The 72,089-nt window shown below is 33.2% G+C and overlaps 1 protein-coding gene and 1 long non-coding RNA gene across 4 annotated transcripts in view; one reads left to right on the top strand and one right to left on the bottom strand.

Moving 5' to 3' along the window:
• Window positions 1-13,627: 13,627 nt before the first annotated feature.
• LOC143231513 (uncharacterized) lies at window positions 13,628-40,080 on the bottom strand. The gene is made up of 3 exons (XR_013016957.1): window positions 39,973-40,080; window positions 39,752-39,802; window positions 13,628-14,564 (listed from the first exon to the last, which is right to left on the bottom strand). It is a non-coding gene; the product is annotated as an uncharacterized LOC143231513 (long non-coding RNA).
• A 31,519-nt stretch (window positions 40,081-71,599) lies between these two features.
• Window positions 71,600-72,089, top strand: part of LOC143232305 (uncharacterized) — a 10,643-nt gene continuing 10,153 nt past the window's right edge. For 2 of the 3 annotated variants that reach the window (XM_076467547.1, XM_076467549.1), the window contains exon 1: window positions 71,600-71,737. The gene's annotated coding sequence lies outside the window, so the exon portion shown is untranslated. Of the gene's footprint in view, window positions 72,007-72,089 lie in introns of all 3 variants that reach the window. The other variant, XM_076467548.1, reaches the window with a different exon arrangement.

The following is a 72,089-nucleotide window of genomic DNA, read 5'->3' as shown; positions in this document are numbered from 1 at the left end:
TCAATCCCACAATTCGTTGGTAAAAGAGTAGCCCAAGAGTTGGCGGCGGGCGGTGATGACTTCCCTCTAGTCTTACACTGATAAATTAGGGACGGCCTGCGCAAATAGCCCTTGTGTAGCGTTGCGCGAAATTCAAAAACAAACAAACAGACACAATATAAGGGTTGTCTCCCTAAAGAAAACGATTGTAGAGTGTACTAATCATTCAGTACTACCAGCCATGGTACAGTCATCTAATTTTCATTTATTATTGGCTAGTAATTCCTGTTTCACCCTCTACCCAAGTTTTTTGAGAAATATCAGATTTCTGAAGAAATCTAATCTTCATGGGGTAATGATACTATAGCTTACACTGGAGTTTTGATTTTTAAAGTTATACCAAGCACTACCCGTACATGTTGATAGTCTGTTCTCTTACAATGCTTTTCTTTAATTCTAAAACTATTGTAAAAATTTTACAGATTGTTTGGCAAGCATGCGGAAAGAAATTAAAAAGAAGAAAATTTTGTCACTTTAGGTAATTCTTATTTCTCTACTTTAGCAACACCTTTAGATGATAGTAAGAGTATCACAAGCTGTGAAACACTCAATAATAGCGATTAGGTGCTTAAAAAATGCTGTAACTCAACTTAAACAGTTATTTGTAAGAATCATAAAATGATGTTTATTTGTTTTTTGAATTTCACGCACAGATACACGAGGGCTATCTGCGTTAGTCGTTCCTAGTTTAGCAGTTTAAAACTAGAGGAAAGGTAGTTAGACATTACTACCTACCGCCAACTCTTGGGCTACACTTTTACCAACGAATAGTGGGATTGACAATCACATTATAACACCCCCACGGCTGAAAGAGCGAGCATGTTTGGTGCGACGGGAATTCGAACCCGCGACCCTCAGATTACGAGCCGAGTGCCTCAACCACCTGGCTATGCCGAGCCTTCACAGAGTAATTAATCGAATGCGGCAGACAGTTTTTCTTTTGTCCTTACGTATAGTTCCAGTCAGAAGTCAATAATAATTAATATTAGAGTTCTGTTAATGCACGTAGCGAAATGATACAGCTTATAAGTGTTAATAATTTATCGTTAAATATTTGCTAATGTTACTGTTGTCGATTAATATAACAAAATGGTTTCGGAGAGGTTACCGACGGTGATTTTTGATTTAAATCAACTTTCCAACAATATATACTTCGATTAAATGAAATGACAAGTGACGCAAAATTAAAAGTTTTAAAAATATTTTCAGTTTCTTTTATATTCGATTCATTGCTCGTCCCCTCGGTGGGACAGTGGTACTACGGAAATATAACGCTAAAATCGGGGGTTTGATTCTCCGTGGCAGTCAAAGCAGATAGCCCAAGAGGGAGAAGGCTGCTAGTCATCACTACCACCGCTAACTTTTAGGATACACTTTAACCAACGAATGGTAAGATTGGCCATCACTTTGTAGCGCCCTCACTTCTGAAAGGGCGAACATCTTTGGTTTGAAGGTGAATCCAAACTGCGACCTACAATTTACGAGTCAACCACTCTAACCACTTGGCCATGGTAGGCCTCGTAACACTTTCCTTTTTAAATTTTTTATAATAGAAGGAACTTGTAAAAACGCTTGTTAGAACTATATCTAGTAGAGAACTCTCATATATATATATATATTTGTTGACTTTTTATCGTATTTTTATTTTTCTGTTTAAATATCCTATTACATTAACTAACTTTATCTTGTAGCCTCCAAACGTCGCAAAAAATGAAGTTAAAAATGTAAAGGTTTGACTTCTGAAGTTTATGTCAGTTTCCTCTTGTTCATTATTTTCTTTTAGTTTTTTAAATACATTTTATCTGATTTTCAGTTCATTTTATATTCAAACATTGTTGCTAAAGTAACACGTATAATGTTTTTCTTTCATTTTAATGTATTGATTTTTAAAGCATGTTTGTTTGTTTGCAGTTAAGCACAAAACTACACTAAGGATTATCTGTACTCTGCCTTCCACTGGTATCGATAACTGGTCTATGGCATTGTAAATCCGCAAACATACCGCTGTATCGCTGGGGGGCTTGAAAAAGCTGTTTTCATTGTTCTGTGTATTTGAAACCAGCGATATGATATTGATTTTGTTTGTTTTGAAACTGTCGATATGGTGCTGTTTGCTTGAGATGATTTATATATTGTTAACTTTGTTTGTTTGGAAACGTTGAAATGATGGTTTTTGTTAGGAATCTTTAATGTTTTACTATTTATGGTTGTTAGGAATTGTTCACTTAGTTAATATTGCACGGCGTGGCTAGAAGGTTAGGGCGTTCAACTTGTAATCCGTGAGTCGCGGGCCCAAACCTCGTCACCAAACATGTATTTTCTTTCAGTCTTATGGGATTATAATGTCACGATCAATCCCACTGATATCAAAACTGAATTAGGAACGGCTAATACAGATAGCTCTCGAGTAGCTTTGAACAAAGTTACAAACAAACCAAACAAGGTAATTCTGTTTACAGTTGTTAAAATGATATTATATATGTTCATCTGGATTTTTTTTTTTTTTTTTGAATTTCGCACAAAGCTACTCGAAGGCTATCTGTGCTAGCCATCCCTAATTTACCAGTGTAAGACTAGAGGGAAGGCAGCTAGTCATCACCACCCACCGCCAACTCTTGGGCTAGTCTTGTACCAACGAATAGTGGGATTGATCGTCACATTATAACGCCCTCACGGCTGGGAGAGCGAGCATGTTTAGCGCGACGCGGGCGCGAACTCGCGCCCCTGTATTACGAGTCGCACGCCTTACGCGCTCGGCCATGCCAGACGTTCATCTGGAATTAATCCCCCTGTATCTAATAAAGATTACCCAGTAAACAGTGAAATTCGATTTAGTAAAAACTACGTAATAATATTCATGAATCGCCCTCTTCACAGTAAATTTCGACGCAAAAATGAATTAAATAATTTTAATAATAATCAGGGCCGGTACCTCTAATGGTAATCAAGAACCCATTTAATGACAGACAGAGAAGGGGTCCTATATATCATCAAAGTGGCTCTCACTATCATAAGAAGGGCTCTAGTTATCGTCAAAGGGCTCCCTTCATATTTAGTGGCAAAATCCAAACACTTTCTTTCAAATATTAATAAAAAAGTAAACAATTCTTAAGCATAAACATGTATAATACTAGTGCTGCAGCTACAGTGAGGCACGTGCCTTGTTTTTTGGCATGTCCTATGATATCAAATTTACAAAGGAGCCTCTTTATAGTAAATGGATAATAAGACCCCTGATAGATACCTTAGAAAATATTTAGTAATTTTAATGTGTTTTCATATTTATTTTAGCTGTGTATATTATGGGTCATTCTCATGAAATCGCGATAATTTACTGATTTCTGTGTTGCTTTAGTATATGCATTGTACACAAATCTCAAGTACCAGTGAAATTGCATAATGTTTTCTGTCCACACGAATGCAACTTTACTATCCATTATTTGTTTTTTTAGCAGTTATTTAGTTATGAGTGTCATTGGGTATATGTTTTATGAAATTTAATTGCTTTATCCTAAACTAGAATTCTCGAATTCCATTAAATCACTTTTTAAAAGAATTATGATTACATAAATTATGCGTAAAAAGATAACCTGATTTCTTTGGAGATAATTTTCACATTGTATGTTTTTAATTACCTTACTATTCATACTTTTCATTTCTATATGGAAATTATGGGGCTCCAGAGTTAAAGTAAATAATGAGAAAGTCTCATCTTTTTAAAAAAATCCTTTGTACGAAACATATTTACAAATTGGTTTTGTTTGCTGTTGTTGTTGTTTTGCTTGTTGGTTTTTTCTTTTTGTTGTTGTTTTATACTTTATAATAAGCCCTCTGCTAGTACAGCGGTAAATCCAGGGATTTACAATGCTAAAATCAGGGGTTTGATTCCCGTCGGTTGGCTCAGCAGATAGCTCGAGGTGGCTTTGCTATAAGAAAAACACACACTTTATAATAGGACTTCCTTGAACGTTACAATCACATATCACCAGGTGTAAAATAGTTAACTTCTTTTTTCTCTCCTTCTATTAATAATCCTTCAACTTCTCCTTATCCTGAAATTTATTGATTTTGACATATTCTAGGTTAAATTATTTTAAAGTATATTACACCTAAATAAAATCCAAATTTTCAGAAGTCTCGATTTCATTTTTACTGCTCAGTTTTCAGATTCACAACACAACCTAGATTCTAATTACCCAAGTTCATTTTTCAGTATTTTTATTTGATATTATTAATCCTGTTATAAGTGATATACTCGTATACATTATAAAATATCCATTGGGCGTTACTGAGATTTAGACAAAAGTCTACTTTCCATCAGAACTAAAGAGGCCACTATAAAATACTAGCTCCTCCTTGTCCACCAGATCTCCGCAAACATTACTAAGGGATTTTAGTAGCCGTTGTTAATAGCAAGTAATTCCCATAGTAACAAGACTTTTTTATTGGCTTCAAACCTATCGTCTTGAGCAAAGTACCTGACAGAAGAAAACGAACGTTTATTTTCTCTTTCATTAGCATCTTAGTGGCGTAACGTTTTACCTTTGTCATCCACGGCTTATTGACAAGCGTTAACAGTATCAAAATTTAAGTATCTTGATTTGGAACCGTCTAGATGTTTTTGTTTTTTTCTCACTCAAACTTCATATTGATTATCAAGGCCTAAATGTTACTGTCTGCACTAGCTTTTTTTTTGAATGGCTAAAATTTACACACAGTGACAACAAAGATGAAAAATATAATCAATTTTACAAACAAAGTATCGTTTAATAAATCAGCCAAGAAGACAGAAAACTTATGCAAATTATAAAGAAATTAATAATAAAGAAATGGGATGGTGTATGTCATGTGGATGTTATAAATCTAACACTTCTGGAACTTAAACCTAAATGTGTTTTTAATCAGGTGAGATTTGCAATATTTTCGTACAGGTAATACGCTCTTAATTTCAAGGTTACTACAATCTCGCTCTGCAGCTATAATATGTAGTTTTGAGTTAATTTTTTTATATAAATAGAGAGGGATGTTATTAAAGTTAGTTAAATAAATGTTCACTCGCCTCATCACGACGTTGGTTATGAGAGTTGCGAAAGATACGCGAAGCTTAGAGTCAGAAGTGTAGTTCTAAGCACACAACTTGGATGTGGGATTTCTAAAGTATTTTAAATACGAATTGAAATATTTTTTTTCGGGAACGGATTTCTCGTGTACTTCCTTCAGTATTTCATCCAGAACCACCAGTTAGTTGACTGTGGTGCTAAAATGGTTATTCTACTGCAACAATGCGTATCTGTTGTGCACTCAGTATGTGACGTTTCCTTTGTTTGTCTTCTTTTGTAGTTGAGTTGTGTTTATTCATATTCTGTTATTGTAACTTAGCTACTAGTCTAAGTTTCACGCTGCAACACTACAGCTCCACTGACGGAATGAATATTGTGAAAACATGATAGATATATAGAAAACGGATAAAAACATGATAGATATATAGAAAACGGATGCGAGGAAGAAATATAATTGAAGGAAGATAAAGACATGTAAATGTCTGAAGTAGAAACCATTATATGTGATTTTTATTTACATTGATTATGAGTTAGAAGTTGCGGAAAAATGAACGAATAGGAAGAAACATGGATGGGTAGGTCAAATAAGGCTCCATGAATTGATGACAAAGAAAGAAAGTGGAATAATAGACTGTCTGAGGAGAAGATGAATAGACGAAAATAATACTAAATTGGTGGAATAGCGCATAGATTATTAATGTAATAGAGGGGTCGAAAGAATGAATGGAGCGAGAAAAGTTAATATTGACGAGATAAGAATGGATATGTTAATTATCATTTAGATATGTTAATTATCATTTAGAAAACGTGAAAGAATAAATGTAATGAGAGAAGCAAGGTTGAGTGATTCATAGTAAACAATTTGTTTATATAACACTCACTACCGGCGGAGTGTGTGTATTACATCGTATTGGATAGGAGGTATAGTTTATTGTTAAACTCACTTTAAATAACTGGCTACAAACAAAATAATGCGACATCATTAATTGACTCTCAACATTAATTAATGGAATTAATTGTGATAACGGTGGTGTTTTTGTTAACATTCTTATCGTGAATCATATTTTTTGTTTGTTTGAAGTTAAGAACAAAACTATACAATGAGCTATCTGTGCTCTGCTCACCACAGGTATGATGTGTGTGCGGGGGGGGTATAGCATAGCCACATCAGGCTAACCGTTGTGTCCACCAAATGGAATCGAATCTTAGCGTTATAAATCCGCAGACTTACCGCTGTCACAACGGAGGACATAACACATTTATTATTATATAATAGACATGTTTTTGTTTAAATTTTTATTGTAACTCATACGCTAAGAGTCTTTTTGTTAACATTTTTATTAGAAATCATAGATATTAGAGACCCGTAAACCACAAATTCATGGATCCCTAAGCACTGTCGTACATAAGTAATCTAAGTAATTGTTTTTTTTTTGTTTTAAAGCCAATGTGGTCTGGATACTATGGATAAGTACAAGCAGAAGGACTGATATGAAGATGCCCGAAAAACAAACAGACTCATGAAGTGTTAAACGAAAGATACATGCTTTGTTTTCTAGCAACTTGTTTCAGTTGTAAAATGATACTTCTGTATTTTGGCTAAGTAAACGTTTTGTTTTATCAACATTACAACACTTGCAGTTAGATAACAAAAACTTCAGTATAACTTCAAAACTGTGATTCCTAATACATCTGCTCTAGAAACAACACTCATACTATCTTAATTAAAACATGCATAACAGGTGGCGTAACAGTCGCATTCTGTAGTAAAAGAGGAAATTAGATCCAGAGTATCCATTTATTTTTGAATTTCTCACAAAGTTACACGAAGGCTATCTGTGCTAGTTTCCATAATTTAGCACTGTAAGACTGAAGAGAAGGCAACTAGTCATCACTATCAACTCTTGGGCTACACTTTTACCAACGAATAATGAGATTGATCATCATATTATAACACCCCCACGGCCGAAAGGGCGAGCATGTTTAATGCGACGGGGATATGAACCCGCAACTGTCAGATTACTTGTCAAGCGCCTTAACCACCTAGCCATGCTGGACCTGGACCGCTTCTTCTTTATCTACAATCATCTTGATATCATCCTATTATTCTAGTAAAGTTCCAAAAATGGGAGAGAGGGACAAGGTTACTTTAACAACCACAAAATTAATGTGTTTACAAATTTAAAGCAGTAAGAGTTACTATCTTAAATTTAACTTACTATGATTAAAACAGTTGATTTACAAAAATGAATTTTATATTATTTCTTATGAATTAGGAATTTAATTAACTTACAAAAATAAAATATGTTCTAGAGTTTATATTAACAGCAGCTAATGTTACATGAAGAGTTTAAATATATCACCTTTCTGAAACATGTGAACTGGTTTCTATCAATGTGTTATTAAACTTCAGATAAACGTCGAAATTAGATCGATTATTCTGAACTCCGGTCGATTAAATGGCGAAGGTTTAATAGAGTTAATTAAGTATTAAAACACCTGTTCTCTGTTATAGCTATGAGACAGCTGACATTCAAGTTCAAATTTTCTAACGCCACGAATAATTAAAGTTCCGTCTTTCTGAAAAAATCGATATTAGTGAAGAGATTAATCGTAGTACAAGAAAGGCACACTGCTAAGTATCAGACTTTGATATGTATCTGAACTGTGTAAAACATTAATTGGTCATAAATAATAAGAACGCATGAATTGTAGCATGATACTTCTCGTAACGAGATTACCATTTTCTATGACAGTTGCAATGATTTCCCAGACAATCTCTGCATTAACAACAACCTCAAGGATGTGTTTCAGTTTGTCAATTGCAATCGGAGCTCATATTTTTTCAAACTTACTTCAAATGACCTCAAATGACTTAACTGTGTGTTAAGACACATTAACCATAGTGTATTAATTTTCTGAATACTTGATACTGTAACTACGATAAAAAACTACTTTATCCTTAACAGAAGAAATAATGTAAGATCAGATCTTAACTACAACAAAATTTTCGGGTGCGTGAAGGAAAAGTTTCCGCTAGGGGAAGTATCTTGTAAGGTTTATGTCGAAGTTGTTGTTGTTTTTTAACTTAAGCACAAAGCTACGCAATGGGCTATCTGTGCTCGGCCCACCAGGAGTATCGAAACCCGGTTTTTAGCGTTGTAAGTCTGCAGACATACCGCTATGCCACTGGAGGTGGGGGCAGTTTATGTGGAAACTTCAAGTTCCAAGTTAAAATATAATAACTCAATAGAACATTAAAGTTGGTGCATTTTATTGGTTTAGTTTATACATTTATCACTACGTGTACTAACACTTATGTTCTATTATATTTAAGATGAATTGTACTTGTTGTCGAATTTTTTGTTAATTCTCCACTTACCTCAAACAACTGTTACATTTGTGTACGATTATTAAAGCATTGAATGTTTAAACAATTTACACACGAAAAGAATCGTATTTGTTGTGCTTTTGCGATTTGTAAGAAAAGAAAAAAATTAACATTCAAGTTTTTAGGAACGTTTAGCATTAAATAAAACTTATTAAGTAAACTGAAACATAATATAAAAAATGTATACAGAGTTAAAGCATAGTATATACTATTACAACATGAATTAATGGCCCAGCATGGCCAGGTGGGTTAAGGCGTTCGACTCGTAATCTGAGGGTCGCGGGTTCGAATCCCGGTCGCACCAAACATGCTCGCCCTTTCAGCCGTGGGGACGTTATAATGTGACGGTCAAACCACTATTCGTTGATAAAAAAGTAGCCCAAGAGTTGGCGGTGGGTGTTGATGACTAGCTGCCTTCCCTCTAGTCTTACGCCGCTAAATTAGGGACGGCTAGCACAGATAGCCCTCGAGTATCTTTGTGCGAAATTCAAAACAGACATGAATTAAAATAAAAGTTTCTCCGAATAAAGTTGAAATTTGTGGGTAACAACTTTCATTTTAACACATTTATTGTGTTGTAGCTTTATATTTCCCAACTTACTTTGTACAGTAGATTGTAAAATTACATCTGATTGATTCTTCTTATAAGTTTCTGTTATTCTTTGTTCTTATAAAGCGTTGTTCGCTAACTACTGAAACGTTAAAAATGGATCTTATTAAACTTTTTTTTTTACTGGAAAATTCATATAGAAAATGGGAATTGTCGACCATGGGTGTAAAAAATACTGTTAATAACTTACTCAATATTGAAAAAAAAAGTTAAACTGTAGTTTTCTATAACTTTTTTAATCTACAATTTACAAATTATTATTGTGGTTCAAGAGTACTGTTACTTTTGGTTCGACTCGAAACCTTTCATCATGTCTGACGAACTATTTTAATGAAAATTGTCACTGTTCGTTGGTAACGCTGAATAAATTGATTATTAGCGTTATGGGGAAATGTTTATCATACGTTTACAACTGGTGCCAAGTTTCAACTGTTCAAAGTGCTACATTTTTCTTCGTTCTATTTCAGTTTCATAATAATTATCCCCACACATACATAAAATAAGCTGCAATGTCTTGCCCAATTTGCATTTATATGGCTTTTATAGAGATATTTGTAATCTGCGCCAAGAAAAGGTTTAATTTCACGCGATGTAAAATTCGTCGTTATATATCGACCGAGTTACTGACTGAAATTTTTAACTTTTCGTATCATACAGAGAAAAACCAAAAATCATGATGTATGTAGTAACTGTCAGTCTCTTTTTATGATGTAGGTACTAACTGACAGTTTCGTTTTTACGCTTTTCGTTGGCACTTTTTATCCGCGTGTTCATGATTTTATAACTAGACCCGGAATGGCCAGGTGGTTAAGGCACTCGACTCGTAATTCGAAGGTTGCGGGTTCGAATCACCGTCACACCAAACACACTCGCCCTTTCAGTCATGGGAGCGTTATAATGTAACGGCCAATCACATTATTCGTTGGTAAAATAGTAGCCCAAGAATTGGCGGTGGGTAGTGATGACTAGCTGCCTGCTCTCCAATCTTACACTGCTAAATTAGGGACAGCTAGTGCAGATAGCCTCGTGTAGCTTTGCGATAAATTCAAAACAAACCAAACCAGGATTTCATAACTAACTTTCGTTAGAATACTGGTAATAGTTATTTAACACTGAACTGTTAAATATATAATTTCAACATCATTAACTGTTTTTATGTCTTTTTTTCAACTTTTGTATTTTAAACTTCATTTGTTTCCCTTCTTTAACGTTTACATTTTAAATTGGTTTTTGACACACCCGTGATGACTGATGAATTTGAACAGCCGTTTGAGAACTGACTGTTTTCTTCTTAACATTTATCTGAAGAATTGTTATTTATACCACTTACCTGATGGTTTATTCTTTTTAGAATTAATCTGGTGACTAGTTTTTTATTTTCAATATTCATCAGCTGACTGCTTGTTTATTTTAACTGATCTCTGTGTTTACTTGTTTATTTTAACTGATCTCTGTGTTTAGCCGCGGCATTATGGCTCATAAAACGGCTCTGAGTTTTTAAAGCACAACCATTTAGCTCATAGCTCTGTTATCTCTTGACCGATTTCAGAACTAATTACAGGTTTGGACTCAAAATGTAAAACCATTTTGATCGATGTATTTGACCACGCCCAAGGTATCTTAGATTTATTTACTGTAATCCTGCCTCAAAGAACTTGTATGGTAGCCTGGTCCTGATGACTAATAAAATCGAATCGGGTGTGCAAACATTGATTGGCTTTGCTAATAAAATATGGCTAACAGAAAAAAAAAGTATCGAACATTAATTCACTCTAATCCTGCCTAAAAGAGTGATACGGTTATTGAGGATTCTCTCATGTTTTAAACTAGTTGAAATAAAATCTTAATTTTATTCGGTTTAAAATTGAAATTCTTAGCGAATCTCTAGACAGTTTTAAAGACACTTCAAACCTTCGGTGTACCTCAAAAGATGCAGACTCTATTAAAACATAGAATATTAAAACGATTTGAATTGAATATTATTCAGATTCATTAGATTATAAGAATAAACTCGATACCGCTCTTATCAAAAAATAGTAAACAAAGTGTTTATGCTGAAGATTTATTGAAAATGCTAATTCCCTGATGATGTTAAATTATCCATTTGCCACAGTTGAGCACTCACACAATAAGTGTTTAAAGGATCTAGTATAACAAACGAGTCTCGGTGAGGACTAACTAGCAAGACTAACAGGAAACAAACCGTCTGTTTATTGATCAGGAATATGTTTAAAGTCATATGACAACCAATCGTGCTCTAACATGCAAAATTGGAATTTCTAGTGTTATGAAAAAACGTCTTTATCTCTCGGTAAGAAATAAGACGTGCCACATTATACTGAAAGAGGTTGGACTGGTAAAACGTTAAGACAAATGCTTTACAACATGAATACCAACAATGATGCAGATTGAAAAATGTTACTATGACCGAAACTACAACTATTGTCCTTAGTCTTCCATTAGAGAGGTAAACCCTGACAGCAGGAATGCTTATAGGTTGTGTCTTTGTAGAATGTTACCGTTTATTTATTCCACCTCCATAGCTGATTTACAAGGATATGTTTTAGGATATCGGATAGAATAATACCAACCGTTTCGATTTTGCTTTATTTAATACATATATATATATATATATACATGCATCAGGTCAATACAGAATAAATTTACCTAACTCTTTCCTATAACAATGCCTTTTAAATTTCACAACAAACCATCATTTCCACCAGAATCAAATAGGTAATCTATAATATCGTCTAAGAACAACTCTAAACGTTGAAAACATTTGTACTTCTTTTGTTGTTAACTTATTTTCAATATTAAATCCATGTTTCCTCGTTTAAATGGGGCATGAATGGGCTCTGTAGGATTTCAACGTTCGCGATCCAGGTCCAAATCCGTTTCATACAACAAAATACTTCCTGAACTTTAAGTTGTGGATGCGTTATAGAATAGACAGTCAGTCTTCTAGCATCAATGGTTGATAGTAGGGTGTTGCCTCCTTTTTTGTAATTCATTATTAGAAATGGCAGCAGATTTTTTTTGTAACTTTCCCACAAATACAAATACAATTTGTTTACATGAAAAGAAACATCTTCGTAAAGTTCTTATGGGATTTTTTATAATTAAAAACATTAATAGAAAAAATGTATCTGATATGTATATAACATGTTCATAAAAATCGGCTATCATATATAGTAATAGAATAACGTGGTTAAAAAAACAGTTCATTTCCCATCAACATAAAGTGTATTTTATTACTTATTTTAAACTTTTGTGATTTTATTTGGTGAGAGCTTGCTTCCAATGTATATTTATTCAGTATGTCAGTTTCAATTCAAGAGCATTTTTGCTAAATAATTATTAAACTCGCGTCTTTATTGTGTTCCAGGCTATATGATCTACATTTTTCATTATTTTGTGCAGTTATATAAAAGATTAACTACTTTCAATCGTTTAAGAATGTTTTTATTACTTTATATTTCAAGTTAGAAAATTACAACTAGAATAACTGAGGATGAAAAAAACAACAAGTTAATGTTAATCCGTGATGACGAGAAAACCGACTTGTAGAGAAATATATATATGTAAAAACGGCTGGTTTTGATTACTTTTTTCTTTCTTTGTGAACCTGACAATGACCGAAGAAGGTCGAAACGTTGTTCGCTCCTCTACATAGAATTTTCTCAATTCATACCAGCCGTTTTCACTTATAACAAGTTAATGTATTAGACGCCGCCTACTTTTACATTAGTTTCATGTTTTTAAGAATGTACGGTTCACTGTTAGTAATGTTTCTAAAAGCACTTGAAATTATATTGTATATCTCGAATTAACATGTAATCACTGATCCAATACTATTATTACTAAACAAAGTTGATAATTTGACTCTGTAGTTTCTAGTTATGTTGCTAGATGGCAGTGGTGTGACTAAGTAGGTAAAATAAAAAGGTGAAATTGAACACGAATACCTTGTACTGATGTGTCTAACCAGAAACTTGTGCAATAAAGTATTTGAGATATATTTAGAAAAAAAAAAAAGAGTGAAGTAATTTTGAAAAATTGCACGTTATTTACAAATTTGTTATGCAATGACATTATCAAACAGAAGATTTAGGAATATTCGTTTTTGTTTATAGTCTGCAACAAAGCATAGTCATAGATCTTTATCATATAGAGGCGTTTGACACGTAAAAAATAAGATAATACAATATAAGTCATTTAGAAACCACACAATATCTATTCATATGTAGTATTGTGGTTTACTATTGGGTAAACATTAGAAATTTGGTTTGTTCAGATAATGTGATTACCGTAAGAAAATATGTTATTTTGCCATAAACTAGACCTAAGCAACATTGAAATTAATAGTTATATAGAGGGCGATAGTTAAGTTTATGTAATAGCTAGTGTTAGTTAACTGTGACAATACAGAATGAAGACAACGTGAATAAAACTTATAACTGGTGTAAACTCTCTTCTTGGTTAGTTTTATTTATCTTATTTGTTTTTGCTTTAGCGCAAAGCTATACAATAGATTGCTTATCTGCGTTGTGTCCGCCATGGGGATCGAACCCCAAATTTTAGCGTTATAAGCCTTGAAACTTATTGATGACCCATTGAAAGGTCCAGTTTGGAGTTATTATATTTTCCATTCAAGCACATTCTCACTAGTAGCTTTTATATTACGAATGAAACCAAACCAGCTTATTCTAAAATTAAATTAACGTACTAGGCTCATTCTACGAAATAAATAAAAGTATTTCACGAAAGAAAAAAAACGTTCCAAAGATACATAATAAATGAATAAAATAATTCCTAAAATACGAAAATAAAAATGTATTCATTACACGTATATTTTTGTACAAGGTACCTAGTACAATATTTATATACATATTGATAAAAAATATTTTGAATTAAGCTTTTAGAAGCGCACAAAGGCATATCGAAATCTGCTACATATGTATGAACTTATGTATATATATAACGTTGCACAGTAACCGAGATAACATATTGAAAGAGAACTAAATCTGTTAATCTCTTAACATCGAGTGTGGCAAACACTTGTCGTTGTTCCCACTAATCCTCTTATGGAAAGCTGACGATCACAGAGAACAGGCAGTAATTTTATTACGAACAGTTCCGCTGTCAGATCTCCCACGAGAAAACTTTCCAGACCATCTATCTCCTCCTTGGTGAGTAAGGTGAGGTTTATAGACTCTGGACCTAAAGTCGTTACTTCTAACATAAGCTACGACAAGAAAACAAGTTATCAGTAGCTGTGTTCTATGTTCTCTATTCGGAAAGAGAAAGGATCCAATAGCTACGAAGGAATGTGAACTCCAAACAAACATATAATCTTTTCGTTGGCCGAAAACATTAACTTCAGACTAGACTTGTTGTTGTTGTTGTTGTTTTTTATCACGTACTTTATTTGAACCTCTCAAGTCAAACGTTTGGAGATTTTCTATAAAATGCAAGGAGAAACCTGTTAGGTGAGAAACATGAAGTTATTGCAAATCCAGAACAAATCCTAACTGTTTAAAGCACACTTGATCCCTGCTTCCTGTCACTCGGCAGTAAGCACAAAGGCCATGCCTCCCACCCATGGCTCAGTGGTAAGTTTGCAGGTTCGCGATGCTACAAATCAGGTTTTTATACCCAAGGTAGGCAAAAGCACAGATGATCTATTGTGTAGCTTTTGTTTAACAAGAGCCAAAGTAAATCAAGAAAGCCGTTTGCTGCCAAAATTCGAGGTTCGAACCCAACAGTGAATTGAGCACAGTGGCCCATTGTACAGCTTTGCGTTAGCTGTCTAGTGGCACAGCGATATATCTGCAGACCCGTACCGCTATAAACCGGGTTTCGATACCCATAGTGGGCAGAGCACAGATAACCCATTGTGCTTAATTCTAAACAAACAAAACAAATAAAGTTTTGTGTTAAAAAGCAATCCTGTCCTTGGTGGTTGGTTAATTTGGAACTGATTTGTTATATATGTATATATACCCTGCAGAACAATAAACACAATAAAATTGATAATATGTAAGCAAATTAAGTAACACTTCATGCAGTTGTTCATTAAAAACCATACTAATTACAAAGCGGCAACTTATTTTCAATATAGTTCCTTAACTAATAATGGTTTAAGCCTTTTTTATTAATTAATCTAAGGAGTTTTACATTTGTTATGTTCTTTTCAAATTTAAACTTATTTAACTACTGGATTAACAAAATTAAATATTAGTGTTAACATATTTCGAACACATTTGTATTTTATCATACGCAGAAACAGCAGCAAAATATATTTCTATACCCATTTAGTTAGTATGATAAACAGTTCTCAAAAAATCATTAATGTAGTTCCCATTCTCGAGCAAACGGCATCCATATTAAAAACTTGTCTTTAATTATAGACGCTCTTTCCCAGTTTTAACCATAATAGCACATCAAATACAGAATGTCTCATAAAAACTAAATTTAAGGTGATCGGAAATACAATAACAGGATAAAAAACAAGGTAGTCAGGAAAGTTAGTTTGTTATGTTTTTGAATTTCGCGCAAAACTACACGTGATCTATCTGCGCTAGCCATCCATAATTTAGCAGTGTAAGACTAGAGGGAAGGCAGCTAGTCATCACCACCCACTGCCAACTCTTGGGCTACTCTTTTACTTACCAGCGAATAGTGGGATTGACCACAACTTTATAACGCCCTACGACTAAAAGGGCGAGCATGTTTGGTGCAACGAGGATTCAAACCCGGGACCATCAGATTACGAGTCAAGTGCCCTAACCACATGGCAGTGCCAGGTCGATTAGGACAAATTCATAATTTCTTTTTAAATACTCAAATACAATGTAACCTAATACAACAAACATTTTGAAGTTAATTATTTGTTGCAATAATAGCGCGATGCATGATATGTAACATTACACGATACATGAGATACTCATCTTACGTCACCGTTGTTCAAGTAGATATATATAACAGGAACAATGCTACTCGTCTGGTTTATCACCACCTGAGAACAAACGTGGTGCCTAACCTGACTTGATAAGATCAGTATGAATTAGAATTCTTGATAGTTCCGCTTACACTTCATATATTATGTACTGACCTTACTAACACGTCATCTAATCTGAACATTTCTTCATTAAGGTTCATAGTATCGTGCTTTTTGATCAAAGAGCACTCCACAAAAAGTCTATTAACAAGTATTTTCATATATAATTCAAAGTCACATAAATAATTGGAATAATTAAATAATCTAACTTCTATGAGCTTTAAAATTATAAACAAATTTTCATATTGTGACTGTTTTCCTACATTCAAAGTTAAACATATGACATTGTCCCCATTCTGTAAGTTGAACAACTTAAACAACCTTATTCTATTACATAAGTTGAATATTCTGCCTCAAAAGAGCTAGCCAGTAACCGAAACGTTGTCGTAGGTGTTGTCCTTTTAAACATGTCTGATCATATTTCTAAAATGGAAGACATTTTATATGACAAGAGAAAAGGTTACACCCCTCGATAATGGTTGGCTTAATCTTATCTCAAACATGAACAAAAGATTCAACAGGCTTTAAGCTATTTTAAAAATTGTAAACTCGTTTGTGACACCACTTTTGCAGAACTTTATCCTACAACTTCTCGCAGTCGTCTTATGTGTAGTTTACCCAAAATATTTAAAGATAGTTTACCTTTCCGACTTATTCTAAATATCTTGTACCTGTAACTGAGATCGAATTACTGTTAAATACCCTTTCTTCTTTGCTCAAGAGATACCTAAACTTGCTAATGCAAACCAATTTGTTGTGACCAGTTTTGATATTCATTCCTTATTCACTAACATTCTACTTGAGGAAAAACTCAAGTAATTGTTAAACAGTTATTCCCAATGAAAGATGTCTTGCTTTCTAGTTTCAACCAATAAAAATTCGAACAACTTCTTAAACTGAGAGTCAAGAACAAACAATTTGTTTTTAATTATCATCTTTATGATGGGATCACTTCTCGGTCCGACTCTCACAAATACTTTTATCTATTATTATGAGCATTATACGAATAACTGAAGACCTTTATTGACAAAGTAGTTATGGCACTCGACTGGCAATCTGATGGTCGCGGATTCGAGTCCCCATTCCAACAAACATGTTCCCCCCTTACACCCTTGAGAGTCAATCCCAATGGCACAGTTTGTTTTGAATTTCGCCCGAAGCTACACGAGGGCTATCTGCACTATCCGTTCCTAATTTAGTAGTGTATGACAACAGGAAAGGCAGCTAGTCGTCACCGCCAACACTTGGGCTACTCTTTTTACGAACGAATTGTGGGATTAACCATAACATTATAATGCCACTACGGCTGATAGGGTTAGCGTGTTTGATGTGATGGGGGGGGGTGTTTGCATTGCTTTGGGGAAAGAGAATAAAAGAAAAGGTGATCAACGAGAAAAATAGAAGGAGAAAAATTAGGAAGTATTGCAGTGAGAGGAAGTAAAGTGAAAGAGAGAGAAAGGTGAAGGAAGAAATAACACACTGCCTGTAAGAACCAAAGCCTAATTTATGTATAGTAATTATTTGTTACTAATATTACTATAAGTCTATTCCTGACGTCCCCGCTGGTGCAGCAGTGTGTCCGCGTCCTCACACCTGGTTTCGATACCCGTGGTGGGCAGATCACAGGTAACCCATTGTGTGTGTGTGCGTTCGCTTGCTTAATTTTAAACGAACAAGTTAAACCTACGATGAAGAAAAACACAGTCTAGCTATGTGCTTTTATTGGAGAGCAAGATTTAAACTCCAATCCCAAGTTTAAAAATAATCGAAACAAATGATGCTACCTTAGTATTTAAGTCAACATTTAGAATTCAAACTTTTTTTTACCCAAAGACACTAACCAACTTTATGCACTCGTGAGTCGTGTAAAAATACGCATATAAAACCACCTACGAATACGTGCACATAAACAAGTGGGACCTTCAGTTAAAAGCAAAATAGGCCACTAATCCACCTGAGTTTTGTCTCCGATTGCACTGTGCAAATAAAAACCAACTCCCTCTTTTTAAAAACTTTAGATTCCCGACTCTGGAACCATAGATTATAAACTTTTTAATAAATAAAACTTCTCCGTTTCCATCGGTCACTTAACATTAAATAATAACATCAACTTCCCTCTGTTGTCAATAATGTAATCAATTCGAAATTCACAGTTTCTATTTTGTTATTATCATTGTCATTGTTTTAAAGATGCAGTCTTTATATCCAAACCTTTCTTTATAATGTTTTCTTAACAGCATTATTAAATGTTTATCTTCGCACCTTTTACAGTATGTTCCAATGCTACCGTTTAAATCTCTGTTCTTTCTAAGCCTTTGGCTGTATCAAAGAGGTCTCGCTTAATAGCTATTATTGTTATTGTTGTTTGAGAGTTAAAATATTGTGAATTAACTTTTTGGGGTTTTAACACTAATTAAAGAATATGAAGAAATTTCAAAACGTCCGTTAGTAGAAATTATTTTAGATGGCAAGGTAGTATTTTCTTTGAGGAAACTTGCTGGACAATCGTCTGATGTGTGGTTTCATAATGAAGGTGAATAACCGCTTTGATGTGATGCATGATGCTGCATAGAAACTAGTTTCACTCTTTTGTTAAACCAAGATTTCATAAATTACTTCTGTGGATATGGAAAGTACTTAAGTGTTATCCCGTCTCAAGGACTTTCGAGTATAGAAACTTCTGTTTCTCTTGTTGCAGGAAAGATAACAGAGGTTGTAGTCCAGCTGTAAGAGTCACAGCCTGCAACGGAAATTGATGCATTGAAGCAGACCAGTATTGAACATCTTTACTTCTGTACTTAGAGTGATCAATGTGGTTGAACTCGCTGACTGTGCAACCACCGATGTCATCATCTACTGAGTTTGGATGGTCGCTGGGAAATGACAAAGAGGGAGAACTTATACTGATGACAAAGAATCCAACAATTAAAGCATTTATATTGATAACAAAGGATTCAACTCCTAAATCGGTGATATTGATGACAAAAATTTAACTCCTAAAGCACCCACTGAACTTGTTAGATGTTCATAAGTCGCCTTACAGTTTTGTCAACCACACTATTCTTTAACCAGACCATGTACACGCATGCGTGTTTGCTAGAATGATGGTTAGGACTGTCCGAATTTGACAAATCCAATATAGTTAAATGATAGTTTAGACAATGACTTAAGTATTGATCATCTTAGATACACTTTCTTTTATACTCTGTAACAGAATTATATCAAGTATATGTGAATACGTTACACGATGATGATAGAAACACGCACAAAGTCCATACAATTTACGTATTAATTCAGGGAGCACTTGTTTTAAGAAATATACAAAAGCTGCAACATTCGTTCTTAAATTGCACAAGCTTAAGAAACTATTGTAATGCCAAACTAAACATTAATTTTAAAAAAGTGTTTGGTGAATTATCTGGTATTATGTGAATTATATAAAAGTGTATACTCGAGATAACTCAAGTAATAAAAAAGTATGTTTATCATGGTGTCGTTACTTTCAGAATTTTCCTTAAAAATCTGAAATATTTTTTGCCCTCTAGTTCAGGTGTATGGTACAAAATCTTTGTTGTGGAGTGAGAGTTATCAAAGTGCCTGTTTTGGCTTAATTTTAAAGATGGCCACCATACTATTTTAATCGTTTAAGGACATTACGTGAGTCAGTAACTTGTGTTCTTTCGTGTCGTTAGATGAAGTTACTCAAGAAACAGGTTATCCTTGTTCATCTTGATATATTTATAATTTTAGAACAATTGTTATAGAGTGTTTCTGACGTACAAAGATGGGTAAAAAGTCCTTCACCGCATCTACGATTTTTCCTTTTTTTACTATCAATAATTATCTGAACTTTATACACACTAGTTTACTTAAACACGTCTGCAAAATCGTAGACAACACACTGCTATAATAATACAAGTAGTTTAATCAGGTAGCCTCTCTATGGGGTCTTTGGGCCCCCTTTCTGAGAAATGAGTATCTGTAACTGGTTTAAAAATCACTTGCTAACACCTTTTTTACACATCACATTACGCGTTACAAACGCATCAAATACACTTGTACCATTATCTGGACTCAGAATATACTTTTTGGTTATCCTTTCTTCTTAAACACAGCTGCTCGTGTTTTTTGCATCAAGCTTTTTAAGAACCCATACGTAACAATATGATTTCATTCAATTATATTTTACTTCTTGGCAGATAGTTTATTGTAGATTTTATTACATGTCAATTTATTCCTCTGTTTATCTAACGGATTACGATTTGAAAGCTTTCCTGATCATTATTGACGTTCACCGTAATATTCATGAACTTATCAATGAATAATCTTTGTACTATAGCAAGGCACACTTCCATTGAATAATCTTTGTACTATAGCAAGGCACACTTCCATTGAATAATCTTTGTACTATAGCAAAGCACACTTCCATTGAATAATCTTTGTACTATAGCAAAGCACACTTCTATTGAATAATCTTTGTGCTATAGCAAAGCACACTTCTATTGAATAATTTTTGTGCTATAGCAAAGCACACTTCTATTGAATAATTTTTGTGCTATAGCAAGGCACACTTCCATTGAATAATCTTTGTACTATAGCAAGGCACACTTCCATTGAATAATTTTTGTGCTATAGCAAGGCACACTTCCATTGAATAATCTTTGTACTATAGCAAGGCACACTTCCATTGAATAATCTTTGTACTATAGCAAGGCACACTTCTATTGAATAATTTTTGTACTATAGCAAAGCACACTTCTATTGAATAATTTTTGTGCTATAGCAAGGCACACTTCCATTGAATAATCTTTGTACTATAGCAAGGCACACTTCTATTGAATAATCTTTGTACTATAGCAAGGTACACTTTTACTGAATAATCTTTGTACTATAGCAAGGCACACTTCTATTGAATAATTTTTGTGCTATAGCAAGGCACACTTCCATTGAATAATCTTTGTACTATAGCAAGGCACACTTCCATTGAATAATCTTTGTACTATAGCAAGGCACACTTCCATTGAATAATCTTTGTACTATAGCAAGGCACACTTCCATTGAATAATCTTTGTACTATAGCAAGGCACACTTTTACTGAATAATCTTTGTACTATAGCAAGGCACACTTCTATTGAATAATCTTTGTACTATAGCAAGGCACACTTCTATTGAATAATCTTTGTACTATAGCAAGGCACACTTCTATTGAATAATCTTTGTACTATAGCAAGGCACACTTCTATTGAATAATCTTTGTACTATAGCAAGGCACACTTCTATTGAATAATCTTTGTACTATAGCAAGGCACACTTCCATTGAATAATCTTTGTGCTATAGCAAGGCACACTTCCATTGAATAATCTTTGTACTATAGCAAGGCACACTTCTAGTGAATAATCTTTGTACTATAGCAAGGCACACTTCTATTGAATAATCTTTGTACTATAGCAAGGCACACTTCTATTGAATAAATTTTGTGCTATAGCAAAGCACACTTCTATTGAATAATTTTTGTGCTATAGCAAGGCACACTTCCATTGAATAATCTTTGTACTATAGCAAGGCACACTTCTATTGAATAATCTTTGTACTATAGCAAGGCACACTTCTATTGAATAATTTTTATGCTATAGCAAGGCACACTTCCATTGAATAATCTTTGTACTATAGCAAGGCACACTTCTATTGAATAATTTTTGTGCTATAGCAAGGCACACTTCCATTGAATAATCTTTGTACTATAGCAAGGCACACTTAAATTGAATAATTTTTGTACTATAGCAGGCACACTTCCATTGAATAATCTTTGTACTATAGCAAGGCACACTTCCATTGAATAATCTTTGTGCCATAGCAAGGCACACTTCTATTGAATAATCTTTGTACTATAGCAAGGCACACTTCCATTGAATAATCTTTGTGCCATAGCAAAGCACACTTCCATTGAATAATCTTTGTGCCATAGCAAAGCACACTTCTATTGAATAATCTTTGTACTATAGCAAGGCACACTTCTATTGAATAATTTTTGTGCTATAGCAAGGCACACTTCTATTGAATAATTTTTGTGCTATAGCAAGGCACACTTCCATTGAATAATCTTTGTGCCATAGCAAAGCACACTTCTATTGAATAATCTTTGTACTATAGCAAGGCACACTTCTACTGGATAATCTTTGTACTATAGCAAGGCACACTTCCATTGAATAATCTTTGTACTATAGCAGGCACACTTCCATTGAATAATCTTTGTACTATAGCAAGGCACACTTCCATTGAATAATCTTTGTACTATAGCAAGGCACACTTCCATTGAATAATCTTTGTGCCATAGCAAAGCACACTTCCATTGAATAATCTTTGTGCCATAGCAAGGCACACTTTTACTGAATAATCTTAGTACTATAGCAAAGCACACTTCTACTGAATAATCTTTGTACTATAGCAAGGCACACTTCTACTGGATAATCTTTGTACTATAGCAAGGCACACTTCTACTGGATAATCTTTGTACTATAGCAAGGCACACTTCTACTGGATAATCTTTGTACTATAGCAAGGCACATTTCTACTGGATAATCTTTGTACTATAGCAAGGCACACTTCTGTCTTGAGAGATGCAGTTCCAGCGTGGAAACAACTCTTCGAAACATGCGTGTTTGGACAATCTCTCTAGTAATATGTCTAACGTATATTACACCTTTCATAATACGTTTATATACAATGTAATCCCTACAACATAACCTTGTTCAAACAGTAAAGACTCGATTCTCAAGATTCATGTTAATTGTTAGCAGTTACACTTACGCGATTCCGTCATCTTTCACCTAAAAGAAACAAAACAAAGAAATATCTGCATCAAGTGACAGGCACTAACCAACCGAAAAAAACAAACGAAATCAAATTACTTGATTTTTGGGGATTGTTATTATATCTTTAGTTTTAACTCATATACCCGATAATATATATTTCATCATTTCTTCTGCTTGAATAATTATAAGTACAACACATCCTGTTGTGGTACAAACATGTTGACGGATTGGAATGTTTTAATAAACTATGAATTGCTATTAAAACTGAAATTGTTGCACTGTTATTAAAGAAGACGTGGGCCTGGCATGGCCAGGTGGTTAGAGCGATCGACCGGTAATCTGAGGATCGCGGGGTCGAATCCCCGCCACACCAAACATGCTCACCCCTTTAGCCGTTTCAGTTATAATGTGACAGCCAGTCCAACTATGTACTGATAAATGAGTTACTTTTCTTTGTCAACAACATACATTGTGACGTCACCATTTAATCGAAATAAGACTGTGTCGGCCTATGAACAACCCCCTCCATAAAAGTTGTAAACTGAGTTCTGCCTGATAACTTTACACAACTCAAGCCCCATATATGACTGATTAGCTATAAATCTAAACAATTGATCTGAGATCCTAATCTCTTATTCAGTATTCGATGTTTTTATTAAGACATGTTTCAGTGTGTCTGATAACAGTCATATCTATAGTTTGTGATTTTACCTAAATTGACAATAACATAATTATATGGAGATTTGTGTTAGATGACTTAACACACTTGTCAGGAATGTGGATAATCAGTTCACGAAATAATTGTATGCTAACTGGAAATATACATATTGAACATTTCCTGACAAAACATGAGAAATACTATATCATGAATATGCATGCAGTGTTTTGTATCATTATGTAAAGTGAAAGAATAAACAAGTTCGTTTTTGCTGACATTTAACTTCAATAACATAAAAACACTATTTGTGTGACATAATGATTAATATACTCTCCTGTATGTACAAGGCCCTCTGTATTTTCTAAAGATAAGTGCTTATCAAGCTTTTGGTATGTCAGTTTTAAGCAAAATAAAGTATACTAAAAGGGTAGAAATATCTGTTGTCCAACACAACGTGGATAACCAGCTTATAGATTTCAAGTGCATGATATATTTTCTAGATCTTCTAAACAGAGAAACATTCTATTATACCATATTTATTAATCACATGCTGGAACACCTGGATACAAACAGTTGTCATTTCATTGAGCTGTGGGTATAATAACAAATCTCTAACATGTTTTTTAAATAAAGGATTTTTTCCAGACAATAAAGAAGACGAGAGATATTTAGTTAAATAAAATTATTCTGTTTAAACAACTGACTTTTTACAGGTCCTTTTCAGGGCTATGACATCCTGAAGAAAAGAAAGCTATAATTGCTCATATTATCTCTAGTGATGAAAAGGTTTCTAATTTCTAACACTTACAATGAACATCTCCATTAATCTACTGTCTGATCTTTTCTAGTAAGTTTACCAGGAATAATTGAATTTGAACAGTTGATCTAAGATCATGATCGTCTGTCTAATACTTAAGTTTTGTGTAAATGTTTCACTACATGTGACCACAGTCTTAATTAGTTTTATGATTTTGCTTACTTACATTACTAATACACATACATATGGATATGTGTATTATATGGTTAAACATACTTATTAGAAATGTGAATAAACAGCTAATGGAGTCTAATTGATTAGCAAGCATATGTGAATTTTATACCAACTGTAATGTACACGTTGAACATGCCTCATCACATTTTGACAAATAGAATATCATGAGTACATATTCAACGTTTTGTATCTCTATGTAAGGTGAAAACATCAGTAATTTATTTTACTGACTTTTAAAGTCAGTACATACTAAAACTTAGAAAAGGTCGTCAGGAAACAGACTAAATATCCTATAGAGTTTAAGCGTCCATATTGTTTGAAGATTACTTCTATTATTTACGTTCAATGTTAATAATCCTGAAATAGAAACAAAGAATGCTTATGTACAGTTAGCTTTAGTCATAATAAAGTGTAAAGCTACAAACCAGCATGAAAATAACCTCTAGATAAAGATTTGTGAAAAATATTTACAGAAAGATAAGAATTTAACTGTATACAGTAGTAATGGTTAAACATAACTATTTATGTGTAACGTTTAAAACTAAATTTTAGTGGAACTGTTATAAAGATGAAATTATAAAGCTAAATATGAAGCTTACGTTATCATACATTTTTCAATGATGTTAGTAAGTATTTTTAGGGCAAACAGATGTTATAATATATTAATTATAGAAATGAAACTTGCGAATTAGCGATAACTGCTCTACATATAAAATGTTAGAAAATACAAACACGTATGACATGCAAATTAAATGTAGATACAAAACCTATAGAAAAATATAATAAAACACAAATGACTATGGAATAATGATGTAAATGTCTTGTTCAATATTTACAAATAGAATATATCAGGTATGGTAGAACATTTTCAGGATGTATGATATATTAATTGAAAAATCAAAACCTATAAAACTAATGAATTAATACAGTGTTTTATAGATAAAACACTAATTATTTGTAAAAATGGCTATGCTATAATATTTGCCTCATTCAAATAGTGGATAAATTAAGACGATTTGTGTGATAAAACTGTCATACGTAATACACTACGTTATAACAGTTGTCTCGTTGAAACAATGGTTTGTACTTAATTTTAAACTTTTTATTACAAGCCAAATTAACAACTAACTGTAACACAATGAGCTACATGTTCTCACTCAAATAATGGTTTTAATTGTAACTTTTTAGAGCATATAATGAAATATAGACTGCAATGTTGATGATGCAATGAAATGTTGAGACACGATCTACATCACCATTTGATGTTTGCTCATGAACCATCTTTCCACTCGTACTACAAAAACTTAGTATAATACTTATCTATTGTTATTTTCATTAATAGTGTTGGCAGTACTATTTGGTATATTGAATGATATTACTTTGATTTGTCTATCATTATTTTACTTTATTACAAGGGTAATTTTGCATTATTATATTAATGCATGTATATAGAACTAAACTAAATCGGTTTAGCTGGTTAAACGTCGGGAGATGTTATTGGAATTACGGCCGCAATTATTGTTAACAGTCATGATACCTAACTGATGAAATTATATATTTTAATCGTTAAAAAATACACAGGAGGAATATATTTAATTACCTATATTCATTACCTGGTCTGGTTTTAATGTAAGTATATAGCTTACTATAATCAGAAGTTATTGTATTATATAGGCAATTTTGGAAAAACACTTTGAAACCAAGAAAGTTAGTGTATTATTTGTTAAATTCTCTTAGGTACAAAAAAAACAAAAACGATTAACAGATCCAAGGTTATTATAATTGTAATGAGATTTGCTATGTACATCACTGGTATCGAAATCCGGTTTCTAGTGTTATAATCCTTCAGACTTGTTGTTGAGTCAGTCTGAGGCAAAATATTTGTTTCAAACGAAGCAACATCACCCTTGATTTATATCAGAACTTTTTAATTGGACCTGAAAACGCAACAAATTGTTGGATATTAACAAAAATATGTATTTCTAACGTATCTTGTACAAACATAATAACCCCCCTGCATGGCACAACAGAATGTCTGCGAATTTACAATGCTAAAATGCGGGTCTCGATACCTGTAGGGGACAGTAAACACATAGCCCATTCTGTATCTTTGAGCTTAATTCTAAATAAACAAACACAAATAAATATAATAGTACTGTCTGTTGTCTGTTTTATATTCATGTAGTTATTTCGTGACGCGTGGATGGATCTTTACAATTTTTATGGACTGTTTTATGGTTGCCATCACTACTTCTTCCCCTCTTTATGGATCTTCGCTAAATTTTTATTGAGGTTCAAATGAACCATGAGGAGTAGCATGCACAGTGTCAGTTTGGCACTTTGTGTTTTGCAGTTTTTATTGACATTTTCGCGTTTTAACGATTACGTATAAGATAACCTTTCATTAATCATGAATTTATATAGCTTCCCTGGCCCGGCATAGCCAGGTAGTTAAGGCACTCAACTCGTTAATTGAGGGTCGCGGGCTCGAATTCCCGTCATACCAAACAGGCTCGCCTTTTCAATTGTTTCATATATAATGTGACAGCTAGTCCCACTATTCATTGGTAAATGAGTAGCCCAAGAGTTGATAGGTAAGACTACCTGCCTTCCTTTTAGTCTTACACTGCTAACTCAGGGACGGCTAGTGCAGATACCCTTCGTTCAGTTTTGGGCGAAATTCAAAAACAATTTGCTGCATATTTCCATTCTTAAAAGTCTCATAGAACTGTGTGTTTTTCTTATAGCAAAGCCACATAGGGCTGTCTGATGAGCCCACCGAGGAGAATCGAACCCCTGATTTTAGCATTGTAAATACGTAGACTTACCGCTGTACTAGCGTTGGGCATCGAACTGTGATACCATAAACAATACAACAAACAAATCTAATATGAAGAACAAGCTATATCTATGCATGCCAAACTAAGTCAAACAGCTATTATAAAAAGAAGCGTCTAGCCTTTTGCAAAACTCTAAACTGGTAACTCGTTAATTTGGAAGAATACTTAATAACTGGTTGTGAAAATCATTCATAATTCCTTCATGTACCAAGTTACCTATTTGCATCACATACAAAATGGTAATGATACTTTCTCAAAGTTATTAAGCTCTTAGTGAACTTACTGACAAACAAGATAAAAGAGAACCAACATACGCTATATCATATCAAAATAGAATAAGTCTCTTCGACTTGTTTAAATCATCTTTCATGACTACTTTAAATTACGATTATGTAAATTTATAACTTGAATAATAAATCATCATCAAGTTTCCTGATTATAATACACTTGGGGTGGAGTATCTTACATCTTTCTACTCTTGTGATGTTATGTTATTTCTAATTTTAAATTACATCTCACGAAAAAAAAAAGTGTTGCTTACACGTTACGATTTTACACTCTTCAAGTTTGATATTGTCTCTACGAAACAACGTTAAACTACTAGTGGTTTTAAACTGTCTCTACGAAACAACGTTAAACTACTAGTGGTTTTAAACTGTCTCTACGAAACAACGTTAAACTACTAGTGGTTTTAAACTGTCTCGACGAAACAACGTTAAACTACTAGTGGTTTTAAACTGTCTCTACGAAACAACGTTAAACTACTAGTGGTTTTAAACTGTCTCTACGAAACAACGTTAAACTACTAGTGGTTTTAAACTGTCTCTACGAAACAACGTTAAACTACTAGTGGTTTTAAACTGTCTCTACGAAACAACGTTAAACTACTAGTGGTTTTAAACTGTCTCTACGAAACAACGTTAAACTACTAGTGGTTTTAAACTGTCTCTACGAAACAACGTTAAACTACTAGTGGTTTTAAACTGTCTCTACGAAACAACGTTAAACTACTAGTGGTTTTAAACTGTCTCTACGAAACAACGTTAAACTACTAGTGGTTTTAAACTGTCTCTACGAAACAACGTTAAACTACTAGCGGTTTTAAACTGTCTCTACGAAACAACGTTAAACTACTAGTGGTTTTAAACTGTCTCTACGAAACAACGTTAAACTACTAGTGGTTTTAAACTGTCTCTACGAAACAACGTTAAACTACTAGCGGTTTTAAACTGTCTCTACGAAACAACGTTAAACTACTAGTGGTTTTAAACTGTCTCTACGAAACAACGTTAAACTACTAGCGGTTTTAAACTGTCTCTACGAAACAACGTTAAACTACTAGCGGTTTTAAACTGTCTCTACGAAACAACGTTAAACTACTAGTGGTTTTAAACTGTCTCTACGAAACAACGTTAAACTACTAGTGGTTTTAAACTGTCTCTACGAAACAACGTTAAACTACTAGTGGTTTTAAACTGTCTCTACGAAACAACGTTAAACTACTAGTGGTTTTAAACTGTCTCTACGAAACAACGTTAAACTACTAGTGGTTTTAAACTGTCTCTATTAAACAACGTTAAACTACTAGTGGTTTTAAACTGTCTCTATTAAACAACGTTAAACTACTAGTGGTTTTAAACTGTCTCTACGAAACAATGTTACACTACTTGTGGTTTTAAACTGTCTCTATTAAACAATGTTAAACTACTTGTGGTTTTAAACTGTCTCTATTAAACAATGTTAAACTACTTGTGGTTTTAAACTGTCTCTATTAAACAATGTTAAACTACTTGTGGTTTTAAACTGTCTCTATTAAACAATGTTACACTACTTGTGGTTTTAAACTGTCTCTATTAAACAATGTTACACTATAGTGGTTTTAAACTGTCTCTATTAAACAATGTTACACTATAGTGGTTTTAAACTGTCTCTATTAAACAATGTTACACTACTAGTGGTTTTAAACTGTCTCTATTAAACAATGTTACACTACTAGTGGTTTTAAACTGTCTCTATTAAACAATGTTACACTACTAGTGGTTTTAAACTGTCTCTATTAAACAATGTTACACTACTAGTGGTTTTAAACTGTCTCTATTAAACAATGTTACACTACTAGTGGTTTTAAACTGTCTCTATTAAACAATGTTAAACTACTTGTGGTTTTAAACTGTCTCTATTAAACAATGTTAAACTACTTGTGGTTTTAAACTGTCTCTATTAAACAATGTTAAACTACTTGTGGTTTTAAACTGTCTCTATTAAACAATGTTAAACTACTTGTGGTTTTAAACTGTCTCTATTAAACAATGTTACACTACTTGTGGTTTTAAACTGTCTCTATTAAACAATGTTACACTACTTGTGGTTTTAAACTGTCTCTATTAAACAATGTTACACTACTAGTGGTTTTAAACTGTCTCTATTAAACAATGTTACACTACTAGTGGTTTTAAACTGTCTCTATTAAACAATGTTACACTACTAGTGGTTTTAAACTGTCTCTATTAAACAATGTTACACTACTAGTGGTTTTAAACTGTCTCTATTAAACAATGTTACACTACTAGTGGTTTTAAACTGTCTCTATTAAACAATGTTACACTACTAGTGGTTTTAAACTGTCTCTATTAAACAATGTTACACTACTAGTGGTTTTAAACTGTCTCTATTAAACAATGTTACACTACTAGTGGTTTTAAACTGTCTCTATTAAACAATGTTACACTACTAGTGGTTTTAAACTGTCTCTATTAAACAATGTTACACTACTAGTGGTTTTAAACTGTCTCTATTAAACAATGTTACACTACTAGTGGTTTTAAACTGTCTCTATTAAACAATGTTACACTACTAGTGGTTTTAAACTGTCTCTATTAAACAATGTTACACTACTAGTGGTTTTAAACTGTCTCTATTAAACAATGTTACACTACTAGTGGTTTTAAACTGTCTCTATTAAACAATGTTACACTACTTGTGGTTTTAAACTGTCTCTATTAAACAATGTTACACTACTTGTGGTTTTAAACTGTCTCTATTAAACAATGTTACACTACTTGTGGTTTTAAACTGTCTCTATTAAACAATGTTACACTACTTGTGGTTTTAAACTGTCTCTATTAAACAATGTTACACTACTTGTGGTTTTAAACTGTCTCTATTAAACAATGTTACACTACTTGTGGTTTTAAACTGTCTCTATTAAACAATGTTACACTACTTGTGGTTTTAAACTGTCTCTATTAAACAATGTTACACTACTAGTGGTTTTAAACTGTCTCTATTAAACAATGTTACACTACTTGTGGTTTTAAACTGTCTCTATTAAACAATGTTACACTACTTGTGGTTTTAAACTGTCTCTATTAAACAATGTTACACTACTTGTGGTTTTAAACTGTCTCTATTAAACAATGTTACACTACTAGTGGTTTTAAACTGTCTCTATTAAACAATGTTACACTACTAGTGGTTTTAAACTGTCTCTATTAAACAATGTTACACTACTAGTGGTTTTAAACTGTCTCTATTAAACAATGTTACACTACTAGTGGTTTTAAACTGTCTCTATTAAACAATGTTACACTACTAGTGGTTTTAAACTGTCTCTATTAAACAATGTTACACTACTTGTGGTTTTAAACTGTCTCTATTAAACAATGTTAAACTACTTGTGGTTTTAAACTGTCTCTATTAAACAATGTTAAACTACTTGTGGTTTTAAACTGTCTCTATTAAACAATGTTACACTACTTGTGGTTTTAAACTGTCTCTATTAAACAATGTTACACTACTTGTGGTTTTAAACTGTCTCTATTAAACAATGTTAAACTACTTGTGGTTTTAAACTGTCTCTATTAAACAATGTTAAACTACTTGTGGTTTTAAACTGTCTCTATTAAACAATGTTACACTACTTGTGGTTTTAAACTGTCTCTATTAAACAATGTTACACTACTAGTGGTTTTAAACTGTCTCTATTAAACAATGTTACACTACTAGTGGTTTTAAACTGTCTCTATTAAACAATGTTACACTACTAGTGGTTTTAAACTGTCTCTATTAAACAATGTTACACTACTTGTGGTTTTAAACTGTCTCTATTAAACAATGTTACACTACTTGTGGTTTTAAACTGTCTCTATTAAACAATGTTAAACTACTTGTGGTTTTAAACTGTCTCTATTAAACAATGTTAAACTACTTGTGGTTTTAAACTGTCTCTATTAAACAATGTTAAACTACTTGTGGTTTTAAACTGTCTCTATTAAACAATGTAAAACTACTTGTGGTTTTAAACTGTCTCTATTAAAGAATGTTATACTACTACTAGTTTTAAACTGTCTCTATTAAACAATGTAAAACTACTACTGGTTTTAAACTGTCTCTATTAAACAATGTAAAACTACTACTGGTTTTCAACTGTCTCTATCAAACAATGTTAAACTACTTTTGGTTTTAAACTGTGTTTATAAAAGAATGTTAAACTACTTCTGGTTTTAAACTGTCTCTATTAAACATTGTTAAACTACTTCTGGTTTTAAACTGTCTCTATTAAACAATGTTATACTCTTTCTGCTTTTAATCTGTCTCTATTAAAATATGATATAGTAGTTCTGGTTTTAAACTGTCTCTGTTAAACAACGTTAAACTACTTCTGGTTTTAAAATATCTGTATTAAACAATGTTATACTACTTCTGGTTTTAAACTGTGTCTATTAAACAATGTTATACTACTTCTGGTTTTAAACTGTGTCTATTAAACAATGTTAAACTACTTCTGGTATTAAACTGTCTATAAAAGAATGTTAAACTACTTCTGGTTTTAAACTGTCTCTATTGAACACTGTTATACTACTTCTTGTTTTAATCTGTCTCTATTAAAATATGATATAGTAGTTCTGGTTGTAAACTGTCTATGTTAAACAACGTTAAACTACTTCTGGTTTTAAACTGTCTGTATTAAACAATGTTAAACTACTTCTGGTATTAAACTGTATCTATTAAACAATGTTAAACTACTTCTGGTTTTAAACTGTCTCTATTAAACAATGTTATACTACTTCTGGTTTTAAACTGTCTCTATTAAACACTGTTATACTACTTCTGGTTTTAAACTGTGTCTATTAAACAATGTTATACTACTTCTGGTTTTAAACTGTGTCTATTAAACAATGTTACACTACTTCTGGTTTTAAACTGTGTCTATTAAACAATGTTACACTACTAGTGGTTTTAAACTGTGTCTATTAAACATTGTTACACTACTTGTGGTTTTAAACTGTCTCTATTAAACATTGTTAAACTACTTGTGGTTTTAAACTGTCTCTATTAAACAATGTTACACTACTAGTGGTTTTAAACTGTCTCTATTAAACAATGTTACACTACTAGTGGTTTTAAACTGTCTCTATTAAACAATGTTATACTACTTCTGGTTTTAAACTGTCTCTATTAAACACTGTTATACTACTTCTGGTTTTAAACTGTGTCTATTAAACACTGTTACACTACTTGTGGTTTTAAACTGTCTCTATTAAACATTGTTACACTACTTGTGGTTTTAAACTGTCTCTATTAAACATTGTTACACTACTTGTGGTTTTAAACTGTCTCTATTAAACAATGTTACACTACTTGTGGTTTTAAACTGTCTCTATTAAACAATGTTACACTACTAGTGGTTTTAAACTGTCTCTATTAAACAATGTTACACTACTAGTGGTTTTAAACTGTCTCTATTAAACAATGTTACACTACTAGTGGTTTTAAACTGTCTCTATTAAACAATGTTACACTACTAGTGGTTTTAAACTGTCTCTATTAAACAATGTTACACTACTAGTGGTTTTAAACTGTCTCTATTAAACAATGTTACACTACTAGTGGTTTTAAACTGTCTCTATTAAACAATGTTACACTACTAGTGGTTTTAAACTGTCTCTATTAAACAATGTTACACTACTAGTGGTTTTAAACTGTCTCTATTAAACAATGTTAAACTACTAGTGGTTTTAAACTGTCTCTATTAAACAATGTTACACTACTAGTGGTTTTAAACTGTCTCTATTAAACAATGTTACACTACTAGTGGTTTTAAACTGTCTCTATTAAACAATGTTACACTACTAGTGGTTTTAAACTGTCTCTATTAAACAATGTTACACTACTAGTGGTTTTAAACTGTCTCTATTAAACAATGTTACACTACTTGTGGTTTTAAACTGTCTCTATTAAACAATGTTACACTACTTGTGGTTTTAAACTGTCTCTATTAAACATTGTTACACTACTTGTGGTTTTAAACTGTCTCTATTAAACAATGTTACACTACTTGTGGTTTTAAACTGTCTCTATTAAACAATGTTACACTACTTGTGGTTTTAAACTGTCTCTATTAAACAATGTTACACTACTTGTGGTTTTAAACTGTCTCTATTAAACAATGTTAAACTACTTGTGGTTTTAAACTGTCTCTATTAAACAATGTTACACTACTAGTGGTTTTAAACTGTCTCTATTAAACAATGTTACACTACTTGTGGTTTTAAACTGTCTCTATTAAACAATGTTACACTACTTAGTGGTTTTAAACTGTCTCTATTAAACAATGTTACACTACTTGTGGTTTTAAACTGTCTCTATTAAACAATGTTACACTACTTGTGGTTTTAAACTGTCTCTATTAAACAATGTTACACTATAGTGGTTTTAAACTGTCTCTATTAAACAATGTTACACTACTAGTGGTTTTAAACTGTCTCTATTAAACAATGTTACACTACTAGTGGTTTTAAACTGTCTCTATTAAACAATGTTACACTACTAGTGGTTTTAAACTGTCTCTATTAAACAATGTTACACTACTTGTGGTTTTAAACTGTCTCTATTAAACAATGTTACACTACTAGTGGTTTTAAACTGTCTCTATTAAACAATGTTACACTACTAGTGGTTTTAAACTGTCTCTATTAAACAATGTTACACTACTAAACTGGTTTTAAACTGTCTCTATTAAACAATGTTACACTACTAGTGGTTTTAAACTGTCTCTATTAAACAATGTTACACTACTAGTGGTTTTAAACTGTCTCTATTAAACAATGTTACACTACTAGTGGTTTTAAACTGTCTCTATTAAACAATGTTACACTACTAGTGGTTTTAAACTGTCTCTATTAAACAATGTTACACTACTAGTGGTTTTAAACTGTCTCTATTAAACAATGTTACACTACTAGTGGTTTTAAACTGTCTCTATTAAACAATGTTACACTACTAGTGGTTTTAAACTGTCTCTATTAAACAATGTTACACTACTAGTGGTTTTAAACTGTCTCTATTAAACAATGTTACACTACTAGTGGTTTTAAACTGTCTCTATTAAACAATGTTACACTACTAGTGGTTTTAAACTGTCTCTATTAAACAATGTTACACTACTAGTGGTTTTAAACTGTCTCTATTAAACAATGTTACACTACTAGTGGTTTTAAACTGTCTCTATTAAACAATGTTACACTACTTGTGGTTTTAAACTGTCTCTATTAAACAATGTTACACTACTAGTGGTTTTAAACTGTCTCTATTAAACAATGTTACACTACTAGTGGTTTTAAACTGTCTCTATTAAACAATGTTACACTACTAGTGGTTTTAAACTGTCTCTATTAAACAATGTTACACTACTAGTGGTTTTAAACTGTCTCTATTAAACAATGTTACACTACTAGTGGTTTTAAACTGTCTCTATTAAACAATGTTACACTACTAGTGGTTTTAAACTGTCTCTATTAAACAATGTTACACTACTTGTGGTTTTAAACTGTCTCTATTAAACAATGTTAAACTACTTGTGGTTTTAAACTTCTCTATTAAACAATGTTAAACTACTTGTGGTTTTAAACTGTCTCTATTAAACAATGTTACTACTACTAGTGGTTTTAAACTGTCTCTATTAAACAATGTTAAACTACTACTGGTTTTAAACTGTCTCTATTAAACAATGTTAAACTACTACTGGTTTTAAACTGTCTCTATTAAACAATGTTAAACTACTTCTGGTTTTAAACTGTGTTTATAAAAGAATGTTAAATTACTTCTGGTTTTAAACTGTCTCTATTAAACAATGTTAAACTACTTCTGGTTTTAAACTGTCTCTATTAAACAATGTTATACTCTTTCTGCTTTTAATCTGTCTCTATTAAAATATGATATAGTAGTTCTGGTTTTAAACTGTCTCTATTAAACAATGTTAAACTACTTCTGGTTTTAAAATGTCTGTATTAAACAATGTTATACTACTTCTGGTTTTAAACTGTGTCTATTAAACAATGTTATACTACTTCTGGTTTTAAACTGTGTCTATTAAACAATGTTAAACTACTTCTGGTATTAAACTGTCTATAAAAGAATGTTAAACTACTTCTGGTTTTAAACTGTCTCTATTAAACACTGTTATACTACTTCTTGTTTTAATCTGTCTCTATTAAAATATGATATAGTAGTTCTGGTTTTAAACTGTCTCTGTTAAACAACGTTAAACTACTTCTGGTTTTAAAATGTCTGTATTAAACAATGTTAAACTACTTCTGATATTAAATTGTATCTATTAAACAATGTTAAACTACTTCTGGTTTTAAACTGTGTCTATTAAACACTGTTATACTACTTCTGGTTTTAAACTGTGTCTATTAAACACTGTTATACTACTTCTGGTTTTAAACTGTGTCTATTAAACAATGTTATACTACTTCTGGTTTTAAACTGTGTCTATTAAACACTGTTATACTACTTCTGGTTTTAAACTGTGTCTATTAAACAATGTTATACTACTTCTGGTTTTAAACTGTGTCTATTAAACAATGTTATACTACTTCTGGTTTTAAACTGTGTCTATTAAACAATGTTATACTACTTCTGGTTTTAAACTTTATCTATTAAACAATTTTAAACTACTTCTGATTTTAAACTGTCTCTATTAAACAATGTTATACTTATTCTAGTTTTAAACTGTCTCTATTAAACAATGTTATACTACTTCTTGTTTTAAACTGTCTCTATTAAACAATGTTATACTACTTCTGGTTTTAAACTGTCTCTATTAAACAATGTTATACTACTTCTGATATTAAACTGTATCTATTAAACAATGTTAAACTATTTCTGGTTCTAAACTCTCTCTATTAAACAATGTTATACTACTTCTGGTTTTAAACTGTGTCTATTAAACAATGTTATACTACTTCTGGTTTTAAACTGTGTCTATTAAACAATGTTATACTACTTGTGGTTTTAAACTGTGTCTATTAAACACTGTTATACTACTTCTGGTTTTAAACTGTGTCTATTAAACAATGTTATACTACTTCTGGTTTTAAACTGTCTCTATTAAACAATGTTATACTACTTCTGGTTTTAAACTGTGTCTATTAAACAATGTTAAACTACTTCTGGTTTTAAACTGTATCTATTAAACAATGTTAAACTACTTCTGGTTTTAAACTGTCTCTATTAAACAATGTTATACTACTTCTGGTTTTAAACTGTCTCTATTAAACAATGTTATACTACTTCTGGTTTTAAACTGTCTCTATTAAACAATGTTAAACTACTTCTGATATTAAATTGTATCTATTAAACAATGTTAAACTATTTCTGGTTCTAAACTCTCTCTATTAAACAATGTTATACTACTTGTGGTTTTAAACTGTGTCTATTAAACAATGTTATACTACATGTTGTTTTAAACTGTCTCTATTAAACAATGTTATACTACATGTTGTTTTAAACTGTCTCTATTAAACAATGTTATACTACATGTTGTTTTAAACTGTCTCTATTAAACAATGTTATACTACTTCTGGTTTTAAACTGTCTCTATTAAACAATGTAAAACTACTTCTGGTTTTAAAATGTCTATTAAACAATGTTAAACTACTTCTAGGTTTAAACTGTCTCTAATAAACAATGTTATACTAGTTGTGGTTTTATACAGTCTCTATTAAACAATGTTATACTACATGTTGTTTTAAACTGTCTATATTAAACAATGTTATACTTTTTGTGGTTTTAAACTGTCTCTATTAAACAATGTTAAACTTTTTGTGGTTTTAAACTGTCTCTAGTAAACAATGTTAAACTACTTCTGGTTTTAAACTGTGTCTATAAAAGAATGTTAAACTACTTCTGGTTTTAAACTGTGTCTATTAAAGAATGTTAAACTACTTGTGGTTTTATACAGTCTTTATTAAACAATGTTATAATACCTGTTGTTTTAAACTGTCTCTATTAAACAATGTTAAATTACTTCTGGTTTTAAACTTCTCTATTAACCATTGTTATACTATTTCTGCTATTAAACTGTCTCTATTAAACAATGTTATACTACTTTTGGTTTTAAACTGTCTCTATTAAACAATGTTATGCTACTTCTGGTTTTAAACTGTCTCTATTAAACAATGTTAAACTACTTTTGGTTTTAAACTGTCTCTATTAAACAATGTTAAACTACTTTTGGTTTTAAAATGTCTCTATTAAACAATGTTAAACTACTTTTGGTTTTAAACTGTCTCTATTTAACGATGTTATAGAGTTCTGGTTTTAAACTGTCTCTATTTAACGATGTTATAGAGTTCTGGTCTTAAACTGTCTCTATTTAACGATGTTATAGAGTTCTGGTTTTAAACTGTCTCTATTAAACAATGTTAAAGTACTTCTGGTTTTAAACTGTCTCTATTAAACAGTGTTATACTACTTCTAGGTTTAAACTCTCTCTATTAAACAATGTTATACTACTTCTGGTTTTAAACTGTCTCTATTAAACAATGTTATACTACTTCTGGTTTTAAACTGTCTCTATTAAACAATGTTATACTTGTTCTGGTTTTTAGTGCCGACATCTCTATAGTACTGTTCACTCATTATGATGTTTTACAACTTTCTACTTGAATTTATCTCCCTCTTTTTTACGCCTCTAGTCGAGGTTATGCTATATTACCACAGTATTGAATCATATATCAACAACAAATCAAAATATGTTTATGTATTATATTATTATTGTTATTTTTTTTTATTTAACAAAGAGCAATGTTTATAGTTTCACATTAAATTATGTGAGTTAAATTTTGTTTAAACACACTTCACATCACTATTCCTTAACCATTTCACTTCTGATAAATCACTTGTCGTTCACTAAAACCTTTAAGTACTACTTATCTTCCATCTCCAATACCAATGATGCACAGCGGTATGTCTGCGGACTTACAACGCTATAACCTGTGTTTCTATAACCAGTGTTGGAAAGAGCAGAGACAGCCTAATCTGTAGCTTTGTGGTAATTTCAAACAAATAAATCATAAACTAAATTTAAAAAACTTTTCTTGGAGAAACTTGAAAATTAAATATCCTTGAAAGAACAAAATTTTGCATGTCCACCATTCAAATAATTATAAACTTATTTTTAGATGTTAATAATTCATGGCACGGCATGGCCAAGTGGTTAAAGCGCTCAACTCGTAATCTGAGGGTGACGGGTACTAATTCCCGTCACATCAAATATGCTCGCTCTTTCAGCCGTGGGAGCGTTATAATGTGACGGTCAATCCCACTATTCGTTGGTTAAAGAGTAGCCCAAGAGTTGGCGGTGTGTGTTGATGTCTAGCTGCCTTCCCTCTAGTCTGACACTAGATAGCCCTCGTGTAGCTTTGCGCGAAATTCAGAACTAATAATTCATATACAACAGTAGGTTTGCCAGTCCCCTCGAGTTCACTAAAAAAAATGCTTGGAGATCAAAACACTTTTGTATGCCATAGAAGAAAGAAATAGACGGTCATAAAAATCATCCTTTACATAAATAATCTAATATGAATTTGTTTTAAATTATAGTGTTTATAATTAAAATAAATATATTTCAATTCATGTTTTTACTAAATTTAGAATATTTAATTTGATGTTTTTATACATAGTGTGTGAAATAAAAGTGTCATAATTTTGGAAATATTTCTTTAAATACTTGAATTATTATCAACCTATCATTCATATGTTATAAGACTCCAATTTCTTCACTACTGTACATGAATTATGAAAATGTATATATATATATATATATATATATATATACACACATTTATATTCTAAAATTATATTCCAAAAAGTTGGGAGGCCTATACAACACACGAGTAGTGTCTTTGCGCTCGGGATGGGCACCAGATTATAGGTTTTTGTGACTGGTGAACCGTACACAGTAAATTGCTTGAAAATGAAACATTAAAATACAACATGCCTGCTACGTAAAGGTTTTAGAGGCGTTGTACTAATTTCGATCGTATTCACTCTGAAATAAAAAAAAATGGATAGTGAACAAAGATATTGACGTGAAATTTTGAAATGCGTAATAGTTACTCTAAAATTATTGTATAAATTAGGGTTAGGACTTACAGGCCATGACGACAGTTTAAATTTAAACAAGAAAGGTAATTATTTAAGTTGTATTGTGTCTCTTACCGCAACATGACTTTTATAAACCTAATATCAAATCAGTTTCAGCTTAAATTCACAAACATAATTAAGAGTGCAGTTTATTTTTCCTTTATTATTGATTCAACACTGAACGTAAGCCATATTGATCAGCTTGCTTTTATAATAAAATATATTGAGAAAGACGGGCAAATAAAATGGTTTCTAGATGTATTCCTACACAAGTTGTGTCCCCTAGTGGCATGTCTGCAACTCGCACTACTAGATACCGGGTTTCGGTAGCTTTGTATAGCTTTGGGCTCAACTAAGAATAATCAAACAAATCAACCAAATACAAGCTGACGTACCGTCCTCTGCCCGATTTTTTGAACCGAGTTGAAGCTATGATAAATAACACAAACATCCTAAGTTTCACACAAATCCAGATATTTGTACTTTAACTTACAAATATATATACGATTTAATTAGTATAAATAATTCTAAAATAAATAATGTTATTAACACTATTTATCCAGCAGAATTAGAAATTAAAAATACTTAATTATCTAATACAGAAGTACATTATTTAGATTTAGAAATTAAAATAATTGATAAGAATATCAATATAAATATTTTGACTTTCTAATTTATGGTTTACCTTCCTTACATAGTAATGTACCATACCCTTCTGTTGTAAACATTATAACTTCACAGTTATTCAGATATTGTAATGTTTGTAATAAATTACAATATTTTATTAATAATGTTGATATACTGATAAGAAAATTAATAGTTAATGGATTTAATAAAGAAACTTTAAATAAAATTATTTACAATAACAATTCTGTAACAAATATAATAATGTATTAAATAAATATAAATTAAAGAATTTTTACTTGAAATTTTTATCGCTATTTTTAGTTATGAATAAGGTCATTTAACAACTTGGCACTACTTTATGTGGATGTACACCTTGCCGCATATAAAGGCTTGTTTATAGCATGATAGTCACAGCAGACTTAATAAATGGGTGATGGTTGGGAGCTATACTAGTTTATTTAGATAAATGAATGGACGCTTCATACTAGTATGTTTCGTCTACTGTGCTATCAGTTAGTACCTTTCTACCATATTGGGAGCTAGAATGCTAACTTCAAGATGTAAGTTTTCAACTTATCCCTAACTGATAGTACCTTATTTCCTTATTCTTGTTTCTATCTCAATTGATTTTTGTTGCCCGAATGACATGTTTGTTTGATTTTGAAAGTCGCACAAAGCTACACGAGGACCATCTGCGCTACCCGTCCCTAATTTAGCAGTGTAAGACTAGAGGGAAGGTAGCAAGTCATCACCATTCAACGCCAACTTTTGGGCTACTTTTTTACCAACGAATAGTGGGATTGACCGTCACATTATAACGCCCCCACGGATGAAAGGGTGAGCATGTTTGGTGTGACGGGGATTCGAACCCGCGATCCTCGGATTACGAGTCAAATGCCTTAACCACCGGACCATGCCGGTTCCAAATGACCTGTATAATTCGCTCTACAACGGATTACATTTGAGATTTCAAAACGTAAAAACTGTGCTTAAATTTTCTTTAACTCTTCTCATTATCAATGTTACGGGTCAAAGGTCATCTTCTGTTTTAAAACAAATGAACACAATATCCAAGGATCTTTTATCTTCTCTTTCACTTCTGAACATAGGAAACGAAGAATTAGAATACATATTTATAAGTTACGAAGGAATTACTAATCAGTCTGCAGTTAAAATAGTCAGGAAAGTTTTGATACGAGGTAGGTGTTTAGTTTCATTTGTTTGAGTACATATTAGTTACTAATTCACGCCATTATCAATTATCTAAATGATTACATCAAGAGTAGTATTGCAACAGGGGCCCAAACTTGAGGTTCCGGCCAGGGCCACAGAATAGCTAAATCTGCCATTAAGTCCGATTTGTAACTTTGCACCTAACATCAACATTAAAAAAATCAACTCTTTCTATTTATATTTCTCTCTATATGTATTGTCGTCTACTTCTTAGGTTACTATATTCTTAAGGTGAAAGGTTACATATTTTCTTACAGTTGTGTTCCAGCTATACTACACTACTTCGATTTTACATTACATATATATATATACATTTCCAACCATGAATTAAAACTTTATATTTAAATATTTCTCGCTATCTATTGTTTATTTGTTATAGTATCATATTATTTTTGGTTTTATTCTCTTTCTTTGTATATATATATATACATGTTGTAACGGATTTAATATTATTTTAATATCAATATTTGCTTCAGTTTAATATATATTTAGAAATGTATGTAACTTACATTGTTAAATGTACATTGCACAATTCCCGCCTGTTCTCTAAATCTGTAAAGATTCTCGAGTGTAAGTATCAACAATGTATGTTTTATCAAGTTGCCAAGTGAGCTTTCGAGAATGTCGTCTTAAAGTTTATAAATCGACGTGCCGAGAGACAGTATAATATTATCATTGGTCCGCTACAGTCAGTATACTATAAAACTTGGACTATACAATTGTGGTAAACTCTTATTAATCGTAAAACTACATATATTTGGCCAGGAATGTTTATAAAGTTCGAACATTACAAACTTCGGTGAATTAACTTCGGACGTTAATATTTCTACGAGGACATCGCATAACTTCAAGGGGGGGGGATAACGTGTGGGGAATAGAACTAACAAACATTTCCGTCAAGTGAAGTGCATCTCTGTTTCAACCTAAAAATCATTTGCTCCTCATGAACCGCCTAGAATGCAGTTCCAGACCAGATAGAGAACTTAATATTGTTTCTAAGTTTGTAAAATTTTAGTACATAAATAATATTTGTAATAACCGTTATTACAAATTGTATTGTTGTTTGTATGTTAAAATATATTTGTTTTATGAGTGAAAATTATGTGTATCAAATACGAATATCATCCGAAATGAGTCATAATGCGTAACAATGTATACGTGTGTATATACACAGTGTTGTGTACTCATTCTGGTGTTGTACACTTTCCGGTTTTAGAACGTATCTCTCCTTCCGTAGTGTTGTGTTATACTGTTATACACTCTCCGGTTTTAGAATATTTCTCTTCTTCCATAGTGTTGTCTTATGTACTTTCGAGTATTAGAATGTATCTGTTTACTCCATCATTTGTTTGTTTGTTTTGAATTTTACCCAAAGCTACACAAGGGCTATTTGCGATAGCCGTCCCTAATGTAGCAGTGTAAGACTACAAGGAAGGCAGCTAGTCATCACCGCACAAATCGCCAAATCTAGGGTTGGTCTTTTATCAACGAATAGTGAGATTGCTCGACACATTATAACGCCCCCACGGCTGAAAGGGCGAGCATGTTTGGTATGAAGAAGATTCAAACCCGCGACCTTTATATTGCGAGTCGAGATCCCTGACCCACAATCGTATTATGTGATACTGGTGTTATACACTTTTCGGTTTTATAATGTATCTCTGTCTCCATAGTATTGCGTTATACTGGTGGTTTACTACTTGGGATTTTTCAGTATACATATCTCTTACTCTGCAATATTGTCAACACTTTGTATAGTACAGAAATGTTTTCAATTGTACGTTATTACTTTATTATACAGAAATGTTTTCAATTGTACGTTATTACTTTATTATACAGAAATGTTTTCAATTGTACGTTATTACTTTATTATACAGAAATGTTTTCAATTGTACGTTATTACTTTATTATACAGAAATGTTTTCAATTGTACGTTATTACTTCATTATACAGAAATGTTTTCAATTGTACGTTATTACTTCATTATACAGAAATGTTTTCAATTGTACGTTATTACTTCATTATACAGAAATGTTTTCAATTGTACGTTATTACTTCATTATACATTATACAGAAATGTTTTCAATTGTACGTTATTACTTCATTATACAGAAATGTTTTCAATTGTACGTTATTACTTTATTATACAGAAATGTTTTCAATTGTACGTTATTACTTTATTATACAGAAATGTTTTCAATTGTACGTTATTACTTTATTATACAGAAATGTTTTCAATTGTACGTTATTACTTTATTATACAGAAATGTTTTCAATTGTACGTTATTACTTTATTATACAGAAATGTTTTCAATTGTACGTTATTACTTTATTATACAGAAATGTTTTCAATTGTACGTTATTACTTTATTATACAGAAATGTTTTCAATTGTACGTTATTACTTTATTATACAGAAATGTTTTCAATTGTACGTTATTACTTTATTATACAGAAATGTTTTCAATTGTACGTTATTACTTTATTATACAGAAATGTTTTCAATTGTACGTTATTACTTTATTATACAGAAATGTTTTCAATTGTACGTTATTACTTTATTATACAGAAATGTTTTCAATTGTACGTTATTACTTTCATTATACAGAAATGTTTTCAATTGTTATTACTTCATCATACGTTTTCAATTGTATGTTATTACTTCATTATACAGAAATGTTTTCAATTGTACGTTATTACTTCATTATACAGAAATGTTTTCAATTGTACGTTATTACTTCATTATACAGAAATGTTTTCAATTTGATCAGTCTCGCTCACATAATAACATTTTTTAGTTTTTATGAGTTTGCACTAATTTCAGTATTTAATTGTCTCTTTGTTGTCGTTTATACGTCATCTAATAATTACTGATTTAGATTGTATCTGTTCCTTTAGTAATTTCCTCTAACTAAAATGTTATACTATTTTTTGTTCCGATTGATATATCTATATTGTCATCTTCTGGTTATGATCTCATATTTATTTCAGTTTTTGAAATCACTTTCTGTACTTTCTCCGCTCATTACAGTATCATATTTTTTACAATTACAGATATCTCTTCTGTAATCCGATCGTTATAATCTCTCACTACTTCCTATTTTGAATTATATTTTCTTTCTACACTGTTATCCGTTCATTATAATGTTGTACTTCTCTGTTTCCAAAGATGTTATATAAATTACGGTTTGACGTTTATGTATCTCTACACTTATTAGCTCATTACAATGATATACGTTTTCTGGTTTTATGTTAGAACACTCTGAACACCAGAATTCGTTACCATATTACTCCACTTCAGACTTCCGGTGATATATTTCTATATTCCTGCTCTCTCATTACATTGGTATATTAATTTTTGTCTTAGCTTAAACATATCTATACTGCTATTCTATCACTATGATGTTTAGTTTATCTCTCTGCATCATTTTATCTGCTCGTAACTGATGTTCTGCTAAGCCTTCTTTCACAACTATCTTTCCTACAGGCTTGTTATGATTTTACATTACTACCTGTTTTAAAGAATATTATAGTTTATAGTATTTTCTGCTTATTGTAATGTTACACTACTTGTTATTTTTAAACTGTCGTCTTCTCATTTACTACTTCCGGTTTAAGGGGATATCTTTACTTATTGCTGTATTCTCGTTATCCAACTATTTCCGGTCTTCAAATATACACGTGTCCATAGTTTTGTTTCCCACTGATGTTATATTATTTCCTAGTTTATACTACGTCTTCCACTTTATAATTATATCTACTCGTTATTACATTTCTTCAAACTTTAGATTGTACGTGTCCTGTCTTAAAATTACATGTTCTACTACTTACAATTTTAGAGCACATCTTTTTCTTTATATATATATATATATGTAAATATATTGTTGTCTACTTATGATAGTATATTACTTTCTGTTTCAGAGAATGTTTATATATAAAGAGAGTGTGAGTGGCTTCTTACCAGTAATGATGTGATGACGATATAATTCTTGTTTTTGTGGATGCTTTCGTACACGAATATACAAATGTGCAGACGCATAAAATATCACTTGCTATTTACCCGAAACGATCAATAGAAATCAACGTATTAAACTTCACTTAAATCTACTAGAATGCTGTCTGTGTTAGCTGACGCTAGTCAATATCACCCCCAGCAAACTGTTAAACTATTCTTGTGTGGATCTGAATGTCACTCTTATAACTAACGCAACACGATTTCTAATTTTTTTGTGGTAAGAAGCGCGAACCAGGGACTCTTAGGTCCGACTTAACAATTGAGCCTAATTGCACCAGTAAAATAACACGAGTATTATACGAGTATAGTACGTTAAAATTAGGAAAATGTATATTTGATGTGTGGTTTTTTGCTAAATAAGTGAAAGATGGAAGCTGAAAAGGGCAACATCTCTGATTTGTTACTTGGTCTTTTCCTCTGAACAACACAACAAAAACCGGATTTAACTTCGCCAAAACGCATTCGTGTCCAATAAATTTGTTTGAGAGATCTGCATGTTCTGCAAGTGCAACATGTGCAAAATCCCTATAAAAGTGACGGGTTCTCGGTTTCCATAGCTCAGTGTAAAGCCACCGACACGCAATACAGTTACGCCAAGACTGACTGAAGCACAACGCAACAACGCCATTGGTCGCTTGGAAGCAGGCGAATCTCGATCAGATGTTGCCAGAGTTGTGAATGTCCACCCAAGCACCATCACAAGGCTATGAAATCGTCACCAACAACATGGATCAACTCGTGACCGTCCACGATCTGGCAGACCTCGTGTGACCACGCCCGCACAAGATCGCTACATCCGGTTACGTCACCTTCGGGATAGGACCACGTCTATTGCCTCAATCATACCAGGGCTGCATAGGATTTCCGATCAGACCGTACGCAAACGTCTACGAGATGCAGGAATCCGACCTCGACGTTTAGTCAGAGGCGTCATCCTCACCCAGCAACATCGTCAAGCACGGCTGCAGTGGACTCGGGCACATCGGGTATGGCCTCATCGACGATGGAGGCATGTTTGGTTCAGCGATGAATCACGTTTTATGCTTCGTAGGCAGAATGGAAGGACCCGTATTTACTGTCGCCGAGGTGAACGTTTTGCAGCAAACTGTGCGCAGGAAGTTGACAGATTTGGTGGTGGCAGCGTCATGATGTGGGCTGCCATCGCCTACAATGCCAGAACAGACCTTTTGCACACTCGAGGGAATCTTACGACTCAACGATACGTCGACGAGATTCTTAGGCCCCATGTGCAACCCATCATGGTGAACGTCAACGACGTTTTTCAACATGACAACGCCCGTCCTCACACAGCCCGACTCACCACCGTCTTCTTGAGACACCACAACATCAACGTTCTTCCCTGGCCCTCCAGATCACCAGATTTAAACCCCATCGAACATCTTTGGGACGAGTTGGACCGACGTCTGCAACGGCGACAACCTCAACCGCAGACTATACCTCAGCTTGCAGCAGCTTTGCAGGCTGAGTGGACAGCCATTCCACAGGATGTGATTCGTCATCTCATCGCTTCCATGGGCAGGAGATGCCAAGCAGTTATTGATGCTCACGGGGGGCATACTCGTTATTGACGTTGAGTGACGTTAAACTTCAACTAGTGAGCGTGGACTTCGCCTTTGCAGACTTTGGATGTTCAGCAGTGAATGTGCAAAGTTTCACACATGTCATACAGAACTACCCGGAATAAACTTGTTAGCAATTTGTCTCAAATTTTGCCTTTTGCGTTTCTTTTTTTGAAGAGTATACATATTATCACTAATTAAAAAAAACTAAACACAAACTAGATTACAGAACCTTTGCTACTTATTCAATTTAAAGTATTATTGTGGTTTTTTATTTACACGAACACACAACTGAAAAATAACGTGACATTTGTTTAAAAAACTCTCGTGAGATTGTACTGAAGAAATATGTCTGTGTGATAGCCTCTATAATGTTAACAATTTTCGCGCCCATAACGAGCGTGTCGGAAAAAATGAAGTGCAGCGCTCATGACTACCCGCAATAACCATTCGTATCACGAAATAATACTGGATCTAGGTTAATCACTATCATGGAATAACCTGAAACTAAAGATAATTAAATTTTACATACACAAAGATAATTCATAAACAGAACGGTTTCCATGGTCTCATGCCAAGGTAACTATGAAATGGATGTAGATGGTTGTTAAATATCTAGTTGGTAGATATTTCATGGGAAAAGAGAAAAACACAAGGCCTCATTAGAATCGGGAAATGTATTTAGTATTGCATATTTCAATCAGTATACTTATTATTTAAACTCTGAACGTTCTTTGTTTACTGAACATTGCTTAATAGGCTTTAATTACACTATGTAAAAAAAATTTACTTCTTCTTGTTCCTTGGCGGAAAGTATTATTTCCCAGTTGCTTATGCCTAAAGTAAATGTAAAAGACCTATTTTTCGCTTCAAATTTTACTTTTGTGACCTGGGAGCGTATAACGAAAACATGATGGGAGACTATATTTGGGGGCTGATACGTAAAAGTGATTTACATTACAGTTGCAAATCTCGAGAAACTACTAACTTCTAAACATTTTTGAATAACTTTACATATGAATCTTGATTCATATGTTGTTTTATTTAGATCTTGTGTAAATGAAAATGTGCAAATTTGCCCGTTTTTACATAGAAAATAGGTTAATTTCTAAATTTCATTATTCAGGTCACAAAAGCAAAATGTGAAGGGAATAATGACCATTTTCGGTACTTTTACAACATAAGCAATTAAAAAATAACACATACTATCCAGGAACAAAATTTGTGTTACATAGTGTTATCAGTAATATAGCTGTTACCGTAGTTCTATATCACCTAACAACTGCTTTGGGACCTATTTAACCCAGATCTCTTGACAGTGAGACGCCCTAAAATACACTTTCAGTCTCAGTACAACATTTGTTCATGCAGTAGTCCCCTGCTGGTACGTCTACGGACTTACAACGCTAAATCAGGGGCTCGATCCCCCTTGGTGGACTCAGCAGATAGCCCGATGTGGCTTTACTATAAGAAAACACATACACAGATTCATGCAGTAACTTCAACATAACCTGAATTTTTAGACAGACCACAAATTCCATTTTGTTAGGGACAAACACAGACATCACTCAATGAGTACCATTTGCTTCAGAGAGGAAGGTGATATTATTCTAAGAAACGCTGTGTATATAAATGTAAATGTATAGTATGAAAACCTGTACGGTTGGAATACGGGCGGTGAGTTTCCGGCTATTTTAGAACATATACTGCACCCATACGGAAACTAGATTTGACTCTTCAAGAAACTCTAAGATTCGTAAAAATCGGGCTACTTGAAAAGTGTTAGGAAACGGGTGAATAGTTTCAGCTATCAAAAAGTTCACAGAGTAAGAATATATGTGAGATAGTTTCGGCCTGTTCTAGGACTTTTAGAATAGTGCAACTTGTTCTGAGCTACTTAAAACTATAAATGGTAGAAGTAGAAACGGCCAGTTTTAAAATACACGCTAGCTGGTACAGACAGGAGTATGAATGGTTAGTTTTGGGATATTAGTTTCATGATAATGTTGACATCAAGTTAGTTTTACAAATATTTTCTGTTACAGTTCTAGAAAGTTTCTTATTAATGCTGTGTTTAAGTTCTTATTTTCTCATCATAAAGTATAAGAAAAAAGGACCGGCATGGCCAGATGGTCAAGGCACGCGATTCATAATCTGAGGGTCGCGGGTTCGAATCCCCGTAGCACCAAACTTGCTCGCCCTTTCAGCTGTGGGAGCGTATAATGTGACGGTTAATCCCACTATATATACATGCAATATCACTTTTACGTTTGCATTACCAAAATCATGCTTTGAAGCAGAGCCTTAATGCGAAACATACAAATGTTCTAAAAATTTTGGAAATGAGTATCTTTATAACGTACCAAATCGTTACTCGTTAGAGGCAATCTCCGAAGAACTCTACTGCCGAGGTTAAGCTAGTAGCCACACTAGGATATATAGTAAATAAAATCAATCGATAGACGGTAATGGGTTTCTCCGTACGTGAATAAGAAAGTTATATGACCTTTACTTGTTGTTGGAGAACACGAAAAGAACAGTCGTGTAACATGTTGAAAAACCTTTACTTAGAAGAGGCGTGGCTTGTATAGAGCTCCAAGTTTCCTTCTCATATTGAAAGAACGTTTTGTTATCCAACAAAGCTAATATCTCTTGCGATAATATGACTTTAATAACCTTTCATCAAAGGCTATCTTCTCATAAATTGGATATTTTTAATATCTTAATTTCAAATCCACCAAAGATCTATTTCATCATTTAGTTTCTTAAGTGTCTCGTGCGTTAAAACTCAAAAACGTTCAGTTGGTTATATGAATTTGTGAAAATTTATACTCACATCACAGCTGAATGTTTCTCAATCATTTATTTCCATTACTACTTTTGTACAGTAAAATTACCAATAACTTTAATCAATGATCAATACTGATATGCTACGTAAAGACTATCTAAACTGTACGAAACGTCTCAACAGAAACGATTTTCTTCAGCTATTATTTGTTGACCAACACCACCCAACCACCAAGCCTTCTAAGACAGAATAGTGAACCTACGGCCTCAAAGTGTGAAGTTGGTTGATATCATAGCGTAAGAGAATGAAATATAATTTATTATGCACAACAGTTAGAGTTTAAGAATGAAATCATTGATGAATGACTAATCAGTGAGAGATTACTTGCACAGAACTGCATTTCGCGACATTGTCATATGTTTTAAAGCAGCTTCGTTAGACTTAAGGAATAGAATTATTTCAAAGAAAATCTTTAAACATGTTCTTATTGTATTGTTAATGAGTTAATAAAAAACTGAATTACCAGCAGAATATACATATATATGTAGGTTGCACCAGCTTTTTAAATACGTTTGTTAACAAAATGTATTCACTAAAATGTTTATGTGTCCATATTTATTGGTTTTTGCGTCTATAAATAAAATGAGATTTGCATGTAAAAACTTAATACATACAGCACTGATTACTGTTTGATTCCATGACAATTAATACACGTTTTTTACATAGAAAACTAGTACTTTCACAGCAGGCCCGGCATGGCCAAGCGTGTTAAGGCGTGCGACTCATAATCTGAAGGTCGCGGGTTCGCATCCCCGTCGCGCCAAACATGCTCGCCCTTTCAGCCGTGGGGGCGTTATAATGTTACAATCAATCCCACTATTCGTTGGTAAAAGAGTAGCCCAAGAGTTGGCGGTGGGTAGCGATGATTAGCTGCCTTCACTCTTGTCTTACATTGCTAAATTAGGGACGGGTAGCACAGATAACCCTCGAGTAGCTTTGTGCGAAATTCGAAAACAAACAAATAAACTGTCACAGTACTACCTGGTTAGTTCTTTAAAATTGAATGTTATAACACATAATAATATAAAATTACTCAAGATGATGTAATATGTGGTAACTTGCTACATCACACTAGAACATCATTATTATAACATCATCTGGGTCATCATTGTTATTTTACCACGCTACATCATATTTCTTATTACATCAGGCTGGTTAATTTTTCATATTGCATCATCTGAGCTATGTTTCTTATCGCATCAAGTTGTTTAATTTCTCTTGTTGCATCATCTGGGTCATCATTGTTATTATATCACGCTTCTAATGTAATATTTTCACTCCAATTTTAGCCTTCCTATGAATCTCTTTTCTGATAAATTTATAGTAATAAAATTAGTACAAGAGCCAAAAGTACTAACCAAGCAATAATATCTACAAATTTAGTAAAGACTGCCACGTGGTATCAAACAGTGCAAACAATTGCAAAATATTTTGTAGTAGTTATGTTGATTGTTTGTTTTAAATTTCGCGCAAAGCTACTCGAGGGCTATCTGCGCTAGCCGTCCCTAATTTAGCAGTGTAAGACTAGAGGGAAGGCAGTTGGTCATCACCACCGCCCACCGCCAACTCTTGGGCTACTCTTTTACCAACGAATAGTGGGATTAACCGTAACATTATAACGCCCTTACGGCTGAAACGGCGAGTATGTTTGGTGCGATCGGGATTCGAACCCGCAACTCTCGGATTACAAGTCGAACGCCTTAACACACTTGGCCATTAACACACTTAACGGCTAGCACAGATAGCCCTCGAGTAGCTTTGGGCAAAATTCAAAAAACAAACAAACATTGCCTGGTGGTTAGAGCGCTCGACTTGCAATCTGCGGGTCACATGCTCGAATCCCCGCCACAACAACAACAAACTCACCCTTTCAGCCGTGATGTTGTAATGCGACAACGGCCATTAAAAAAGAAGACCAAGAGATGGCGGTGGGTGGTATTTACTAGCTGCCTTCCTTCTAGCCTATCACTGCTAAGCTAGGGACTGCCAACGTTAATAATCCTTGTGTAGCTTTGTGCGAAGTCCCAAACAAACCAAACCGATGCAGGTTTTGTTTATATGTTTCTTAATTTGTTTTTGGACAACAAACTGTTCTCGAATTTTCTCGATTTCAACGAGACTAAGTTGTTAATATATTTTAACAGCTGAGTGAAAGGACATATTACTGCATATAGTGGACGATTGACATAAAATATTTTTGAAGCAGTAACTAACGTAAATTTTTAGCTTTTTTTTATAACCAACTGATTTCTAATACGCATTATTACTGGTTCACAGCTGCGCTCGTGATGATCAGGACCAAAACATGACATTAATGTTGTCCATTTCACAATGATTAAGAACTTAGTTCGGTTTTTATTATGAAGTACGTTGTACGTGGTTCCTTCCGCAGCCAATCTATCAAAGTAATGTTCAATTCAAACCAGTATAGTGTATTCTGTTATGTAATAACCCTAATATTCGACACAATATCCATATTAACAAAACACTCGAATACAACGCTCATGTCAGGACTACGATAATGTATAGCTTACAACAAAGAAACATAAATCATATCTGTTCCACTTCGACAGTTTAAATTATAAAAATATATTGATTTATTGACAATACAGTTATCAATATTACTTACAGTTATGAACGATTTGAAGTAATAAAACTAAAACAAACCTACATGTTTAACCTACACAATTCATTTCTGGCCTCAGCTTGTGAATAGGCAACCTTACTTTTATTTGGTTCAACATTGGCTCGTACTAAACTTTTTAAAAATATGAATGAACGAGTACACCGCATCCATCTAGAGCAGTGGTTCCCAACCTTTTTCATGCCCCGCACCCCTAAAAAAATTTAATATGTTCTCACACCCCTCACAGTAATTATTTATTTAAGAATAAAGGTGAAGGTGGCCAAAACAAATGTTATCTCGCACCCCTGGTTGGGAACCACTGATCTAGAGCGTGTTCAAGTGCACTCGATTTGACACTTTGTATTAACATGTTCACAAACTCGCGTTAACAATGTTGTTGTTGATGGTGGTGGGCCTGATATTGCCTTTTCGTTATTTTAATAGCTAATTTATTGTATACAAAAGTATTCACATGTGAACTAAAAAATCGTACAGGAATGAATTACCTTAGTGCTTGTTGTTGTTTTTTATTATTAATTGTATAATGGATTTCATGTCATTTGCATTATAATAATTAATATGTATGTGCAATTATAGAGTGTACTTAACTCTCGTGCAATTGTCTAGTATTACATTTTAATAATTGCAGTTTATTTATAGCAAAATGTAACCAGAAACAAAAATAATCGTTTTAAATGTTTTTTATATATGAAATTCACTTCAAAGTTATTCCCCCAGACAATTGTGTTCGGTTCAGCATCACACAATGAAGATGTATTGTGTCACAACTTGCTCTGAACTTCCTTCTTTAAACGGGGCGATTGCCAAGTCTTCAAAGTCATCTATCTCAATAGCTGCACTTCCTGTGTCATCTATCATCTGTGATTTAACTAATGCTCGCCTTCATCTGTTCATCAAGTCATGTCGTTCCTGTCATAAAGTTTTACACTTAGAGCACACACAGATAAGGAACTGAAAATGGTGCACAGCAGGCTTCAGTAATATTGTTCTCACAGTTTTATTTTGTTAAAGAAAACTTCTCATTTCTTCTGGAGAGACTGTATTACAATCTTCCTATACATCCACTCGCTGAATATTGAATCGAAAGAAACAGGGATTTCCTGAGAATCTTACAACAGAAGCTAATGGAAGCACATAATACCACCGTCCTGTATACCGTCGACCAATTTATGGCTGAATACATTCACTGTTCAATACCTTTGTGTATGTGTATAAACATTAACAGTGAATACATTCACTGTTCAATACCTTTGTGTATGTGTATAAACATTAACATTATGTTTCATTAGTTCTTCAGGTTCTATACATTTTGCCATTAAAAATGTAAAACTTTCACATCATAAAACACACATATATGCATTTACAAGCACGTTACTATTAAAGTTCTAAATGTATCAGAACATCCAACTATCAAATACCCTACAAACATTTAGTTATATTACAGAGCTCATTCGCACGATTATTGTGAATGTTGGCTAAATTAAGAAAGATAAGATGGATATGTTGGAGCCTCTACCTACAACACAAAGATTGCACTGCTTTGGTTCTCACGAAAAGAATGAACAGCAAATCATAGGCTCTTCTGGTACAACGGGAACAACCACCTTTTCACCAGGTATTTTACGAGCTCTACCCAAAATACAAGATGTCACACACACCTGGTAAGTTCCTATTACGTGATAAATGATGTGACTTCCGAAAGAGGCCGCCACTCTTTGCGATAAAATTTAAATCTCCAGACGCAGAAACCTATTGTACCGAACGTTATTGGTATTAGAACGATTGTAAACACAGCCTCTCTAAGCGGCTGTCGGATTTATTAAATTAGTCTTAAAGTTTTATAATTACGTTATTCTAGCTAGAGAGACTATTTTGTGATTAAAATCTTATTATTGAATGAAAAAAAAGTCCAATATGATCTGTAACTATTTATTTACGTAATAAATTGTAAATTTCTCGTTTTGTTTTTAGGAAAAAATTAATAAATACTGATTTATAAAGAACATTCTGTCTAATTAAAAAATAACAAAACATTTTAAGCTTTTCTTTAGTAGATCAAATTTAAGATTATTTTTTGCTCTTTTCAATATTTATCTGTATTCTAAGAGTTCTGTTTTGTTTATAAAGTGTTAATAGATATCTGCAAACGCACTTTTACATTTGTTTGGTTTGTTTTGAATTTTGCGCAACGCTGCACGAGGGCTATCTGCTCTAGCTGTCCCTAATTTTCCAGTGTATAACTAGAGGGAAAGCAGCTAGTCATGACCACCCACCACCAACTCTTGCGCTACTCTTTTACCAACGAATAGTTGGATTGACCGTCACTTTATGATGCCCCCACGGCTGAAGGGCGAGCATGTTTGGTGTAACGGGGATTCGAACCCGCGACCCTCAGATTACGAGTCGCGTGCCTTAACCACATGGCCATGTCGGGCCTTTCCCTTTTACAAATGTTTGGAAAAGAAACGGGAGGCACGCATGTTTTGTGTGCAGATGTTTTTGTGGAAGAAAATAATTTTCAAATGTTTTCCTTTGTAAAAATCCTCACTTTTAAACAATACGATCATTGTGTTTGCAGGATATTTTACTGGACATATTTTGCATACTTTTAGTAGAAGCTGACCATAAAATACGTATTATTATTGTAGTGCTTGAGCAGCAGAAAACTTCTACAATTTATTCCATTTGTTAACTATTAGATATTAACAATGTTGTAGGGCAAAGTATTACTAACAATGTTGTAGGGCAAAGTATTACTAACAATGTTGTAGGGCAAAGTATTACTAACAATGTTGTAGGGCAAAGTATTACTAACAATGTTGTAGGGCAAAGTATTACTAACAATGTTGTAGGGCAAAGTATTACTAACAATGTTGTAGGGCAAAGTATTACTAACAATGTTGTAGGGCAATAACAATGTTTGCAAAGTATTACTAACAAGGGCAAAGTATTACTAACAATGTTGCAGGGTATTACCAACAAAAGTATTACTAACAATGTTGTAGGCAAGTATTAAAGTATGTTGTAACAAGTATTACTAACAATGTTGTAGGGCAAAGTATTACTAACAATGTTGTAGGGCAAAGTATTACTAACAATGTTAACAAGGGTAGGGCAAAGTATTACTAACAATGTTGTAGGGTATTACTAACAATGTTGTAGGGCAAAGTATTACTAACAAAAGTAACAATTACTATTACTAACAATGTTGTAGGGCAAAGTATTACTAACAATGTTGTAGGGCAAAAGTATTACTAACAATGTTGTAGGGCAAAGTATTACTAACAATGTTGTAGGGCAAAGTATTACTAACAATGTTGTAGGGCAAAGTATTACTAACAATGTTGTAGGGCAAAGTATTACTAACAATGTTGTAGGGCAAAGTATTACTAACAAAGTATTACTAACAATGTTGTAGGGCAAAGTATTACTAACAATGTTGTAGGGCAAAGTATTACTAACAATGTTGTAGGGTAAAGTATTACTAACAATGTTGTAGGGCAAAGTATTACTAACAATGTTGTAGGGCAAAGTATTACTAACAATGTTGTAGGGTAAAGTATTACTAACAATGTTGTAGGGCAAAGTATTACTATCTTTGTAAATGACCAACATTTGATATATTTACATTTCCTCTTTTAAAATTGGTGTTGTATCCAAAATATCTCTGTAAATCAACCTTTAAATAAACACATCTACTCCTATAATATATATTTTGACAATATCATGCATTAGTATGTATTTCAAAGACGGTTGGTATCAGTATTAAAATAACGTACAGAACAACAGTTCGACTTCTTCATAATACATTTTTACTTCAAGTGGGTTCCTCGTCATCACGTGTACCAATATGTTACAAAAGATGCATTCCACTTACAACTTCCAGATGTTTCCAGAATATCTCTGTAGTTCACAGATTTTATTCTATTCCATTAGTACGAGGAATATCTCAGTAGATCTGATAAACTAAAATTATAAGCCTAAATTTACGTAATGTAGTTATCTCAATGGATTAATTTATAATCGTAATTTCTTAAAATATGTCGTATATTTTCGCTTAACTAAATAAGTAATATATATAGACTACATGGCCAAAAGTATGTGAACACACGATCATCACATTCACATGTGTTTGTTGAGCATTTCATTCCAAAACCATGGGCACTAATATTGAGTTGTTCCCTCCCCCATTTGCTGCTATAACAGCCTTCACTCTTCTGGGAAGGCTTTTCACTAGCTTTTGGAACATGATTGCAGGGATTGCTTCTATTCAGCCACGAGAGAGCATTAGTGAAGTCGGAAACTGATGTCGAGTGGGAAAGCCTGGCTCGCAATCAGCGTTCCAATTCCTCCCAAAGGTAAGGTGTTCGATAGGGTTGAGGTCAGGGTTCTGTGCAGGCCAGTCAAGTTCTTCCACACTAACCTCGGTAAACCATGTCTTTATGGACCTCGCTTTGTGCACGGATGCATTGTCAATCTCAAACAAAAAAGGACCTTCTTCAAACTGTTGCCACAATGTTGGAAGCACACAATTCTCTCGAATGTCAGTGTATGTTAAAGCATTACGATTTCTCTACACTGGAGCAAAAAAGCCTAACCCAAGCTAGCAAAAGCAGCCCCATACCATTATTCCTCCTCCACAAAACTTTACAGTTGGCACTATGCATTCAGGCAGGTAGCGTTCTCCTAGCATCCGCCAAACCCAGATTCGTCCATCAGACTGCCAGATAATGAAGCGTTATTCATCACTCCAAAGAAGGTGTTTCCACTGCTCTAGAGTTCAATGGTGGTGTGCTTTACACCCCACCAACCAACGTTTGGCATGATGATCTTAGGCTTGTGTGTGGCTGCTTGGCCATGGAAACCCATTTCAAGAAACTCCCGACGAACAGTTTTTGTACTGACGTTGCTTTTAGAGGCAGTTTGGAACTCGGTAATGAGTGTTGCAACTGTGAACAAACGAATTTTACGCGCTACACGCTTCAGTACTCGGCGGTCCCGTTCTGTGAGCATGTGTGGCCTACCGCTTCGTGGCTGAGCTGTTGTTGCTCCTAGACATTTCCACTTCACAATATCAGCACTTACAATCTACCGGGGCAGCTATAGCAAATCAGAAATTTGACGACTGACTTGTTGGAAAGGTGGCATCCTATGACAGTGCCACGTTAAAAGTCACTGAGCTCTTCAGTACGAACCATTCTACTGCCAATGTTTGTCTATGGAGATTACATAGCTGTATGCTTGATTTTATGCACCTGTTAGCAATGCGTGTGGCTGAAATAGCCAAACCCACTAATTAAAAAAAGTGTCAACGTACTTTTGGCCATGTGGTGTGTATGTGAGCATGTGGTTCGTTTTTTGTTTTGGTTTAACTTTCGTAACTAGCATATCCAAAGCAATATCGCACACATTGAATCAGGCTGTGTGAATCCGAAAGTCCCTGGTTCGTGACTAACAACAGCCAAAAGAAAATGGCGCTCCTATTCTTGAGGCTATTAGAGCGTTATTTTAAATATACACCAGTATATTCAATAAAAATAGCCCATAACTGATAAATGGTTCTATTTAATTGCTTCACCTCTGATCCATAAGGTAAATTTTAGAGAAGGCTAACAAAGAATGTCCTCATGAAGCTATACGTGTATATCCGAAACAAATAATTCAAAATAATATAAAGAACATGTCGTGCTTTGTGCATCTGTAAAGTGTGTTAATTGCTTCCTAAGAAATACCGATTTCCATTTGTATTGGCATTCTTATATTTTACCACGAGACTAACTCACTTTGATTGCCATCTGTTGACAATTTAACAAACAAAAGTCGCCCACCAGTTGTATATTATCAAAGTGAACTGAAAAATATCCGTTTATAAAAAAAAGTAATATAGATGCGTTTATAAACGTCCAAATTTTATATGTTTTTAAAGTAAGGTTCGAAACAGTTCCAACATAAAATATGCAAACTCGGTTTCATTGCATGTAGTACGATATCTATAAAAATAAAAACTATAAATTAATTTTATTTTGGCTCTGTTGTTGTTGTTGTTTTGAAATAAGCACAAAGCTACACAATGGGCTATCTGTGCTCTGCCCACCACTGGTATCGAAAACCCAGCTTCTAACAATATAAGACCGCAGATATAGTGCTGTGCCACTGCCAGAGCTCGAACCTCGATAAGTTATAACACTCAAACTTGGAATTCAATACCTTGCGGTGCACCCAAAGCAGAGCAGATACCTCAGTGTGCAAATTTGTGCTTAAAATAAACACAGCTATTTTTATTTAAAAAAGGATTCAGTTACGGTTTTTTCTTATAATACTGTATTCCAACTAGTCAATGATTACCATAAACTTGCATTTTACGAACATACATATTTATATATGCATAAATATATCTGGCTAATATTAGGAAAACAGTCTGAAGACAATTTTCGAAACTCCCTCTGTGAGTGAAAAATATTACAAATATAAAATATTACGAACAGTTTTTCCTGAACACCCGCAGTTACTGCATGCAATATCTCTGGCTGTATGTCTTCATTAGTGTCAGAAATAACAAAACGAGAAATCCCATGTGAAGGAATACTTGTCTATAGATGGCTCTAATTTAGATAACTTAGGTATTTCAATGACATATTTTATTTACACAAACTACTTTATTCTGTTTTTCACTGAACGCAAAAGAAAAGTTCATGTTGCTTTTGCGAAAGCCACACAACGGGCTATCTGAACTCTGTCCACTGTGGGAGTCGAGCCCTACATTTTAGGTGTACAACCGCTGTCCTACAATGAGATATAAAAAATAAACATACACCCTTGAGCACATTAAGTATCGGGTATTTCAGACAAAATACAGTTAAAGTAAAATAAGAAATAAATAAATTTGTTTAATGAGCAACTGAAACTGTACGGAAAATGCTGAGACGGTTCTTATTCGCATTTTAGGAACGAAATTTGATGTGAGAGAACATACAATTCATAATCTGTGATAACAATATTTTCTAATTTATATCAATATAAGAACGCATAATTATGTGGTGTAACTTGGTAACTGAACCTTCACTTTTATAATCTCTAGTAGCTTAGTTGGGCTATTAAGTGTTCCCCGCTGGGACAGCGGCAAAACTACAGATTTATAACGCTAAAATCAGGGGTTCGATTCCCTTCGGTTGACACAGCAAATAGCCCCAAAGTGGCTTTACTATAAGACGGGGGCTATTAAGTATCAGTGAACTAGGCCACATTTTATTGCGTATCGAAATATCTCGTACTTATAAACCTAGATGACTGTGCTTGATACATACCTAGGAAATATTGGAACAACTAGCGTTTAAGAATCTTTACAACTATACAAAATTATGAGCATTATTATTTTGCGGTCAAAGAGTTTTCAGATAAAAATCTCAAAACTTGTTTTCCCTTAGTGTTGCTGCTTATCATTATCAGCAGATGGCAGCACACTCACAAGAAGTTAGAATTATAATTTTTTTATGTTGTTACAAATACGTTAAAATCTTACTTGATTGATATTTTAACAGCGCTTTAATTCAGTATTTTCCAATATATAATTTATCTTTGGATAAGAATCATTGTAATCATCAATGGCTTATCACCTGTTGTGAAATATTATAACTTTCGTGCAACACACATAACATGCAATGTTGTTCGTGGACAAAATATTTTGGTTTTGTTTGTTTGTTTGTTTTTAATTTCGCGCAAAGCTACACGAGGGCTATCTGCGCCAGCCGTCCCTAATTTAGTAGTGTAAGACTAGAGGGAAGGCAGCTAGTCATCACCACCCACCGCCAACTCTTGGGCTACTCTTTTACCAACGAATAGTGCGAATGACCGTCACCTTATAACGCCCTCACGGTCGAAAGGGCGAGCATGTTTGGTACAAAGGGGATCCGAACCATGGACAAAAAACAAAAAAAAAAACAACTTTATCTGTCCTTATCATACTAACTCAGAATTATTATAAAAACCATCATAAAATATTTAAGTTCCCTAAATGTATCGAGAATGCCACTGTTAAAGTTATTGATAAAGTGTTTCATTACAAAAACATCAAAACTTACAATATATGTATTGCGTAAAGTCATATACTTATAGCCTTGAATATTATTTCGTACTTGAGTTTTATGTACATGTTTCATAATAAAGCACTACTATATAATAGATACACAGCATAGGCATTTTGAATAGCTTGTTTTTCTTCTTTATGTTAATATAACCTGTTTTTTTTTGTCCCACACACAATACTGAATAACAGTAATCATAAGAGAACGTGAACAATGTAGGTTAAAGTTAATACTGATAATCCTTAATAAGCAATTAAATATTCAGTTATTGTGCTGAATAATGATTGAAATGACGACAATAAACTAATCGATAAAACTTCTCTTTAATTATCTTCATATTTTTTCTGAAGTTGAAATGACTTCTTCTTTACTTGACAAAGATCATCCAGTGACCCCGAAAGAGATTATAAAGTTATCTACCTATGTTCCTATAGTCTCAACCAAAAGTACAATAAAACCTGTACAGTGCTACTCCATGCGTCTCCTAATACTTCCTACTTTTCTCGTGTATCATTACACTCTTGTTGATTGACATTTCCTGTTGCATAATCTCTTCAGACTCTGCCTTCTTCACGTTCTTACAAGTGGTTTCCAGGGATTTCACCAGCATGGCGATATCGTGAAACGTGAACCGAAGAACAACCAAAAACAACAACCCGACTTACAGAAACTTAAACTTATCTTACATACACCTAAATGAGCGGTGATGAGTATTATAAGATGCGTAAGATATTGACCTTTTACAAGAAAAGTGATGACCCTTAATGATGATATTTTGCGTTACTGCTATTTCAGTTTTTCCAGAAAAAGTTTTTTATTCTGCACGTATCCTTAAATACATCCAAACTATCATTTTTGAAGTGTAATTAATACGTTAAAAGCACTTTATCCTCTCCGTGTATTTCAGGGTCTTAAAATACTCTTCTCATTCTTTCTCTATATATAAATATCTCAAAAATCTTTTTCCATTCTCTATGGACTCTTAATTACCTCCAAAATACTTTATTTACGGCATAGGCGCATATAAATTCTTTAAAAATGCTTTTTTAAACTCTATTTGGACACGTTAATGCCTTCCAAGATATCTCATTTATTATCTTCAGAAAACTTTTAGACAATTATATATGTTATACAATAAAGGAATTTTTGCCTATATGATACCAGAAAAACTTTTTTATTGCGCAATATGCAACCCCAACTTTGAGAAATGTTTATTCTGTGTGCATGTAGATTTGCAATAGGGGTCCGACTTTCCCTTTTTCCCACCGTTTCGCATCACGCAGAACTTTCTTTTTCTCCATTTTCACGGTGCAGATATGACATCATGAATACGTCACGCGTAGATCTAATGCACTGGTGCCACGGTTAATCGGCTATTATATGTAATAGCGAAGTGTCTGTCACACTCTTTATGTTGCAAATAGCTACCCAAATAAATATGTTATACACATACAGATATTTATCAAATGCTTTTCTCAAGAGTACATAACAGAAAACTTTTCATTTTTGTAATTACTAAAGTTTTTTATCGTTATCATCATCGATCTATCAGTCTTCATATATGTTGAATAGTCAGAAAACTTATTAAGAACAAAAATGTTTCTTTTTCTGACAGATTGTTTATTTCTTTATTTTTAAAGTTAAGCACAAAGCTACACAATGTGTGTTTGTTTTATAGCAAAGCTATATTGGGTTAGCTGTTATGTCCACTGTGGAGTATCGAACACGGATTTTAAGAGTTGGCGTGAAAGAAAAGAAAGACGCATAAAAACAGAAACGTGTTTGTTGTTCGCTTTATTTCCACAAAAAAGGGACCAAAAACCGTCTGAAGGAGACTCAGTAGTGTGTTGTCTGTCAGTCAATCAATAGACATTAAAATGACATCACATAAGGAACACTTAACGTTGCAATTTATGCTGTCCTGATGTTAGTCAAATTTGTGCATACCATGAATCACGAGAATAATTATACACAGCATGACATATGAGCTTCAAAAGCAAGAAAAGAAAATGTTTGTTACTCTTAATTTTTGTTTTATTTACTCGTGAAACAGAAAGCTTTCAGGAACTCTGCGTACGTGTAATATATACATGTCTTGATATCATCAGTTGGTTATATGTACACACGTTTTGATTGTGCTACGTCAAATAAATTGATTTGAATTGAACTAATATCTCCCCCTTTAACACTTATAGAAATGGCTATTGTCAAAAAGCGTTCATTTCGGTGGTAGTTTTTTCTTCCACTTAGTAAATAAGAAGGAAACAGTGACATTCAGTGGAAAAAATTCCCATGGCTGCTTAGTGACTCTTTTGTGCTGCTGGATACACCCATTCCATCGAAACCCAAAGATTTTTGCCAACAATGGATTGTAGTCGGTCTTCTTTCCTTAATAACAAATACGATACAAATTTCCTTATCGAAGTAACATATGGAATGATAAAAGACATTTGTAAACAGTTCATAAAACAACAGTATTGCATGTACGCTCTGATAAGGTTCATTACACATTTGTGTATCATCAGTATTTTTTTTTGGAAATTAACATTGTATTGTTTAAATATGCACCTGCTATCCAATTACAACGATTTAAAATACAGTTTTTAACCAGCAACAAGAAGTTATATAAATGTTGTAATTTTCAATTCAGAACGTATTAGGCACAAAGCTTAATGTTCATTTAAGATTTTAAGTTATGAAAATTGAAGATGAGAGGAAAAAATAATAATTATACTATAATCAACTCTATTTATAATTTATATTATAAAGTGCATATAAATAAATCCTAACCTAAGCATATTTTGCGTAGCACATTGCCTGTACTGAATCAATGTCTCGCTAATTTTATTTATTTTTATCTACTCACATTTACACAATTATTATTAACCTTAAATTATAAATATGAATTAAAATACTGACTTGAATTTTATATCTAGAAATTAAACAAATAACGTTAACTCTCATTTCCAAAATCTGGCACGTTCCTAAGTTGTTATGGCCTTACTTGGTAAATGCTCAGTTAATTTCAGTATTTGTTACAATCACTAAAAACGATAGGTTAGATTACACTGTTCACGTCAGTGCACTGTTCAAGGAGACACAATAAGCTATAATTTGAGAAAAGAGAAATATGTCCCACAGTGGCAGAGCAGTGTGTCTGAGAACTCATAACACTATAGACTGGGTTTCGATACCTGTGGTGAGCCGAGCACAGATAGCCCATTGTGTTGCTTTGTGCACAATTACGAATAAACAAAAGAGAAATAAATTCGTAAGACTTATAGCTGTAAATATGAAAATCATATGGCAACTTAATTTGTTTGTAATATTAAGACAAAGTGACTAAAAAGTAGTTATTATGGTGTTTTACTTTTCGTTTGTTGACTTGTAAAGATCATACTTAAAAACAAACAGTATCTTGTTTTAGATTTATTTTTGTACTAGCTGAAGTACTGGTCCTCTGGGTAGAATTTATGTAAATTCATGATTAATGAAAGGTTATTTTAGCACATGAACAGTTGCTTCCTTATACGTAATTGTAAAAACGCGAAAATGTCACTGTGCATGCTTCTCCTCATGATTCATTTGAACCTCAATAAAAATTTGGCGAAGATACATAAAAGGGGAAGAAGTAGTGATGGCAACCATAAAACAGTCCATAAAAATTGTAAATGCAAAATTGAAAATTTTTATGTATCCAGCATGGGCACAATGAACCTCCAAAATTGATAAAGATCCATCCACGCGTCACGAAATAACTACATGAATATAAAACAGACAACAAACAGCACTATTATATTTATTTTTGTTTGTTTATTTAGAATTAAGCTCAAAGATACAGAATGGGCTATCTGTTTACTGTCCCCTACAGGTATCGAGACCCGCATTTTAGCATTGTAAATCCGCAGACATTCTGTTGTGCCATGCAGGGGGATTATTATGTTTGTACAAGATACGTTAGAAATACATATTTTTGTTAATATCCAACAATTTGTTGCGTTTTCAGATCCAATTAAAAAGTTCTGATATAAATCAAAGGTGATGTTGCTTCGTTTAAAACAAATATTTTGCTGCGGACTGACTCAACAACAAGTCTGAAGGATTATAACACTAGAAACCGGATTTTGATACCAGTGATGTACATAGCACATCTCATTACGTAATTATAATAACCTTGGATCTGTCAATCGTTTTTTGTTTTTTTTGTACCTAAGAGAATTTAACAAATAATACACTAACTTTCTTGGTTTCAAAGTGTTTTTCCAAAATTGCCTATATAATACAATAACTTCTGATTATAGTAAGCTATATACTTACATTAAAACCAGACCAGGTAATGAATATAGGTAATTAAATATATTACTCCTGTGTATTTTTTAACGATTAAAATATATAATTTCATCAGTTAGGTATCATGACTGTTAACAATAATTGCGGCCGTAATTCCAATAACATCTCCTGACGTTTAACCAGCTAAACCGATTTAGTTTAGTTCTATATACATGCATTAATATAATAATGCAAAATTACCCTTGTAATAAAGTAAAATAATGATAGACAAATCAAAGTAATATCATTGAATATACCAAATAGTACTGCCAACACTATTAATGAAAATAACAATAGATAAGTATTATACTAAGTTTTTGTAGTACGAGTGGAAAGATGGTTCATGAGCAAACATCAAATGGTGATGTAGATCGTGTCTCAACATTTCATTGCATCATCAACATTGCAGTCTATATTTCATTATATGCTCTAAAAAGTTACAATTAAAACCATTATTTGAGTGAGAACATGTAGCTCATTGTGTTACAGTTAGTTGTTAATTTGGCTTGTAATAAAAAGTTTTAAATATAAGTACAAACCATTGTTTCAACGAGACAACTGTTATAACGTAGTGTATTACGTATGACAGTTTTATCACACAAATCGTCTTAATTTATCCACTATTTGAACAAGGTAAATAATTCATTAGTTTTATATATTTTGGTTTTTTAATTAATATATCATACATCCTGAAAATGTTCCACCATACCTGATATATCCTATTTGTAAATATTGAACAAGACATTTACATCATTATTCCATAGTCATTTGTGTTTTATTATATTTTTCTATAGGTTTTGTATCTACATTTCCATGTCATACGTGTTTGTATTTTCTAACATTTTATATGTAAAGCAGTTATCGCTAATTCCCAAGTTTCATTTCTATAATTAATATATTATATAACATCTGTTTGCCCTAAAATACTTACTGACATCATTGAAAAATGTATGATAACGTAAGCTTCATATTTAGCTTTATAATTTCATCTTTATAACGGTTCCATTAAGGTTTAGTTTTAAACGTTACACATAAATAATTATTTTTAACCATTACTACTTTATACAGTTAAATTCTTATCTTTCTGTAAATATTTTTCACAAATCTTTATCTAGAGGTTATTTTCATGCTGGTTTGTAGCTGTACACTTTATTATGACTAAAGCTAACTGTACATAAGCATTCTTTCTGTTTCTATTTCAGGGTTATTAACATTGAACGTAAATGATAGAAGTAATCTTCAAACAATATGGACGCTTAAACTCCATTGGATATTTAGTCTGTTTCCTGACGACCTTTTCTAAGTTTTAGTATGTACTGACTTTAAAAGTCAGTAAAATAAATTACTGATTATTTTCACTTTACATAGAGATACAAAACGTTAAATATGTACTCATGATATTCTATTTGTTACGATATGATGAGTCATGGTCAGCATGTATATTACAGTTAGTATAAAATTCTCATATACTTGCTAATCAATTTGGCCTAGCGCGTTAAGGCGTGCGCTTCGTAATCTGAGGGTCGCAGGTTCGCGCCCGAGTCGCGCCAAACATGCTCGCCCTACCAGCCGTGGGGGCGTTATGTGACGGTCAATCCCACTTTTCGTTGGTAAAAGAGTAGCCCAAGAGTTGGCGGTGGGTGGTGATGACTAGGTGCCTTCCCTCTAGTCTTACACTACTAAATTAGGGACGGCTAGCACAGATAGCCCTCGAGTAGCTTTGTGCGAAATTCCAAAACAAACAAACAAACAAGCTAATCAATTAGACTCCATGAACTGATCACTTACATTTCTAACAAATGTACTTAACCAGTCTCCACATAGATATGTGTTAGTAATGTAAGTAAGCAAAATCATAAAACTAATTAAGACTGTGGTCACATGTAGTGAAACATTTACACAAAACTTAAGTATTAGACAGACGATCATGATCTTAGATCAACTGTTCAAATTCAATTATTCCTGGTAAACTTACTAGAAAAGATCAGACAGTAGATTAATGGAGATGTTCATTGTAAGTGTTAGAAATTAGAAACCTTTTCATCACTAGAGTTAATATGAGCAACCATAGCTTTATTTTCCTGGGGATATGATGGCCTTGAAATGGACTTGTAAAAGTTAATTGTTTAAATCAAATTCATTGTCTGAAAAATACCCTTATTTAAAAAGCGTGATGATGATTTTTATTACACCTACAGCCAAGTGTAATAATATCTGTATGTATTCAATTGTTATAGCATGTGATTAATCAAATAGAGTAAATCACCAAAAAATAAATATGATATAATGGAATGTTTCTCTATTTAGAAACTATTTACAAAATGCAATCGTTGGTTATTTTATTACGCACACCTAACTAGGACCGGGTAGGGCCCCCTTTTACCTCCAGAACAGCCTGTATCTTTCGCAGTATGGATTCAACAAGGTGCTAGAAACATTCCTTATGGATTTTGGTCCATGCTGACTCGATAGCATCACGCAGGTCTTGCAGATTTGTCGACACACATTCATGCTGTGAACCTCCTGTTCCACCTCATCTTAAAGGTGCTCTATTGGACAGAGATCTGGGAACTGTGTAGGTCATTGGAGTACACTGAAGTCACTGTCATGTTCATGGAACCAGCTTAATATGATGCGTGCTTTGTAACATGGAGCATTTTCCTGCTGGAAGTAGCCATTAGAAAACGTGTAGACTGCGGCCATAAAGGGATACATATGGTCAGCAACAATGCTCAGGTACAATGTGACATTCAAATGATGCTCAATTCATATTAAGCGGCCTAATGTATGCCAAGAAAACATTCTCCACACCATTATACCACCAGCACCAACCTGCACCGTTGACGCTGTTTACGCCAAATTCTGATTCTACCATCTGCATGTCGCAGCAGAAATCGAGATTCCTTAGACCAGACAACATTTTTCCAGTCTTCAATTGTTCAGATTTGGTGATACTATACCCACTGTAGCCTCATCTTCCTGTTCTTAGCTGACAGGAGTGGAACACTGCTTGGTATTATACTGCTCTAGCCCATCCGCTTCAAGGTTCGACTCACTGTGCGTTCAGAGATACCATTCTGTACACCACTGTTGTAAAGAGTGATTATCCGAGTATTTGTGACCTTCCTGTCAGCTTGAACGAGTCTGGCCATTCTCCTCTGACCGTTCTCATTAATAAGGTGTTTTCATCCATAGAAATGTCGTTCACTGGATTTTTTTATGTTGTTGTTGTTTTCGCACCGTTCTCTGTAGTGCGTGAAAATCTTAGGAGATCAGCAGTTTCTGAGACTTTGAAACCACCACGTCTGTCACCAACAATCATTCCACGGTCAAAGTCGTTTAGATCACGCATCTTCTCCATTCTAACGTTTGGTTGAACAACAACTGTATCTCTTGACCATGTCTGCGTGTTTTATATATTGAGTTACAGCCAAATGATTAGGTGTTTGGCTATTTGAGTTAAAGAGCAGGTTTATTTGATAAAGTGACCACTGAATGTATCACTAAACCAGAATAGCACGTCACACACTAGCCAAAGGTGTATGGCATGTCTAGTTCCTTGTATATTAGGAAGTTATTTTTAGTTTTTTTAGCAAGAAAAGTGTATCAAATATTGAAACAATTATTAACAAAACTTCAAGTATTAGATACACTAATGTACTATTTACGAAAACTAGAGACAGGTGCCACTACAGTATTTGATAATACATAGTTTTATTCGTATTACAGTTTCATAAATATAATCCTTCAACTCACTTTCAGATTTTATGTAATAAAAATACAGGAAATTATACTTATTGTTATTATAGAATATTCATTTTGAAGTTACTTTTAACATTTCAGCAATTGAAATTACGGAATGATAGAATTAGTGTGTTTGTGAATTTCGCGTAAAGCTCCTCGAGGGCAATCTGCGCTAGCCGTCCCTAATTTAACAGTGTAATCACCACTAACCGCCAACTCTTGGGCTACTCTTTTACCAATGAATAGTGGGCTTGACCGTCACATTATAACGCCCCCCACGGTTGGGAGGGCGACCATGTTTGGTGCGACTGAGATTCGAACGCCTTAACACACTTGGCCATGCCGCGCCCAAATAGAATTAAATAGGTATTACGTTTATAGTTATAGAATGTACTTTACAATCAAAATAGTATTATGTACACTTAACTCATTATGATCAACTTCTGTATGTCACGGAATTTAATAGTCAATAAATCTACTTGACTGATTTTTCATTTTAAACAGATATACGAAATACAAAATGTGTGTTTATGCGATGTGTTCATGATATTTTGTTTCTTAAGATTTGATGGGACATGCTCAATATCTACATTTCAATTAACATATAATTCTTGCATATCTTCTATTCAATTAGCTTTCATATCAGAATTTTCACGTGCTGAACTTAATAGTCAATAGAAACGAAGTTAAAAATTCTTTCTCTTGACATAATGATACAGAATGCGAATTATTCATTCATGGTGTTCTCTTTTATGAGATTTAATAGTCCTGAAAAAGAACCTTCAATTTCATTGATCTTACAGTTTAGAGTTATAATATGAAGCAAACGAATTAATAAATATATCTCACTGTAAAAATATATTTTGCACATAGTTATTTGAAATGTTTAAGTGTTATAGTTATGGAAATTGAAGATATTCATTGCTGTAATGGTAAAGATATTCACATTACGCTTCATCATTCATTTATGTTTTATAAAAGATCGTAATCTCTAGTTGCTTTAGTGCTGAACAAAAAATGTAATGTATTGTTTGACTGTTTCTATGGAAATATGGTTAAAACCATCAGGGTCTTTTACAATACAAATGACGGATAATATGTAATATATTGTGATGTCACATTGAAACAATAAGCACTGTGATTACCGTCGGATCTGTAAAGTGTAGACAGCAACTCCAATGATGAGTAGCATCATTACCCTCAAAAAAGAATTTTTTTCAGAGACTCATCTTCGATGGTAGCCTCGAGGTCTCATGCCAAGTCTATCTGAATGTGCATTGCAACCAATGAAGGGAGGTTAGTAAGCGTTGACAGACACTCTGATGGTCTATAATTACAACCCATCCTACAGTAAGGTAGCCAACCACACGGTTCTCCTTTAAGGTATAGAATCGTAAAGTACTTGTGTTCATTCTATGCTAAATCGAAATGTACGACGCCTTTCTTAAGTTAGTGGAAAGACCAAACATTTAGTTATAAGACTAATCATATTTCTGCACAAAACTTCCTTTACTCACATTCTTTATTTTCAGCAAGAATAACAATACCAGTCTTAATCGTATTATTTTTGGTTACATGCGTGCATTGATTTATTGAGATTTAAAAAGTACTTTAGTAACAGAGATCCCTGAAAATCATGTTCTAGACTAGTTTCTAATGGTTTCTCTGTGTATTCGTTGCTTTTTAACCGTACACAAGTGATACAAAAGCATTGTTTTGTTGCTCAGTCGTTTAGAATATCACGGTAAAAACAGTTATTTCCCAGAAAGGGACGGCCTGGAGGTATCACCTGTTTTAACTACTCGCACCACAATACAGTAGTGTGTTGTCTGCAGTCAACCAGTAGATATGGTGTATTGTCGTCACACGAGGGACGCTTGGCGTTGCAATTTGTGCTGTCGTGACGTCAGTAAAATGTGCGCATGTCATGAATAACGAGTAAAACTGTGAATCCTGTAAGTTACAACACTGCATAAAATATAAACTTAAAAAGCAAGAAATAAAATTATTTGTTACTGTTACTCTTTACTCTTGAAAAAGAACACTTTCGGAGGTCCTATAAAAGTACATTTAGTTTTTTGGCCTTTCCACGGTATCGCACGCCCGGCATAACCAAGTGGTTGAGGCACTCGACTCGTAATCGGAGGGTCACAGGTTCGAATCCCCGTCACACTAAACACGCTCGCCCTTTCAGCCGTGGGGACGTTATAATGTCACGGTCAATCCCACTGTTCGTTGTTGAAAGAATAGCCCAAGCGTTGGCGGTGGGTTGTGATGACTAGTTGCCTTCCATCTAGGGACAACTATCATAGATAGCCCTCGTGTAGCTTTCCGCGAAATTCAAACCAAACCAAACCAATCTACGGTACAGCACCGCAAAACATGATCTAACGTGGGCCTGAAAAGCGTAAGTGTGAAAGACAGGTGAAACAATACATAAATTAGCTTACAACTACTGAATTGATGGCTGAAATTTTACATAAGAAGTTTACATTAGTAGTAAAACCAGTCAAGTGTTTGTTTTCTTACAGATGTATAATCATGTTTACAGATCTCTTTCCCAAGAACGTGCCATGATTTTCTAACGGAACATACAATTTGCTATTTGCAAGACTCTGGGCAGCACCACTGAGCATGCGTAACATACACAAATCAATTGAATGTGTGTTCTCACTGAGGTTACACGAAGGAAACGAATTGCTGAGACGACCATAGTGGTTTTATCTTCTCCTACCTGGTAATAAGCGTTTTAAAATTTATAAGCTTTTAATATCAATCATTACAGATAAATTAATTATATAGATACCAATTAAGATGATAAGTGACATTTTAGTTCGAATTCTTAAAAATGTGACAGAAGATAGAGCATTACAATAGACCAGTATTTTGTATACGTAACAGAAATTTTCTGGTGTGTAGCTCTCTCAGTGTATGTACAATAAACCCAACGAAGACGTTCCATGAGTCAGCGATTCTTTACTTGTAGGCTTCTTGCTATTATCACTGGTTTGTCATTTTATGAACGAAACTTAGTAGTAGTAATAATTGAACTTACTTAGTGTATTGCCATTTAAAATATTAATATTTAT

Source organism: Tachypleus tridentatus, chromosome 11, assembly GCF_004210375.1.
Source record: "Tachypleus tridentatus isolate NWPU-2018 chromosome 11, ASM421037v1, whole genome shotgun sequence".
Classification (NCBI taxonomy): Eukaryota; Metazoa; Arthropoda; class Merostomata; order Xiphosura; family Limulidae; genus Tachypleus; species Tachypleus tridentatus.
This window is presented reverse-complemented; position numbering and strand designations above follow the sequence as displayed.